Consider the following 72,089-nt stretch of genomic DNA (forward strand, 5'->3'; position numbering starts at 1 on the left):
CAAAATTGCAGAAATCTTTTTTGAGTAGTCATACCTTACTATCCTGAATTATGGACATATGTTGATAATTGAGCCGCGTCACGACAAAACCAACAATGGGTTTGCAACCAGCATGGATCCAGACCAGACCTATCAGTTTCTCTACTTGTTATACGGTTTGTCAGCGAACAGCATGGATCCTGATCAGACTGCGCGGATGCGCAGACTGGTCTGGATCCATGCTGGTCGCAAACCCATTATGTTGGTTTTGTCGTGACGCAGCTCAATTGGTTAAGAAAATACATGTAATCTTGTTTTCGGGCAATATCGTTTAGGTATCAGCCCGTTTCAGATAACAAGTTTTCAAATTTCTTAGAATTGTGATCATTCTCAGTCACACGAAACACTTAGTTGCTCACAAAACATTCAAAGCTCGCGTGCGTGCTCTTAAAATAATCTTTTTTATTATAATCTTTGAAACATTGTATCATACTTATAGCGCAAAGGGCCTGTATTTACTTGACATATGAACAAAAATGTCTTTTTTTTTTACCAAGAACTGTTTTAGTGTGACGTAAAGTTCAAGAGTACTTTATTCTAATTAATGATGACTATGGTATGTTTGATAATGCTCTGACAACAACGACTGACAAAATGTAGTTGTGCATCTGATCCAATAAAAATATATTTTTATCCTATTTTCATGTTTACTGTTTAAATAGATTATTGTCTTGAATATAATATAAAACGTTTTACATTACTAAGACGTATATCGTTTATTTGTCACGTGACATCAGCTCTACATAGAGGGGAAATATTGCCAATACATAAAATAGGACAATATTTCAACCCATAGTATAATTAGCTTGACTAAATGTCATCTAGCAAATGAGTACCGCCATGCAAATGTCGCCTGAGTCGCAGCGTAGTAATTAGTATTTTATAAAAAACGGGAAATGAAAAGAGAGAAAAATATAACAATATTGTGCCAAATATTTAAAGAATCTATTAATTACTTTTAACTCATGTCTTTTGTTTTTAATTTCTCGAATAGAAGTTAACTATTAGGATAAATATATCAGAACTTTTTATGACCGATATATGACAAACAAATTAACAAACGCCCCGTAACTTTTATTCAAAGGGGTGGGGGAATTAATTGACCCCTTATAGTTTTGGTCATTTAGACTAAGTATACGTTTTAAAGGACGTTTAAAGAAAAAAATCAAATATTTATTTCAGGAATTTTTCAATAAGCCGCTTTAAAGCCGAAAAATGAAGCTAAACTGAACGTCAAATTTACACAAAAGTTTTCGGCGTAAACGATAAATTATATATCAGCTTAAAGGAAAAAAAAATAATTTCCGTCGAATGCTGTAGAATTTAAGATATTTTGTACGCCTTTGGCGTTGTGATACCCGTAACAGTTGCCAAGGATATGCAACGACGTCATGTTCAAAAACGTTCTTTGATATCAACTTTGACGTAGTGTGTACAAAAATTGACTGAAATTATTGGAATAAAGTCAACGGAATCTTATCAGATATATGGTCACCTTTCTGCATGCCAATTTTCAAGACGCTTCTCTAAAGTTCGCAAAGTGTCCCGTTCTACCTTAAAGATACTTGAAATGTCGGTAATAAGTGATGAACCCGTTTTAAAAATCACGGTGCATTTTTTTGTTTGCCTGCTCACCGCCACAGAAAGACTTAGAGAACGTAAATAACACTAGGGAGGCAGAGCCTAGCCCCCAAATAGATAGACCATGTATTCCGCTGATTGAGAGAGCTATTCAGAAAAATTCAAATAATCAGTTCAGATGTTAAGAACAATTGTCAATTTATTTTAGTGTCAGAAAAATGCACTTTGTAGACACGATGCGTTAAAACGCAAGTAATAAATAGTAAATCAAACAAAACTGTGTTTTTCACACAATTCTCGGATATTCTTTACTATAATATTAGATAGATTTTGTGGAGATATTTTCAGCATTTTTCAACTTAATACATCTGGAAATAAATAAATAGATAAATAAATAAATAGGGAAACGTTGTCTTTGCGTAAAATTGTCTGCTTCTCAAATGTTTTAGCCAAACTGTGGTCAGTACCATGTATCCTGATATAATAGCTCAAGAAACCGGACTCAAGGGTGATTCAGATAAGGTGAAAGCAGGCTGAAATAAATGAACTTAAAAAAACTTAAAACATACCCTGCATTTGAAGCTCTATGCTTGTCCGTTAAAATTGAGCGCTTTTTCGGGATATTCGCGTCGATGTATATACTCTGATCTCTGTTTTCTAAATAAAGCAACAGTTTACTGTATCCTACTCACGATTGTCGTTATCACAAAATAACGCAAACTATGCCACCAACAAAATTTGTGAGGCTTTTATACACTATGAATTAATGTATATTAGCGCTGATATTTTATAATTGCAAGATAAAAAAAGCAATTATAACTGACAGAATAAATCATAATTGATATGTCAAGGGGATACTATCACGTTTATTTTCATGGGAATTAGAAATATCATCGTCGTGCAGTCTAATCTGTTTTTCGTTACGAAGGCAACCTGCTGGTAACCTTAGCTCAATTTTTCGGCATACTCATTAGCAAATAGTTCTAGCAGGCCCACATTCGCAAAACTAGCATGCATTTACTCTACGCGCTTTGCTAATGTCAAAATGGTATGGCGGGGATTATTTCTATCCCTCTAATTATAATTGCATGGGAGTGACATTTGAAATATTCTAAGTCTCGGTCTATTCACGACATCTACTTTAAACATGAATTGTTGGACTAGATTGATAATGTTTTATCCATATGTTAATGTGTTTTTACTTATTAGTTTCACATCAGGAATCTGTACACGTCTTATTATAATATCATAGAAATAAACTGATGATAATCAAGAAAAAAAATAACGAATTTATGCCAAGTAACAAATTTACAGAAAGCCAGCCAATCTGTACTCTTTGATTGTTTAAGCTGTCTAGAGCATTTAACTAAAATATAAATATATACCAATTTTAGTTTGAATTAGAGTATATTAAATGACTGTGTCTTCAATACTGGCTTTATTTAAATTATAGAGGCTGGCGAGCATAATTTTACTGTATTATTTGAGTTTAATAAATCTAATACTGAAGCAGCATGAATGCCATATCTTATTTATCACATACCCAAAATTTTTTAATCAAGCTAGAGCTGTCAGAAGGAAATTGCGCTCGATTTTCCTCATTGCCTACCAGTTAAACATTAGTTTTTACCAAAAAATATTTCATTATAAAATGCCAGCCTCCAATTATTATTTCCAATGTTCTTTTAAAATGTCTTTTCTGTTAATATATCGTTTAAATGAAAAGAAATGTCTTTATAATTTGATTTTTCAATCTCTAATCTCAATGAAATATATTGATGAGGAACAAAAAAACTAGGACTAGAACGTAATTTATTTAGCTTAATATATGATAAGACGGGGGTGAACCTTACATGGATCTTAAAATTGAGCATCGGTAAAAACATTTGTGAAGTTCCGCTGATCCAGATGTGAACTTTAACCCCATATGTGAAAGGGAAAATAGGTCAATGACAAGGTAAGTTTTATACTTTTAAACTTTTATGTAAAATTCAAAGCTCTTTTGAAGTAAATCGAAATGTAATACTACGCCCCTAACTTTCCTTGATATTTACCCATTTAAGCTGCAGCTTTCGTCGAGATAAGCTTTCGTCGTGAGTTATCTTGTATCCGAAACAAAATGCAATACGTGCGATGAATGTCAATAAACGGACTCAAAATAGATTTTTTACGAATAAGTACCACCGAGCAATTGAAATAAATCATTATGGAAAACATTCTTGATATTTGGCACAAATAAAGGAATCGCTCGCCAAATTCCAGTCAGGCTTCATATGTATTGAAGAGATCCATAGTTGATATATCAAACCGTCTACAAAAATTCGGATCACTTCCATATAAACATTAAAATAACCAATCTAAAGGGACAAATAAAATAAGGCTTTATATCTTAGGCTGAAAGTTCACTTGTAAAATTAATATGTTTGATTTTTAAATATCACTACATCAAAAGGTTATATATATGAGCCGCGTCACGACATAACCAACATAATCGGTTTGCGACCAGCATGGATCCAGACCAGCCTGCGCATCCGCGCAGTCTGATCAGGATCCATGCTGTTCGCTATCAGGTTCTCTACTTGTTATAGGGTCTGTAAGCGAACAGCATGGATCCTGATCAGACTGCGCGGATGCGCAAGCTGGTCTGGATCCATGCTGGTCGCAAAACCATTATGTTGGTTTTTTCGTGACGCGGCTCATATGATGTTAGAACTAGAAATACAAAATGTAATAAAAAAAAAAACATTTAAAAATGTTGACGCAAAGCGAATATTTCTCTTACGTTAAGTAATTTCGCAAATATTTTCCCTCTGAGGAAATGTAACTTTGACAACCGTGACTGTGATTTATTGAACAGTCGACAAATGAAAGTGACAATTTTTTGTAAAGCTATCGTATAACACATTTTCCTATAGAATTATTCAAATTCATAAACATATCAATCTCTTAAAGATCCCATAAGCGATAAGATATGCTATTCTTCGAAGCGATTTATATTGACATGGTTAACGTGTTCCATTCGTCGATATTACGAGGTATGTTTAAAAGGTTCGTGGACTTTTGCTATCATTTTTATGCTCCCCGAAAAAATCTCACGGAAGGACTGAAGGATGGACGGACAAGGGTAAAATCTAAATGCCCCCCTTAAAGTGGGGAAACAAAAACAAAAAACAAACAAACAACAATTACTACTATTACTACGTTGTATTCAGAAGTAAATTATATGAAGTAAATAGCTATAAATAAGAATTTCTCATAAAGTCACGCAATGCACATAGCTACCGTTTCAATACTTTCATGTTAAAGATACCAGTGGACTGTGGACATGTCTTACAACTACAAACATACCTATTTCACTTTTTAATTAAAGGATAGGTTGTTGCAAATTGATAAACAGTATCTGCATGACTTATACTATTAACATAAATGTATAAGAAACATGTCCAAAAATAAAGTTCAGCAATAAAAACATCGTCGATGGTACACCTGAAATGAAATACCATAAGGAGCATTGATAAACTGTGAAAATTTTCAAGAACCAACTCAATTCTAATCTTAAATTATTACAGTAGTCTAAAATGAACAAATTTGATTGTCACTAAACTCAAATTTTCGGCTCTGAGAAAAATGGAAACACAGTTTGACATTTTTTATTTAAACAGGAGAGGCAGCAGGATACAACAATAGCTGTCACAGGAGACAGTAAAGCTCGACTAATAAAATACTGGAAGCATTAAGGAAGACAAAACTATGAAAGAAAAATCAATTATGTATAATTATGTATTAAGTTATAGTAAAAAAATAACATTGTTAACAGAAATTTCAAGATCAAGGGGAATAATTCTAGAAATAGTCACGCTAGAGTTATGAACCTTGTCACACAAATGAAGTACATACCTTAAAAAGTACAGAAGTTATACTATATCTTAAAGAAAATCCTAAGTTCAAAGAGAGATAAATATGTAAATATTGCTTCAATTGTTATGAACATTGTCACATAAAATGTAATTGATGATAAGGAATAAGTATTTGGTGGTTGAGGTAGATACCTTTAAAACTAAAAAAGTTATAGTTAAAAATAACGTTTTTCTAGTAAAAAATCTAAGTTTATGGGGAGATAATTCTTGAAATATTGGTGCTAGAATAATGAACCTTGTCACATAACATGTGGTTAATGATAAGGTACATATATTTGAAGTATGAAGTTGATCCCTTAAGAAATAAATAAGTAACAGTAAAAATATTTTTTTTTGAGAAAAATTCTAAGTTCAAGGGGAGATATGCTTAAAATATTGGTGCTCGAGTTATGAACCTTGTCAAGTAAGATGTGGATGATGATAAGGTACATATATTTGAAATATGAAATTGATCCCTTAAGAAATAAAGAAGTAACAGTACAAAAACTATTTTTTAAGGAAAATTCTAAGTTTAAGGGGAGATATGTCTGAGAATATTGGTGCTAGAGTTATGAACCTTGTCACATAAGATGGGGATGATGATAAGGTACATATATTTGAAGTATGAAGTTGATCCCTTAAGAAATAAAGAAGTAACAGTAAAAAAAGTATTTTTTTAAGGAAAATTCTAAGTTCAAGGGGAGATAAATCTGAAAATATTGGCGCTAGAGTTATGAACTCTGTCACATAAGATATGGTTAATGATAAGAAACATATATTTGAAGTATGAAGTTGATCCCTTCAGTTATAAAGAAGTTATAGTAAAAAATAGTATTTTTAGGAAAATTCTAAGTTCAGGGGGAGATAAATCTGAAAATATTGGTTCTAGAGTTATGAACCTTGTCACATAAGATGTGGTTGATGATAAGGTACATATATTTGAAATATGAAATTGATCCCTTAAGAAATAAAGAAGTAACAGTACAAAAATTATTTTTTAAGGAAAATTCTAAGTTTAAGGGGAGATATGTCTGAGAATATTGGTGCTAGAGTTATGAACCTTGTCACATAAGATGGGGATGATGATAAGGTACATATATTTGAAGTATGAAGTTGATCCCTTAAGAAATAAAGAAGTAACAGTAAAAAAGTATTTTTTAAGGAAAATTCTAAGTTCAAGGGGAGATAAATCTGAAAATATTGGCGCTAGAGTTATGAACCCTGTCACATAAGATATGGTTAATGATAAGAAACATATATTTGAAGTATGAAGTTGATCCCTTCAGTTATAAAGAAGTTATAGTAAAAAATAGTATTTTTAAGGAAAATTCTAAGTTCAGGGGGAGATAAATCTGAAAATATTGGTTCTAGAGTTATGAACCTTGTCACATAAGATGTGGTTGATGATAAGGAACATATGTTTGAAGAATGAAGTTTATCCCTTCAGAAATAATGAAGTAACAGTAAATAATAGTCTTTTTTAAGGAAAATTCTAAGCTCAAGGGGAGGTAAATCTGAAAATATTGGTTCAAGAGTTATGAACCTTGTCACATAAGTTGTGGTTGATGATAAGTAACATATATTAGAAGTTGATACCTTAAGAAATGACAAAGTTATAGTGAAAAATATTTTACTGCACCAAAACTTTAATTTGAAATCTGGACACGGACGCCGACGCCGAGCATGCTCTTTGACTTATACTTGAAACATGTAAGAACAACTTCCGTTGTAAACTGACAAGTCTTTCGTTTTCGTACCTAGTTTTTTTTGTATCATTAGACATTGTTTTTGTCAACTGTTTATGCTTAATAATTGTTAATATGAATTATGTTTTTGTCTTCATTTCGTCGATTAGACAACTGAAGGATTATTTTTGATTCTGACTGATTTTTACATATATATATACTGAAACAAAAAAGAAACTTTCGCCAAGTTTGAATGTAGATATGTTAGTACAGTTTTTCAATCCTTTTGAAACTCGATTTTTATGTTGAATAAACATATCAGGCTTTTATACGGGGATTAGCTGACCGATTTTGCAAACAAAACGAGTTTTACAAGCTACTAAATGTTTATATGTGTGTACATCTAAGTGGTACCCTTGAACAACTGGCACATACTTTGCGAAAGTTTCTTTTTTGGTTCAGTATATGTCTATTTAATGTCTGTAAATTATTATAAATTTGTTACATATATTATGCTCTTTAATCATGGCGGAATAAAGGATTTTACATCTAGTATGTGGACATTGCTGGCTGTATCCCGGCTACTCTAACAAGCTGTTTATCTCTTAAACCAATAGTAAAATCAAAATGTAGGACATATACCTATACTTGATCCTTCTGCTGAAACTATTCCGTCAGACACAGTCAGACGGTTCATTACAGTTGCAGTGAAACTGTCGTCTGCTCGCCTTCGTACAGCATGCCTAATACTTCGCTTCCGTTTGTTACAAGTCGTCTGCATGAAAAGAAAAAAAAGAAGGATTTTTTCATTATAACTCAATTCAAACGCAATTCTTACTTTATGTTTATTGACGTTCTAAACTTACTGCAAAGTACTTCTAGCCGATAATATAAATAAAAGTTGTCGGAGCAAACATAACGTCTTTCAATTTAATCAAAAGTATCAAACGGATTTAATACAAAAGTAACCACCAATTCTGCTGAAAGAAAAAGACAAATATAGATTTTCAACAATGGAGCTTACTCTTAAGATTGCATTATTATAATCCCCCAATGAATGTAGAAGTTCAGCTCCGAACAAGCATCTTTCAATATCATCTATGTGTCATCTTAACCTTTAACTTAGAGACCTGGCTCATGCACGTGACACTGCTTCTCATAGTGGTGAACGTTTCTATGAAGTTTCATTAGTCTGCCTCAATGCGTGGAGGAGATATGCTCTGGACAAAATTTCTATATTTTATCATCTTTAGTGAGCTTGACCTTGCATATATTAACCAAAATTACACGTTTCACACCATTAATTATGATAATGACCATTTTTGTTTCAATCGCTAAATTAATGATTACTAAATGGTCCGAATATACATTTTCATATTTTTATCTGAACTTTGACCCCTTGTGTAAACCTGACCTTGGCGGCAGTGACCTAAATTTTGCACGTGACATTTGTGCCAAGTTTTATTGAAATCCTTCCATGCATGTAGAAGTTTTGCTTCGGAAAAGCGTTAACTTTTTAAATGGCCTCTTAGTGTTACATAGACCTTTGACCTGGAGACCCAGATCATGCGCAAGACACTCTTTGTTATAGTGGTGAACATTTATATACAGTTTCATTAGAATCCCTTTATATGTGTAGGAGATATGCTCTTGACCACATCTCTATACTTTATCATCTTCAACTGAAAATATTTTTTTCAGATAAATGTACCAGTTGATGTAAGTTTAGACCACTAATCTTTGTGCAAAATTTCAGATCATTCATGCACTTCGTTTTTCCAGAATAATTATTCAATATTGTAAAAATATGACCAAAAATGAAAAGCGTTTAAACGCTTTTCACACAAATTGAGCTAAGAAAAGCATAAAAAATACGATTTTCAATTGATTTCGAAGTATATTTCTTGACTATCTTTGCATATATTTCAGTTTAAAGTGACCTTGACTATCATTTTAGTGACCTTGACCTTGCATATATTAACCTGAATTAGATGTTTCACACCAGTAGTCATTGTTATGACCATTTGTGTTTCAATCCCTCAATAACTAATGACTGAATGGTCCGAATACACATTTCATGTTAATCTGAACTTTGACTCTTGTGTGTGACCTAGACATTGGCCGCAGGGACCTAAAATTTGCACGCCACACTCTGCCTCACAATTGTGAACATTTGTGCCAAGTTATATTGATATCCCTCTGTGCATGTCGGGCAAACGTTTAAATGACCGCTAAGTGTGACAAAGACCTTTGACATAGAGACCTGGTTCATGCGCGATACGGCTTTTCACAGTGGTGAACATTTCTATGAAGTTTCATTAAAATTCTTTCATGCGTATAGGAGATATGCTCTGGGCAAAAATTGAACGCCACCCGTCCGCTGCCCGCCCAGCCGCCCGTTTGCCAGGGGGCGGGGGGGGGTGTTATAATACGACCCGTTATTTTAAACAGCCTTTTTTCAGACAGCCGTATAAGAAATTAAATTTATTTGCAGCATCACTTAAGAGCTTTGTCAGACTGCACGCACGTGCAGGTTGTAATGGCTGATCAGTTATGGCTCCAGCATGTTAAAGATTAAACTTATACTTACAGTACATGCGGCAGTCCCTGAACTAGGACAAACCTTGACGTCACATCTCAAAATGATGCTATCATATCCATAGAACTTAAATGCACTTAATAGAGCGACAACCTTTCCCGGTGAACCGTCTTCAAAGCTGCTGATGAGCTCCGTATTTATAGTACACCTTTGTATTAATAGAATACATTTACATTAGATGTATGTAAACATAACTTTGATAATAATAAAGCCAGATATTTTATATAATTATCTAATATTCATTTTTTTCTCACAGAATAGCATTTTACTCATACATACATGTATTAATGCATCGGTAATACGCTTGGAATTGATACTAAACAAGATTTAAATGATCCCAAAACTGAGCTCAATAAAGGAACTATACCTGTTGACTTTACAGAAGACACGAGAAATTACGGTGGCCATGAATCGGACGCTTCTTTATTTAATACATTGCAATGATATAGCAAAAAAAGTTCCCACGACATATTTATCTTGTTTCAACCATAAATAGAAATTATTTTAGTTCGATTGTTTTGGAAGCTTAAGCTTATTGAAACACTTTTGAATCCGTTCCTGGAACCAACCAGTACTCAGAAATTAGAGTAGAGTCTCTTGCTCACAGAAACAACGGGGTTTGAACTCACGCGGCCAACAATCCATCCGACGCGTTAACCACTCAGCCATTCTACATGTACAATCTCTATTGCAATTATCAATCAAAATCCTTTAAAACATTTCTAAACTTATGTTTTACTACTTTAATCTATTTTTAATTTATAGCATACAAGTACATAATCAAAGTTGATTAAAATGATATTGCACATCAACAACCACAAAAGAAAATAACACTCAGAGGCGTCAGTCTAAAATACATTGTATTTGAATTACCAAAAAAAATGTGAAAAAATGACAATCATCATATAAATATAACATTACAGAAATTCTAATGTTTATAGACAATTTTTAATGAAGTAAAGGCACACTAAATATTAAACTCACCCATCATTTGAGATAAGATTTACAGAACTAACACCACTATCCGATGTATCTGGTTTTCCCGTACACGCAGTTACTTTAAGAGTGTATTCAGCTGATCGTAAAAAAGTAAATGAAACAATATGTTGTAGCTAGATAGGAAATAAAAATGTCAACAACGCTATCATTAATTAAATATATATACATTATAACTAAAATATCTAGTTATAAAACTTTACTCCTTTCAAAGAGAGCAATTTCTATGGTTAAAGAATTTAAGATGACAATGTCGACTTTTAAATCGATCAGCTTAGAACTTGTAAAACCAACTAACACAAGAGTCGGTTGAACCGGGGGATGCTCCCGAATAGGTTTTGGACACAGAAAAGTATAACTCCTGACTCCTGTAGTTTCAGAATTATGTCCCGGACAAACTTTCACCTTTCAGAATATTGACACAAGAGATTGTACTATAATAACCAATGTTGGGTGGCTTACGATCATAAACACTAGAAACAACAAGTTACTTATGATTATTTAAAGCAGCATGCCACCAGATTCATGTTAATTTTCATGAAATATTGTAATAAATACTGCAAATCGCACATAAAAATACTTAATGTCATGAATCTTTTTCTTTTTTAAATAACACAACAAAAAATGAAGAACATACCGGGAAAAAGTATGTTCCAAGCTACAGGGTCACCAACCTCGGAATATGTTGAATTCAATGAAGAGGTCAAGGTATAGGAACTCTCCACGCTCTCATCACTATCAATCTGTAGGCTTAATTAAAGAAAAAACATACTGTGATTTCTTTTCATAACCGACACAATCAAACAAATGATGAAACTGATTGTTATTATTTGGGTCGATAGAAACAATAAGGGAAATTACAAGACTTAAATGAACAAAGTTCCTCAGATCTTTTATTACGTATTGTTCAAACAAGATGGATCATTGAAACCTTATAACACCATTTTTCCATTTTAACCATTTCAATAAGAGAATTTCCCCGATAAATTATAATACATACATTCATAACATTAATAAAACATACAAATTTAACACTGAGACCAGAGCGGTATGTAGACTAGGCAATGTATTCCAAAATGTAAATGTAGCTTACGAAAATAGCAAAATGAATCAAATTTGAGAAGACTATTAAAAGATATCTATCTATCCTGTCTAAAAAAACTGACATTAGTGACCAAGTATTAATAGCAAAATTATCTCTCTGGCTTTCCAAAGAACACAGTTGCTCACTTAAACCGTTTACTGTGACATATCTTTAAGTAGAGAACCAATGAGTACTTAGTACATCATTTCAATGCAGTTTGAAAAATTAAATTATTCACGAGCAGACAGACAGAGGAACGTCCTAGTAAATAGGCTGGGCTCGGTTCCTTTTGTTACTGTTCTATGATGAATTTGAAAAAAAACTAGAACTGCCACTGTCATGGCGTGAATACCCCCGCATATCACTTCGTCAGAATCAACAGTGGCCATTTAGAGCTCAAGGACAACCTCCCTGCCAAATCTGAGGTTACTAAGCCAGTGCATTGCTAAGTTATGCGGACAGGCATTCTTAAGCATTTGAGCAGACAAACTTATTACAGTAAAAATTCCTGTGACCTTGACCTTTGACACAGTCAACTAAAAATCAATAGGGGCCATCTACTAGTCATTTACAACCTCAATATCAAATATGAAGACTGTTGACCAAAGAGGGGAAAAGCTTTCTTAGTCAAGTCCCTGTGACCTTGACCTTTGTCCCAGTGACCTCAAAATCAATAGGGATCACCTAATGGTCATGTTCAATCACCATGTCAGATATGAAGACTGTGGGTCAAAGGTTTCTTAATTTATTGGGCGGACAAACTTTTTAAAGTCAAAACCCCTGTGACCTTGAACTTTGCCCAAGTGACCTCAAAATCAATAGGGATAACCAACTAATCATGACTAACCTCCATGCAAGATATGAAGACTGCGGGTCAAAGGAAACTTAAGTTATTGGGCGGACAACCTTTTTTTAGTCAAGGCGCATGTGACCTTGACCTTTGACCCAGTGACCTCAAAATCAATAGGGGTCACTTCTAATCATGACTAACCTTCATGCCAAATATGAAGACTGTGGGTCAAAGGAATCTTAAGTTATTGGGCGGACAAGCTTTTTTAGTCAAGGCCCATGTGACCTTGACCTTTGACCCAGTGATCACACAATCAATAGGGGGTCATCTACTAATCATGACTAACCTCCATGCCAAATATAAAGACTGTGGATCAAAGGTTTCTTAAGTTATTTGGCGGACAAACTTTCTTAAGTCAACGTCCCTGTGACCTTGACCTTTGACCAAGTGACCTCAAAATCAAAAGGGGTCATCTACTTATAATGACTAACCTCTATGCCTAATATGAAGACTTTGGGTAAAAGGAATCTTAAGTTATAAGGCGGACAAACTTATTGAAGTCAAAGTCCCTGTGACCTTTACCTTTGACCCAGTGACCTCAAAGTCAATAGGGGCCATATAATAATCATGACTAACGTCCATCCCAAATATGAAGACTGTTGGTCAAAAGTTTCTTAAGTTTTTGGCGGCAAACTTTTTGAAGTCAAAACCCCTGTGAACTGGACCTTCGACCCCAAAATCATAAGGGGTCACCTACTTATCATGACAAATCTCCATGCCAAATATAAAATTGTTGGTCAAATAAACTTAAGTTATTTGGCGGACAAGCTTTTTAAAGTCAATGCCCCTGTGACCTTGACCTTTGACAAAGTGACCTCAAAATCTATAGGGGTCATCTACTAATCATGACTAACCTTCATGCCAAATATGAAGACTGTGGATCAAAGGTTTATTATGTTATTGGGTGGACAAGCTTTTTTTAGTCAAAGCCCCTGTAACCTTGACCTTTGACCCAGTGACCACAAAATCAATAGGGGTCATCTACTAGTCAAGACTAACCTCCATGCCAAATATGAAGCTGTGGGTCAAAGGAATCTTAAGTTATTGGGCGGACAAGGAAAAACTGACGGATGGCCGGACGTCCGGACGGATACGCTGATTCCAGTATACCCCCCTTACAACTTCGTTGTGCGGGGTTATAAATACAAACAAGAGCTATCAGTAGGACATCACGATCAATTTGTGCCAGAAGAAGATTTCATGCACAAAAATACAATTAATGTACGGGACATAGTCTTGAAAAGTGACCTTGAATTGTAATTAAAAAAAGCATGAATAAAGTTTAGAATAAATACAATCACTAGTTTTCGCAAGATGTACGAGTATGTTACAAGCAAAATTTTAGCCGAACATTTTTTACATTCACAAAGGACAACAATTAAGTCAAAAGACACGTACGTATTTCATTTGCAAATAAAAAATGTGGATTCAATAATCACAACATCATGCGCTTGTTTTTAAGCTTGCTCTACAGCTCTTTGAATCAACAAGAATATACATCAAGAATATTCTTTTAAATTAGACAAATGACAAAGAAAACGTGTTTGCATGAAAAAAAAAACCCTGATATTTTACCCATAAGTCTAGTAAAGTGATTTCTTGTACTGAGGTTACGTGATTGCGTTCGTCAAATGATTACCATCTAGGAAAAAGAGTTTGTAAAACTTACACAGCAATTAAAGAGCTATTTATAGAATGAACAACACCCTCTTCGGGAATCTCGACGCATGTGATCTTTAAGGATGTTCCCGTGTGAAGTTTGTAAGATTCTATCCCTGGGTATGTGCCATGTGTTAATATAATAGGATCATCCTGAAAATAACATCACAAAACAATTTATTCTTGTATATCAAAAAGGTTATTCAATATTAAATTTCTGTCGAAAGTAACAAAGTCCATGAGACGATGGAAACACCGCTCCAAGTGTAGTTATTACGGTTATCAAACTTCAGTGAGAGCGAACACAGTTTATTTTCTCACTGAGTGACCCTGGCACCAGACCTTCAAGTTGTCAGTTAGTGTTTTTCATGATACAAATACATATGCTTTTGTTTGTCGATACAAATTGATATTATCACCAAAAACTATGTATTCGCTCTTAGATCCTTTCTATAAATTAAACAGAGATAGACCAGCATAAAAAACGTAAATGCATGGTTTTAATGAAAATATAAGAAAGTAAAATGACTTTATGATTTTAATAATTGTAGGAAAAAGACATTTAAGTTGAAGCTCTGTTGTCAGTGATGAGCCCTATAATTCCATGTATACTGTGTATTGAAACAACTACATTTCATATGTACGAAAGACCGGTAGGATCATTTCAACTTCATGAATTCCCGATTTCATCTTCATGAATTCACAATTTTAACTTCATGATTTCACGTTTTGAACATACGGAATTCACGAATTCCCGATTTCAGTAATAGATAATACAAAAATATTAACTCGTTGAAATTTCAATGAACTGTGCTGAAAAGATATTCACTACATAATAGCCACACATTTAATAAACTTCTGTGAAATGAGTATTTCATGCTATTTTTAGAAGTACGCACACAATTATCTAAAGTGTTTATAGTGCTGATAACAACAGTTCATATCTTATATTGCATTTGTCAAAACCTGCCGATAGGACACAACAAGAGCTGTTCGTTTAGCGACAAGTTCGATTTTTCTCAGTACTATAGATAGAATAATAAAAACAGGGTACAAAATGGGTTAAGGTAAGGCAGAAATACCTGCCCTGGATAGTAGTTTGAACTGATGAGTATTTGTAAAAGCTTTAGGGAATATTATATTTTTGCGTGCGTACAAAAAGCAAACTTTAGAGGCATTCAAAGTCTTAAAATGTACATTCGTGATTTTGGAAATACATGTAGATAGTAGTGGTGCACAAGGTCAGAGGCAAAACATGAAAGGAAAATCGGTCGAATATTAGATAAAGGTCTCATCGGAGTGCACATTTTTTTCTCAATTTCTTTTGAAATTGTACATATGCATAAATTGACGTTATTTACTATTGTCTTTACTTTCAATGAATTTCTGTTGTGTTTATTACAATAATTATCATCTAGCTTTAATTGACACAAACATATTCCCGAAATGGATTGAAATTGCTTTCATTGCTTATCAACCAAAACGACTTCATAAAGGGATGTAAAAGGTATTACTTCGAGTAGATGAGTCTGTATCAAGGTAATAGCTATATTAGTAAGGCAGACGAAAACTTAACCAAATACGTGTAAATTAACAATCGCTGCTGAGACATTTCTTTCTTACTTCACATGTTTTCCGCGCTTTGTCAAAAGTTGTAAAAATACTTGGAAATTGGCAAAATATTTCAAATTTTTCCACATATATTATATCACACATTTATCTAAGACAACAAATAGAGTTACCTTATTACATCCTGTGATTTTAACTGAGGTTGCATCTAAATTCGAGACAGTACACGTTGTGTAGGTACCCGTTGTGTTTTGTATAGCAAGGTAGTATGAATCCTTCGGTAAATTGTACACTTCTATCGTGTTGTTGGGAAAACAAACTGGTAGTAATAAAGAAATATGTTAATGAATGAATTTTAACCTTCACTTTGATACTAAATCACGGCAATTTTAAGTGCTACAAAATATATACGTTCAACAATTTCTTTTTCTCTATTAGTTTTGAGTGCTAATATATGCATTTAACCGGTGAATATATATTATACGTATATAACCATTCATGAAATTATACGGCAAACCAATGCTATAAAACGGAGGTATTAAATTAGAAATGATATTAAATTATATTGTACACCAGTCTATTATTATATAAAAATATTTCATAAGGAGAATGTAATAAAAAAGTACTAGTAATGCATACACACGCTATAAAATGGAGGTATAATATAACGCGAAACAAGATCACCGCAAAGGCAATATACGCCCCAATGAAAATTTGTTAATAGTAATGAAAAATAATATTTCAATAAATGTAGAGACCGAATCAAGAAGCTTTTCTTAAAATGTTTTCTCACTTATCTCCATGACACTATATGACCTTAAAGGTTGAGGCATTTTTTACCTACTTTGTGTATTTGCGTTTATTTATACTCGCCACCGGTTGCCCATATGGGCGAGTCCTCCAGAAGAGTATTAGTCATTTTATTTTTTGGAGGATAGTGCAATTACAGATACAGAAAGATGCCCCAATTCCAGAAGCTTCCCCTGGTTCTTTATCGTGCCAAGTGTTTAAGCACCCATACACGGGACCTCGATTTAAAGTCTCATCCGAAAGACTGATTATAATAAAATGGAAATATAATGTATACCAATATTAGAAGAAAGTATAATATAATAAAGGGGAATGGACTTGAAAACAAAGGTATACCAATTTTGCATTGTGACAGAGTAATTTAATAAAGGGAATGAAATGAAAATATACAGCATACCAATTCTATACGACGAATCCCCGCCTGATGGAGAAGCCATTATTTTTTGGTCAGGCTTTTTGATCTCGGTGACTGTCTGGTGAGTTGCTGTTAATAAACAGACTGGAGTATTATTGTTGAAATTATCAATTGCCTCGACAAGACCGGTGCAAAGAGTTAAAAGTATTAATTCAATGAAAGAGTTCCTCACTCATTTAAGTTCTTCGCAAATCATTCACTTTATGTTAATATATTCACGAAAGAATTGTTGTGTAATGGCACGTATCTATAATACAAAACTATTGTATATAAGATAACACATTATATTTAAACTTATAAAGGCAAAGTACTATTTGATTTTTTTTTCTTCTAAAAAAATATATTTTACACAATCAATGTTTTCAACCGGTATAATGAACTGTTATATGAGAACACTTTTGAATTTATAATGACAGTCATACATGGCAACCACAGTTATTTGACCTTGGTTTCGTTAAATACGAAAGTGATCAAATTAGACACAGTGTCAATGTCAGATACAGGATATTTATGCAATTTTAATAACATTTTGTGCAAAACACTATGTTTTACAACATTGCACTTTTATATCTAATTATAAAAAAGGTCAATATGTAGAGTATAACTATGGGCAAGTATTGCCCTTTGACCACTGAACTTTGACCCAAAGACTTGGTTATTACGTCTAATGATTGGCATCACTTGTCAAAGTGGTGATAACTAAAATATAGATATTCATAATCAAATATTTAATGCATGTAGAAGATAATAGTTCAGACAAATTCTTGACATATCATTGACCTTGTCAAGTTGACCTTGCATATATATTACCTTGATAATGCTGGAACCACTAAGTGTCATAATTGTAGACGTTTTACACATAATATGTTCATTTAAAACTACAAAGTTGTGCATTATCGCAATCATAATCTAACTTATGACATCAGAATGTGACCTTGACCTACGCCACACGGACCTAAAATTTACAAGAGACAAAGGCAGGAAAACAGCAAAATTATAATGCAAAACGAAAAACTTACAACTGTCATCTCCAACTGTAGTGGGCATTGTAAATTCAATATCTATTGTAGGTATAAAAACTGTGCCTGTAGTAATTCCATCTATAGTAGGCACTGGGCCTCCAATGGTAGGCGGTCCACCTATGACATGTACAACGTTATATATTAGATCTTCTAAAAAACATTATGATTGACACTAAAAATAATCAATGAAAGTTTGTTTTTAAATGTTCTTGCCCTACATATATGTATATGATGTTAGAGGGAAAGATAAAGTTACATATATATAAGCATACTTTCAAAAATGTAGTGCATACAAGAAAGATTTGTCAATGTACTCTGTAACAAGAAAATTACAAATAAACTGCAAAAATCCGCAGTGAAGTGAAACATTATATATAGATAAGTGTTAAACTTGATCAATCTTAATAGTTTTAACAATTCATAGTGAATTGTAACAATGTCTTATATTACATTTGGTATATTATTTAATATGTATTTTGTAGTGTTTTTTTTTTTTTAATTTTTTTTTTTAGTTATATAAATGTTTTAGGTCATGTAAATATTTTGTTAAAAAATTAATTTGTGACGACATTTATATGTTACACAATACAATACAAGCGAGTTTTTATGCACGTGTAAAATGACTGCTAAGGAATGGTCAGTTGTGCAGTGCATACCGAATAAAATGCTACCTAGACGAATGCGCAGTTGTTGAAATTCAAAGTGAAGTGTTACGGCACGAAAATTCAATTACGTCCGTACTAGTAGTACTCGTTTTGTACTGTAACAGGACGGGTACGCTTCAGTCTATGTCGTAATATGCCATGTGTCTAATTTATATATAGGCATGCAGTGTTGCTCGTAATAGTTTATTATTATGCCTTGAAAATAGATTAATTATATCCCGATTATACGATACATAAACTTTTAATAAGCAAGTGACCACTGATAAAACATAACATTTGGGCATCAATGTAATATTAACACATTAATTAAAGGCACCAGACACATTACCAAATTTAACCAAAATAAAACAGCACACGTGTGACCTCGCTTTACAATATAAAAGGCGGCTATTTAAGTTTTTTTAAACTAGAACTGTGTCAGCACGGCACTATCCAAGTCATCCCAAAAGAAAAATACAAAACTTAATAATACACTTCTATAAAACGAATCTGTTTTCTACTGTCTAATAGTCAACGAATTAATCGCCATACTATAATGCGGGTTTGCATCTGTGGAACCCGGCCAAAAATGTAAATAAAAATGTTTTGCAGCGAAGCAAGAAATTTAAAATTGGCCATGAAGTATAAAGCTGATGAATGTGAATATTTCTATGAACTAAGTCTTGTTCATGTCATACCGCAGTAAATCATGCGTCTTATTCAAAATCATCTAAAAATGAAAAAACTTTATACATGTATCATGCATGGGTGTCATGATAATGCTCTACAATATTGACATGCAATTAACACTAGATCTGCCACTGTCATGGCGTCCCCGCATACCACTTTGTCATATTCAACAGTGGCCATTTAGAACGCAAGGACAACCTCCCTGCCAAATCTGAGGTTACTAAGCCAGTGCTAAGTTATATATTCTACATGCTTCAAATGTGAAAATGTCAAAATCAATACACTGCGGACAGCAATTCTTAAGCAACTGAGGGAAAAGGGTTTTTTTTAAAGTCAAGGTCCCTGTGACCTTGACATTTGACTCAGTGACCTCAAAATCAATAGGGGTCACCTTATGGTCATGATCAATCTCCATGCCAAATATGAAGACTGTGGGTCAAAGGAATCTAAAGTTATCGGGCCGAAAAGCTTTTTTAGTCAAAGCCCCTGTGACCTTGACATTTGACCCAGGGACCTTAAAATCAATGAGGGTCACATACTAATCATGACTTACCTCCATGCCAAATATGAAGACTGTGGGTTAGAGGAAACTAAAGTTATCGGGCCGAAAAGCTTTTTTAGTCAAAGCCCCTGTGACCTTGACCTTTGACCCAGTGTCCTCAAAATCAATAGGGGTCATCTACTAATCATGACTAACCACCATGCCAAATATGAAGACTGTGGGTCAAAGCATTCTTAAGTTATTGGGCGGACAAACTTTTTTGAATTCAAAGTCCCTGTGACCTTGACTTTTGACCCAGTGACCTCAAAATCATAAGGGGTCATCTACTAGTCATGTCTTACCTCTATGCCAAATATGAAGACTGTGGGTCAAAGGAATCTGATGTTATTGGGCGGACAAGGAAAAACCGACGGACGGCCGGACAGACGACGGACAAGCTGATTCCAGTATACCCCCTTACAACTTTGTTGTCGGGGGGTATAATAAAGATATGTTTTACTACAAACATGCAAAAATGGAGAAAATAAATCTGCAGCCCATATACTCTATTGTTACAAGTACTGAGAGGTTACTTTATTATTGAAACAAAGTTTAAATGGTGACATTTTTCTGCCAAATAATTGAAGACTTTTTATTGTACAGTAACACCCCACATGCTTGCAATTCTCGAGAGTAGAGATTATTTTCACAAGTATTCTTTCGTCTATGTATATATCAGTGCTTTAAACTTAATTAAAGTCTCATCGATACATAATAACATATAAAATAGTAAAATTACATAATTTGAGAAGAGAAAAGTAGTTTGTGTACGGCCATTCTATTTTGAATTACACAAGACAATGAATAGCAATATTATAATGTAAGGGAGACAACTCTCCAGGTTCACACTTCACTGATTTCCAATAAACACTGCAGGGTTACCGCTCGTACATATTGCAACGAAAATGATCTTGTTTTTGTTTGTTTGCTTGTTTAATTTTACGCCTTTTCCCAACAGTATTTCAGTCATATAGACGGGTAGTTTCCTAACCATCGTTCCTGGAGAGTTACACCAGTACTAGACTACATTCCTCCGCGCTAAACTACCAAAGCATCTTCCGGGGATCAAACCCACGCCAGAGAGGTAACTGGATTAGAAGTCATCGACTCTAACCCCTCGACCACGGAAGCGGTCCAAAATGATCTTGTAAATCACCAAACTCACCACAGTGATTACCTCCCTTGGCAGACTGATAAGGGGAGATCACTGCGTAGAATATTGGTAAATCACATTAACCTGACTTATTACCTCCAGGTGACTCTGTCTCAGGTGTGTAACTATCAGTTGTTGTTGTTGTTGTTGTTGTGGTTTCATCACAGAAGTTAGAACCTTTAAAAACTGTAAGTTAAAACACATATTTTTCATCAACGAGCAAAACAGAAAGAAAATGTCAACCAAGATCTTTATTGTACATCAAATTGAAAGAAATGAATTATGGCATACGGTTGCTGAGACATTAAACTTAAAACTTCATCCAACATATTTCCATGACAATGTTTATTTTTCAATGTTTTTATCTGATTTCAATTTTATTTGATTCCTAGACCTTTTTAGAACTTATATGTACTTGAGACGTACTTGTTTTTAATCTGAATTGCTGTTTAGATGATAATTAGAGGAAACTAATTTTCGCTAACTGGGAAACCCCTGTATGTAGTACAACTACATTTCAAACACATTTATAACATCTTAAAGTTGTCAAATCTACATGGCATAGCATTCTCCGAACTTCGATATATTTGGTGTAAAGTTTTCAAAATATATAAAAAATGACAACCGTTTACCTTTGTTGACACCTACTTTTAGCCGGAAGTAGCAATAGAGTGATAGCTCTATCGTTTACCAGGCGTAAAAATGGCATGTGATTATGCGATAAAAATACATACGGTGTCACATAGACTAGAGAAGTGCCAAACTTGTTAATCAGCTCGCCCCTAGATTTATTTTTTTAACTGAAGTCTATGACATTACCCCCCAAAAAATACCTTCGTCATAATTTACAGTAAAGCTTGGAGGCTTTGTTATTTGTTGTATTTTTGGAAACATTTCATCTTCAATGAGAGCATTTTGTAAATCGCTGTCCTTGATCGTTTCTTCAATAAGTGATAAATGTGTTTTTGGTACTGAAAAAAAAATAAAAATTATTGATATAATATATAATACTAGAAATAGTTACATCAACAATGATAATTATTTCGTAGAATTGAAATCTACCCCGCTGTATTAGACAACTCACTTGATAACATTACAGTTACTTGGCATTATCAGAGATGCAGATAAAATCTCTGTAAGTCACGTGCTTCAAGTAATGGTTGAAAGTTAAAAACAAAGCCGATTCAGACAGAAGAGCACGTTTAACGAACCAAAAGAGATTACCAGAGATGGTTCTGATTTTATCGACAACGGACAATTAATCATTCTGTTTTATGTTTCGAAGAACGAAGCAAATTACTGGGACAGAAATTATCCTGTTAAAATGTTGTGTTTTAAATCGGTAAATTTAAATCTTAAGGTATAAACGGTTCCTTTAAGTTCATAAGCTGTTTGTTCGTGACAGTATCACCAGTTTATATCTTAATGTAGATGTACTCAATATAAAAATGTGTCCTGTATCTTTAGTATCGGAATTTCAAGAATTGGACCATTAATGTCAACATACATTGTCATCAGAGCATAACTACCCGACAGTGTATATAGTCCATAGGTCAGCCGGCGTATGAATGTATAACTAAATGTAACTCACATACCTTTCTGACATATGAATGGCCCCTTTGTCTCCGTACAACCAGTATGTGAATTCCACATATAATGATATTTATGGAGATAATCAACGCATCCCTTAATGGTTCCCGGTAAACCAGGCGCCCATTTTGTGAAATTAAGCGGGGAACCATCAACCCAACGATACTCGCCATGTTTGTGATCGTATTTGGCCCCGATCCAAACGTAAACGTAATTGGCAGCTGTAACAAAATAAAAAAATAGCTCCATGTAAGCACAGGTGGCTTATCACGTGACATTTTTTATGTTAAAGCTGCGGTCTCACTTACATCCCGGTAGGGTAGATTCCTGGTACATGTCCGGGGTGATCCGGGAACTGCCGGGGTACGACCGGGAACAACCGATGTACATCCGTGACTCTACCTGCAACGTCCGGGATGATCCAAGAACATCCGGCATTCGACCCCGGATGGAATAAATGTTTAGTATCACCGGGGTGATCTCGAAAGGTATAGCTTTGCCAGCTTCATCCTTAGCTCTGCCGGGAACGACCAGGGTTACACCGGGGTAGATCCGTTGTTCTGCCGACACAAACCGGGTATGATCCTGGGGGTGAGCCGATAGAGCTACGGTAGAGCCCTAGGTGAATGCCGGCAGAGCCTCGTTGAATGCCAAAACAGCGCCGATGAATGCCGACATAACCCTAGAGGATGACAATGAAGCTACGGTTAATCCAGTAACAGCCCCGGCAAAGTCCGGTTCATTTCAAAAGAATCACATTGCACTTGTTTGCATTTAAACCCTTCCCCATTTCCCTTCGGAAAATTATTCAGAAAATCGTCATGAATTACTTACCAAATAGGATAAAATATCATTTAAAAATATGTATCAACATCATCATTTTTGTGCGTTTTCAATCCACCGAGGTTCTACCGGGGCTCTGGCGGGATCGTCCTGTGCCCTGCCGCTGCTCTGCCTGGATCGACTGGGGCTGTGCCTGGGTCAAACGGAGCTCTGCCGGCGTCATCCGGAAAGACCGGGGAAGCCACGGCATGAACCGTAGCTTCTTCAGGGCTCGCCTGGATTGTCCGGGGCGCATGCTGGCTGTTAGTGTGCTGCCGGGCTTAGTGTGAGCGCAAATATTATTTCACCTCGGATCGTTCCGGATCACTCCAGTAACTTACCGGGTTGGTCCTGGGCTCTGCCGAGAGTAAGTGAAACCGCAGCTTGATATTGGATCACTGCTACTATTTTGTCCTTATCTTTCAATATTTAATAATAAACATATATCCCATATTCCAAGTATTTATTTTAGCTTAGCTTTTTTCAGGTTATGCTTGCAGAAATTTTCCATTCGGTAAAACATGTATATTGATAAAAAACTATGAAACTAATTGACAAAATTACAAGAGCTACGGTGGAAAAATGTGTGCCCTCAAAATTGAAAACTATTTACCAGGAACTTGGTATATCTTTTTATTATTCAAATATTGAAAGATGTAACGAAACAAGAAAAACAAAGATAGAAAAACAAGAACCGGTTGAACCGTGCGATGCTCCCCGAGTAGATTTTGGACACAGAAAAGTATACCTCTTGAAGTGTCAAAGATATGTCCCTGACAAAGTTCAAAGTGTAACTAGAACTGTGCGAGACTGATGTGTCGCCTTGTGAGCAAAAAAGTTTAGGAGAAATGGACTGGACAAATATGAAATATAAAAATTAACAAAGGGCAATAACTCAAAAAATAAAAAGTGCAAAGTAGCAATTCTAGTGCACTGTACTTCTTATCAATAAGATTTATCATCCTATGAAGTTTCAAGTCCATAGCTTTTATAATTTATGAGAAATGTTCTGGACAAAAATAAAGTATGAAAATTAATAAAGGGTAATAACTCAAAAATAAGAGGTGCAGGGTACCGGTTCTTGTACACTGCACTTCTTCTTAATGAGATCTATCATCCTATGAAGTTTAAAGACCATAGCTTTTATACTTTAGGAGAAATGGCCTAGATAAAAAAGTATAAAAATAAACAAAGGGCAATAACTCAAAAAATAAGAAATGCAGAGTACTGATTCTTGTGCACTGCACATTTTCCTAATAAGATCTATCATTCTATGAAGTTTCAAGTCAAAGGCCTTTATACTTTAGGAGAAATGGTCTAGACAAAAATAAAGTATGAAAATTAACAAAGGGCAATAACACAAAAAGTAAGAAATGCAGAATACCGGTTCTTGTGCACTGCACTTTTTCTTAATGAGATCTATCATCCTATGAAGTTTAAAGACCATAGCTTTTATACTTTAGGAGAAATGGCCCGGACAAAAATAAAGTATGAAAATTACCAAAGAGCAATAACTCAACAAGAACGTGTTTGTTAATGCCCCCGGCTCAGATTCTTGTCAGTAGCTATATTTCAAAAAATTTATTTTTTATTTTATTTTACCCATTCACTCAGTTATGGACAGAAAAAACGCCAAAAAATTGTAAACACAAGTTAAATAGCTTGACAAAGTCCTGGCATTTTGTAATTGTGAAAAATATAAGTTGCCAAGTCATTGCTCTGACTTGTGAAGTTGAAAAATATTCAACTTCATGCAAGTTATCTTCCTACCAAATATGAAATACATCTGTCATTAAATATAGGCTGTATGGGCAAAAGTGTAAAAATCTATTTTGAGCACTGGTGACCTTGACCAAACTGACCCCTAACTCTATCCAAAAGAAGAATACCATGTAAGTTATCTTCCTACCAAATATGAAATACAGCTGTCAATAAATAAAGGCTGTATGGGCAAATGTGTAAAAATATATTTTTAGCACTGGTGACCTTGACCCAACTGACCCCTTACTCCATCCAAAGGAAGAATACCATGTAAGTTATCTTCCTACCAAATATGAAATACAACTGTCAATAAATAAAGGCTGTATGGGCAAATGTGTAAAAATCTATTTTTAGCACAAGTGACCTTGACCAACTGATCCCTACCCCAATCAAAAGGAAGAATACCATGCAAGTTATCTTCCTACCAAATATGAAATACATCTGTCAATGAATAAAAGCTGTATGGGCAAAAGTGTAAAAATCTATTTTTAGCACAAGTGACCTTGACCCAACTGACCCCTTACTCCATCCAAAGGAAGAATACCATGCAAGTTATCTTCCTACCAAATATGAAATACATCTGTCATTAAATAAAGGTTGTATGGGCAAAAGTGTAAAAATCTATTTTGAGCACTGGTGACCTTGACCAAACTGACCCCTAACTCTATCCAAAAGAAGAATGCCATGTAAGTTATCTTTCTACCAAATATAAAATATATATGTCACTTAATAAAGGCTGTATGAGCAAATGTGTAAAAATCTATTTTTAGCACTGGTGACCTTGACCCAACTGACCACTAACTCCATCAAAGTTTATGTTTCTATCAATTATAAATAACATCTGTCTATAGAATAAGGTCAATACACCTGTAAAAATGTAAAAATCTATTTTTAACATTGGTGACCTTGACATTGGTAACATTGACCTTGACCCAAATGACCCCTTACTACACCCAAAAGAAGGAGGACCTACCTTGGCATGTTTGTATTAAACTAAGAAATCAACTAAAAAATAAAGGCTGTATTAGCAAAAATGTTTATATTTATTTTTTAAACCAGTGACCTTGACCTTGACCCTAGAGACCGCTTACTCCACAAAAAATTAGAGGACCATCAAAGGTACCCACCTACTAAATATGAAAGATATCATTAAAGAAATTAAGCAATTAGGAGAAATTTAAGATAAATCCAACTTGCCGAAATAGGTTAACCAGACAAGGCCCTATTTTCAAAGTGAAAAAAGGGAAATATTGATGACACAGTTATATAACTTGGCAATATCATGTACTTTGTATTGATAAGTAAGTGTGGAAATTATAAAGCCATTAGTATAGATAGAACTTAAGATATTTCCAACTTGCCGTTTTAGGTTAACCATTGTTCATTTTCTAAGTGCTGGAAAGGGCAATAACTTGGTAAATATGAAAGCCAGAGTTATGTTACTTGCCAAGATCATGTACTTTGTATTGATTAGTAAGTGTGTAAACTTAGAAGCCATTGGTACAGGTAGAACTTAAGAAAAATCCAACTTGCCGTTCTAGGTTAACCTCGTACGGACAGACGGACGGACGGACGGATCAATTACTATATGCCCGGGGGCATAAAAATAAGAAATGCAGAGTATCGGTTCTTGTGCACAGCACGTCTTCCTAATGAGATCTATCATCCTATAAAGATTCAAGTCAATAGCTTTTATACTTTAGAAGACATGGCCAAGACAAAAATAAAGTATGAAAATTAACAAAGGGCAATAACTCAAAAAATAAGAAATGCAGAGTACCGGTTATTGTGCACTGCACTTTTTCTTAATGAGATATATCATCCTATGAATTTTCAAGTCCATGTCTTTTATTCTTTAGGAGAAATGATCTGGACAAAATAAAGTATATAAATGAAGAAAGGGCAATAACTCAAAAATAAGAAATGCAGAGTACCAGCTCTTGTGCACTGCTCTTCTTCTTAATGAGATCTATCATCCTATGACGTTTCAAGTCAATAGCTTTTATACTTTAGGAGAAATGACCTGGACAAAAATAAAGTTTGAAAATTAACAAAGGGCAATAACTCAAAAAATAAGAAATGCAGAGTACCGGTTCTTGTGCACTGTACTTTTTCTTAATGAGATATATCATCCTATGAAGTTATAAGTCCGTGTCTTTTATACTTTAGGAGAAATGGCCTGGACAAAAAAGTATGAAAATTAACAATGGGCAATAACTCAAAAATAAGAAATGCAGAGTATCGGTTCTTGCACTGCACTTCGTATCATTATAAGAAGCATGCATACCAAGTTTGAAGTTTATCCCGACATATAATGACTGACATATGCTCCGGACAAGCTTAAAGGGACGCCGACAACGACGCCGCCGACAAAAGTTACCCCTATATGTCGCCTTTTTCAAGGCGACACAAGAATGAACATTGGGCAATAACTCCAAAATTAGGCGCCTCTATTTAATGAGATCAATCTACATACAAACCTCTTATGGCTTCAGAGCTATGTCTTGGACAAAGTTCAAAGTGAAATAAATACCAAGGGCAATAACTCCAAAATTAGGCAAGACAGAGTTATAGCTCTTTTGCACTGCACTTCTATTTAATTGGAGCTATCTACCAATAAAAGTTCATGTTGATATCTCTTATAGTTTTAGAGTTATGTCCCGGACAAAGTTCAAAGTATAAAAGTAAACAAAAAGCAAAAACTCAAAAATTATAAGGCAAGATAGAGTAATGGTTCTTTGGCGATGCACTATCACCCTCTGAAATCTATCTACCTACAAAGTTTAATGTTGATATCTCTTATAGTTCTATAGTTATGTCCAGGACAAAGTTCAAAGTGTGAAAAATAAACAAAAGGCAATAATTCCAAAATTAGGCAAGGCAGTGTAACGGTTCTTGTGCACTGCACATCTACTTAATGAGATCTATCTCCCTACAAAGTTTCATGTTGATACCTCTTGTTGATATAAAGTTTTGTTCCGGACAATAATAGCGAACGGACGGACGCACAAAGCGGCGGCCATATGCTCTCCTTTCGGGGAGCATAACAATTAACGGTGACCTAATGTTACCGTTAATAAATGTCATGTTGCCGCATGCCCTGGAGCTATACTTAGACAATTCAGACAAAAGGTATCTTTTTTCACAAAATGCCTGCATAAATGCAACCATCGATAAAGATAAATGCAACCTTCGATATGTGGCATAAATATTTATATCTTTGTACAAGATGAAAGATTGTAAACTTATCTTTCAATAGGATGTGCCGTGTTTTTATGACGTATTTTGTAGTGTGTAATTTTTATAATTTATTACCGTATGTTTGTTTACTAATGTACCAAATCTTAAAAATATTATTATGTACTAGTTCCAATTTATTTTCCCCAAGTAACTAGCAAATATTCAAACTTAATCATCTGAGGCAAAGACGTGGATAAATAAAGTTTATCTTTGTTATTACCGTCAACCAAGCCGTCATGGAAAACATTCTACACCAAGATGTCACAAATTTAATACATATAATAACGCTATTTAGTTCACAGCTGCAAAATTTATATCTGATTCGGTTAGCTCCTCGTCAAATGAGCCGTATCATGACAAAAACCAACATAATGGGTTTGCGACAAGCATGGATCCAGACCAGCCTGCGCATCCGCGCAGTCTGATCAGGATCCATGCTGTTCGCTATCAGTTTCTCTTCTTGTTATATGGTCGCAAACCCATTATGTTGGTTTTGTCATGCCATGGCTCAATTATATCGTTGTGACAGCAACGTAATCGTTCAACTAAATTCAGAATTGTACTCAACAAAGTACAATTACCCAATTAAACAAAACCGTGCTAATGACGGCTTACGTTCAGTACAGAATAATTAAAAATGATTTTTTTAAAATCAGTGTTGTCAAAGAAAATCAAAATCTAAACATAATTTTTTTATTAAGACTGCTTACATTTCTTTAAGAAAATCAATTAAGTATGTTCTTATTTGTGAAAACCTGGAACAAGTATAAGCTTGTTTTCTTGATTGATAATCTTCATAAAGGCAAATTTCATATTTATTTATGCCAGTAAACTACTAGTTACAGTCTAGATTCAGGAATATACTCACCTGCAATTTTCCGTTGTATGTATTCATGTTCCTGTTCATTTTCGACAATGACCAAACTTCCGTGTAGATCTCGGCAATAACTCTGTTTATATCACACAAAAAATAAATCCGTATTAAAATTCAAACAACTCTTGTTAATTACTTAACTTACAAACTATAAGCAATAAATTTCCAGCGTTTACGCCACGTGATGTTCCAATAGAAATAATTATTACATCCAATTTATTCAATTTAGCCTCATTTTCATTTTACTATTAAACACGATTTCATCTCTAATTTATATTGTATTCCAACTAGCCTCGTTTATATACAGACTAAAAAAGCGCCGAGCCTCGTTTTCAATTTTCGAGTAAAAAAATCTATATCAAATCTATATGGTACTCGAAGTTACAAAGTTCTGTGGGAAATTTAAAAATTGATGACGTGAAATTATCTAGTGTTGGATTATTACACGGCATCACAACCTATATTGGCGATACATGTTCAGTATCATAGAATGTACACTATTTTATCTGTTGAAGTTTTATTTACAATGGAAGGTTTTAGAAACCATATGGTGACATTTTCTATCAAGTATTTGTAAGAAAAAAATACACATTGATAGTAACGCGAATATAGTCGTAAAAAAATGGCGTATAAACGCGAATCAAAAGGCGTTAAAATACGTTATAAGTAAAAAGACACAATACGTAGACCTTCTTAACGTTTTTCATAAAATCAGAACTGAACATGCGTACAAAAACATTAATGTATACTTAACCTTACCTCAGCGTCCTCCCAGTCACGAGATTGATCAGCAAATTTGTAACATTTGTTCTCAAATTTCTCCCATCCAATATCACACTCTGTTTAAGTACATAACAAGAGATGTTTTTAAGACTGCGCGCTAGACTATTCTCAATGCTTGACTGTAAGAAAATGGGCATATCTCTGTAAAATGATGGCCCAGAGTTATGAGACAAGTGCCTAACATGTGCGATAATCACAGGACACGGATGTTTGAAATTTTGGGCCATTTCATTCACTAGTTCTAGATACCAACTTGTACACAATTACTTAACCAAAGTGTGATGGCAACGCTGTCGCCGGGGTAAGTACAATAGCACTTTCTACTCTTGAAATAGTCAAGCTCAAAATTTACGTTTTATAATTAAATCTTGAATAATCAAAATAAGATCAACTGATTTTATGTTACAGAAAACATCTTGACTAATACGAGGCATTTTGGTCATGACCAAAGTACGGCAAAAACCGGTCCCTGAGTTGAGAGGCAGGACACAATAACCACATTGAAACGACTCCCCTCTAATACACATTTACTTAAAAGCAGAATATGGATAGAATATTTTTAAAATTTTTAAAATAAAGACTAAATATCAGTGAAAAGATGCTTAGTTTTAAAATTTGCGATATTATACAGAATTCAAGCAAAGTTAAATACCTTTTTCACAGATGTATGCCACTTCCTCTGAAAAATAAACGAAATTACATACATGCACATACATACACATTACAAAATATTAACAAGATTGCTTTTTTATTTATGTAAAAAGGCCATGTAACATAAATCAACAAAGACTATTGAGAATAAATATTATAAGCGTTCAAGTGAGGAATATTATCATTAGGCTCTTATCGGTTTTAGATAACCTGACCCAATACAATGTATTTCAGCGCATATATATTAGAACTCTTAACAATATATTACTCTTTGTCGCTAATGTAGAGCCAGGCTGGCCTGAACAGCCTCGCAGTATTACCAGTTTTTATGTTAATGGTAAGTCATTTATTGCATTTTAATATTGAAATCCCTGAACGTTTTAATGAACTGTTTCAAACTTTAAAAGACTGGGCAATATACATTATTGCAGGTTATGGGTTAATCACCAAGATGCGGAAACTCCTTCCAATTTCTTTTGCCTTCAAATTAAGCTACACGATTAGAAGTCATATAACGCATTGTTAAAATGTTCATAATAGCTTTGTATCTTCTTACATGCATTTTTGGGTGTTGAATACAAATAAAGATTTATTGTTTAAGTTTGAAAATTTAGACCACAGTATTTTTTTGTAACGAAATATCATGTACATAGTCAAACGTATTCTGAAAGTATTGATTTCAGTGTTGGCCAAATACCCAATAGTAAGATTAATATCAATATTGCGCGAATAATTTCATTTAGTAATAGAATCATAAATATTATACTATCAGTTCTTATTTTTCACCTTAAAGATGTATAAAATATAACAAATGAACTTTCAGCGGTTTGCCGACGTTATGTTCCGAAAGAAATCATTATCGGATACAACCTTTCCAATGAAACCTAGTTTTCATTTCTATGGTTCAACATCCCTATCATATGCATATCACACCCTTGTATCATAGTTTGGAGACTTTTCTGTTGAAAAAGTGTCAGAGTTAAATCGTATACATATACATGCACAGTGCGGTAACTGGAATGCAGGTATCAGTTACCCGCACTCCAGATAATGCCCGTTGATTGGTTCATTTTTGCCGGGGTTTACTTATTGTGACGGCAGAGAAAGGGAAAGGGGCAGAAATATCATATTCAAAGGCTCGTTCATTGGTTCATTTTTTCTGGGGTTTCATATTATGACAACAGGGAACGTGCTGTCATGTTTGACTATGATACAAAAGAGAAAGAACACCAAAACACTCGGCAATCTGATTTATACTCGGGGGCTACGCCCCCTCGTACAAATCAGATAGCCTCGTGTTTCGGTGCTCTTTCTATTACATATAGCCTTCTTTCCACAATATATAAAAGGCTCTATATCATCCGCGACCCCATTAAAGACAAAATTGTATAAAAGATTCACTCAGATACCTTTCTCATTTTCTGTTCTGGTCAGGACAGCTCCATGGTCCTCACAATCTGCCTATATCTCACATGAAATATAAATATATTCAAACGTACATCTTGTCATTTTATAAAAATGGTCTTTGTTAGAATATGATCACATGCCAATAAAATACATCGTCATAATTTCAGCAATCTCTTGCGCATATTAGCTTTTTGTATTCAATTTATTTTATAATGTGTGAGGGACGAACGACAACCCTGCTCGGAGATTCTATTTTCAAGAATTCAAGCAAAACTTGACACTTATTACTGGTCTAGTCTAATACATGTATTTATGTCATTTGGCAGTTTATCATGTACATTTAATAAATAGTTATAGAGAATAAAGTTCTATAATTAAATCAAATCGTTACTTATAGATTAAAATTTTAAGTCCACAAACCTTTAACTCGACTAAACTACTGCTGGGTTCTGGTGTATGCACGCATTTGTGGTCTTTCAATTGCCAACCTTCACCGCAGCCTAGTATATATATGTAAAGTTGCATATAAATAATTATTTTGTTTTATTAATGCAACGAAACAAGTTTTGTTCAAAGAAAGCATAGTATTCAACAAATACAAAAAAAAACCCAAATGCTCAAAAGGCATAAAAAGGCTACTTCAATTGATACGAAGGTTATGAATGTTGTAGTTTATTATGTAATTGAGACAAAGTAATAGATGTGAATGTTTCAAATAACAAACAAGAATAACATTACATGTTTCGAAAGTGGTTCGACATTTGCAGTGAGAACAACAACCTATCTCAGATGGTAAACATTGTCTAGTTTATCAAGTAGCTAAAATGTGAAGAAAAAAGTTCTAAAGTGTCCAATTTGAGAGAAAAAAAGCTAATATCGAATACATGTAAATATATATATCAAAACATATTTCGCAGTTACCCTTTTCACAAATAAAACGCCCCCTTGTGTTTATACAGTCACAGTGGGAGTTCCACTGGTAGTTGTATTTATGTAGGTAGTCAACACACCCTCGGCTGCCGTCGGGTTCGCCAGGAGCCCATCCATTAAAGTTCATTTCCGAACCATCTATCCATAAGTGCTTTTGGCGGAGTCTACTATATTTTGCGCCAATCCATACGTAATGCAAATGCATTTCTAAAAGTAAATGTACACTATTACTTAGTCAATAACAATAACACTGACAAAACAGGTTAATTACACAAGCGAAACCCCAGGTGCACACATTCACATGCTGAGCAACATTCCTGTAACATTTCATGACTCTTGGTCAAATACCTTTTTAACTATGTGCGACACAAAATTGAAAATTACAAACTTTTACTACGTCAAGAGCAAGAACTCTGACAAAACAAAATAAATCCACAAGCGAAAGCCCAGGTGCATAACTTCACATGCTGAGACTCTTGTTCAAATACGTTTTTTTAGCTTTGTGCGATTGAAGTTGAAAATTGCAATTTTTAACTAAGTCAAGGGCAATAATTCAACAAAACTAAAAGAAATCAGACGCAAATACTCAAGTGCATAACTACGCATGCTGACCAACATTCCTGTAAATTTTCACTACTTTAGGTCAAAAAACTTTTCAAGCTACGAGTGACACAACATGAGAACTGACGGAAGAACGGACGGACAAACAAGGGTTAATCTACATCTAATCTAAAATATAGGGGGGCACAAAAATACAGAATTTCTATTGTTTTTTCAAATATTTAAAGAATGTGTCCATTGTTGACCAATATACTTTAACTTCACTGGAACATATATTAAAATATTATGCTTTTTTGGTACTTACATGGAATGCATTTTTTAAAGTAAACTATAACATATACATAATATAATTCCTTTTTTCTTTCAACTGGAAAATATATAGAATAAAATTCCTTTGACGGACAATGTCATTTAGAGGTCAATGTAACAACTAAATTATTTAACATGTTCTTTTGGCTCTTTTGTCCACATATAAATCCAATCCGTACATAAATAACATAATTACGACAACCTAACCAAAATTAAATCATTCGACCTTGACGGAAAATACAAGGTCAGGGTTTAGTCAACCGTTAAGAAGGTCTTGTCCAAAAGGTTATTTTGTCCAAGTATGAAGATAATCCATTGATAAATTACAAAGTTTAAGCCAATTTAAGCAATAATAACTGAACATTCAATAATTAGAAAATCAAGGTCAATATCATACACGAGTCAAGGTCCGTTAATTTGAGTTTGATATTAATACATTTTTAAACCATCTGACCTAAAAGATAATGTGACTAAATATGAAGTCAATCCATAAATAAAATAACAAAGTTATTGCCAGTTACAGAATAAAACAAGAGAATTTCATATATTTGACATTGATGGTCAGGTTTGATTAAAGATCAAGGTCATATCTAAATTATACAATGTGTTTGTTTGGAAGCAAATTTTCTTTTGTCCAAGTATAAATCAAATCCGTAGATGAATAATTCAATTATGACAATTTAACCAAATTCAATCATATGAACATGACGGTTAAGGTCATTTATAACTATAACTCAGTCAAAGTCAGTTTAACATTTAAGGTCTTGTCCAACAGTTTTTTAGTCAATTATAACAAAAATTAGTGAAATTTCAATAATTTAACCTTCAAGGTCAAGGTCATAAATCAGCAAAGATCAATGTGGTTTTGGTGTCCCGAAAAAATGTTGCATCGGAATACCAAGCCAAACCATTTATCTATAACAAAACTGTAGTTAGTTTCAGCATAAATTTTAGAATTTCAATAACTTGACCTTTAAGGTCAAGGTCATTTATGAGTGATGGTCAAGGTGTGTCTAATTATCTTAAAGGTATATCCTAGAAGATTATTATTTTAAAGTTTGAAGTAAGTACATTTAGAAACAAAAACCAGCAAACAATCAAGCACAATTTAAACATTTAACCCTAAATGGTCAAGGACATTTATGAAAGAAGGACAAGGTTAGTGTGGTCTACTAGAATGTCCTTTCCCAAATGTTGTTGTGGCCAAGTATAAAGGCAATACGCTAAGAGCTTAAATAGCTATGATTAAGTTTGAAGTTTGCGGACGGCAATGGCAACATCAACGGGAACGCCGCCATGACTTTAGTCAAGCTAAAAATGATAAAAAAGATTGCTTTACCTGAAATTCTTGTCCTGATGTATTCATGTTCTTGTTCGTTATCAACTTTTAACAACTGTGCCCCATTATTGTCACAATATTTCTTCATTTTGTAAATAAAAAAGAGAAAAGTTATGTACATATATATCCAGCCATACCGAGTAATTGGACTGAAGTGCAGAAAAATATGTACATGTAGGTACGTCTTGTTTTCATTTTACAGTTTAAGTAACCCATATACTGTCTAGGTCGTATACTGTCTTTCCAACTAAACTTACTGATGCCAATTCGTATATTATTTAAAGTGATAATACTGGTCAACTATATGAAAAGGCACATGTTAAAAATTTATACTATTATACAGTCACTTGTTTCAATTATACGACATATACAGACAAATATCTTCAAAACATTATTTAAGGTCAAAAGCCCATGGAACTGGATGAATTAATTTTGTGTACTTTTACAATTGGCAACATTATACGTTATCAGTCTGTGCACATGTAAACCGCACTTTTTGAAAAACTTACTTCAAATCCGAAGCAGTGCTAGTAAAGCGACTTGGGAGTTAGAAACCATAACTAGGAACCATAACCGCCCAATAATAGAAAACCAACCTAACATATTTAAGATGATTTTGTCTTTATCATATCTCAGTACTTAACTATTGTATTATATGTGTAACAGGTTTGACTCGCTTTGAATTTTGAACACTCCATTATTTCATATATTTCAATATCAAAATATAAATTTAAAATGAGCTACGTATCTATAGGATGTCGACCGAGTACAATGTCTACCTACGCGTTTTCGGTGTCACATTAAATTCGTAACAAAGATTTTGTCCTGAACAGAATGACCGATGTACGAGAATGTGCCGTTCTACTATTGGCTCGATAACATATGACATTCTATCCCAAGCACAAAAATGACTTTTATTTAACACAGAGCACATACAGGTGAACGCTTTTATCAACATTCTTCTTTTATGAGGAAAAAAATTTGATTTTTGGATCTGATTTCAAACCACCTGCCCCTCGCCGCTGTGGGTCCGAATACTACCCAGCGACTTTGGATTATTTCATCTGACATAGTCTGAGGAACGTCGGTGGTTCTACTTAAGTGACCAGTCATGCTTAAAGTAAAAACAGGAGAGGGGCACATGTGGTCTTCCTTCACAAGTTAAGCTGGAAAGTCAACATTTGACCTATGCAGTATTGGTTCGAAGAAAATCTTAGCAAAAAACTTTGATTTCATCTTTAAAAAAGATATAATTGCAAGTTTAGAATATGAACTTATAAAGTACTTAATATCATTTTTCACTATGGACATATATAAAATATACTTTACTTTGTTGTATACGTTATAATAACCAAACCCTTGCTTCGACAGTGTAGGGGGGTAATCAGCAATATTTTCACTGTTTTGACACACCGGTTGAAGTTTGTTTGTGTTTTAAAAAACACAGGATAAAGCCTAATCCGGAGCGAGGGGCGTTTACCAGAGCTTTACTTTACCAATGTGATTGATCCCGCGGGTGGGAATTTAACTACATGTATTAATTGTGGGTACATTCGGTGGCTGCGGTTTTAACTGTCGGTGCATATAGCCTAGATCAAATAGACGTCATTTGAACCATAACGATGCTTTCCACATATTGATTCGATACTAAGTTTAGGTACATTTTTTCACATAGCGTAAACTTATTAGAGTATTAGTATTAGAGCCTTTAACATATCATAGATTATGTCATTTAAATTGTCGGAACAATTATGCTATAATAACTATCACATTTTTATAGACATTAACTTCAATTGTCTATTTTGTCATATCAATATATATTGTGAACGTATTTAATGCCGGACAACAAAATTACCACAAAAAGATGTTTAAACAGTTATATTACTTGACTGTCAAGAACTTTTATTATTGTAAAATAAGTTGGCATGTCATTGATTCTTGATGAAGTTAAACGTACCAGGTGATAAAAAGAAATTAACAAATAACTGAGGAAAATGGATGGCACGATTATTCATAACTTGGTAATATCATTCGGACATTATAAAGCCATTAGTATAGATTAGTAATTGTGTAAAGACATTGACCAGTACAGGTAGAACTTATGATAAATCCAACTTGCCGGTTTAGGTTAGCCTTGTTCAAATAGACAGACGAACAGACGGACGGTTCAATTACTACATGAAGGGGGGGGGGTATAAAAAATAATGCAATTTAATATCTAGTAATCTTCGTCGATAGGCTGCCCAAAACCTTGGAATAATTGCTAAACGCACTCATTTAACATGGTTTCATTTTCATTTTTTATTTACATGACTTTTTAACTTTTATTGTTCTGCATGTTTATCTTTTTACCTGTTTCATATGACTGGGTCTATCTGACAAGACCATCAATAATCAAAATAAGCACGCGCATAAAAAAGACCTCCTAACGGATATTTTTAACAAGTCTATCCGAAAATGGACATGTCACGGACAATAGGGGAGTGTATTAAAAATAGCATCGAAACTGGAGGTTATCTTATTTGTACAAGGGGGCTTCCCAGATTGCCGAGTGTTTTGATGTTCTTTCTCTTTTGTATCATAGTCAAACATATAATCAGGCTCTAATCTGTTGTTGTATCATAGTTTGGGGACCTTTCTGTTGAAAATATGTCAGAGTTAAATCGTTTACATATACATGCACAGTGCGTTAATTTGAATGCAGGTATTAGTTACCTGCACACCAGAGCATGCCCATTGATTGGCTCATTTTTGCTTCGGTTTATTTATTATGACGGCAGAGAAACGGAAAGCGACAGAAATATCAGATTCAGATCCTCGTTCATTAAATACTTTTTTTCTGGGGTTTTATATTGTGACAACAGGGAACGTACTTTTATGTTTGACTATGATACAAAAGAGAAAGAACATCAAAACACTCGGCAATCTGATTAATACTCGGAGGCTACGCCCCCTCGTACAAATAAGATAACCTCGTCTTTCGATGTTCTTTCTATTACTTAGAGCCTGATCATATTAAACGGCCGTACGGCTCATCTGGCTCTATGTTGTATATACTAGAGGTATATTGTTAATCACTTTTGGTCCGAGGTATGAGCTTATGTGGGATATAGCAGGTAGAAATGATATACAGCAGAAGGGAGGAATGAGTATATGATGATGAATCAAGATTTTATTTCATATAAAGAAGGATCGCACGAAACATAGTTACTTACCCTAGCATCTTCCCAAACGAGAAATTTCTCTGAGATCAAATAGCATTTGTCATTCCACCATTCCCAGCCATCTTCGCATTCTGTAATACAAAATGTAAAACATGTTCATACATAACAACATTTTTATCATAGAGCCACATATCATGTAATCACGTGGCATCTTTATGACAAACAAAATGGTGTCTGATCAGAAAAAAACAATAGTCTATATTGGAATCTTAACCGATGCATAAATATAATGTTATATAATTATTTAAGTTTAAATTTATTCGCAATTTGTGTTGATAAACATATAAAAATTAGTTGTTTTACAATGAGAACCAAATGATAGAATATTCGCTCATGAAAAATACACTGTTGTGAGAAGTGATTGGTCACATTTGCACCACGAACCCTCACTAGCTTACATATAACAAATATATTTGTATGTATTTTTTCAGTTCATATAATGTTACTTGCAGTACTTACGTTCCGTCTGTGTGAAAACAATCGCCAAATAAAAACACAATCCTAGTAAACCGAGGGTAGTCATCGGTAATAAGCAACTGATTGTTTACTGGCAGAATGTTAATAAGCTTTTATTTATCTAAAACAAACAAAACATAATTAGTCACATATTAATGAATGAATGAACGAACGAACGAACGAACGAACCAACCAACCAACCAACTCATTCATTCATTCATTCATTCATTTATTCATTCATTCATTCATTCATTCATTTCCAATTCAATCATTTCCAAATCATGTGTTCATCAATTCATACATCTAGCGTATGCAACATTAATAAACTAATAAATATATGACCGTTTACAATAGAACAAGAGCCATGTCAACATGACCATCCCCCGCCGAATGTGTTTGCTCATTGGAAGAATGTATATGTAGTAGAGCAGAATAATTCCATTTTAAGAGGTCTTTTGGTAATGAAAACTGATCGCTATAGTGATTACAGATTTGAAACCTATGTGAATACTGATGGCTGAAAATAACAAAAAAAATAATGCAGGGTAGGTTATCATTCTTGTGTGCTGCATCCCTCCTCAGTAAAATCTATCCACCTATGAAGTTTCAAGTTGATACCTCAAATACTTTTTGAGAAAGAATTGAATTGAAAGATTAAGTATGAAAAATAACAAAGGGCAATAACTCAAAAATTATAAAAGGTAGAGTTATCATTCTTGTGCACTGCACACCTCCTGAGTTAGATCTATGCACCTATGAAGTTTCATAATGATATCTCAAAGGCCTTTTGAGTTATGCTCTGGACAAAAATTAATTTTGAAAAATAACAAAAGGGCAATAACTAAACAATTATGCAGGGTAGAGTTATAATTCTTGTGCACTGCACTCTTCCTCAATGAGATCCATCCACCTATGAAGTTTCAAGTTGATACCTCAAATACTTTTTGAGAAAGAATTGAATTGAAAGATTAAGTATGAAAAATAACAAAGGGCAATAACTCAAAAATTATAAAAGGTAGAGTTATCATTCTTGTGCACTGCACACCTCCTGAGTTAGATCTATGCACCTATGAAGTTTCATAATGATATCTCAAAGGCCTTTTGAGTTATGCTCTGGACAAAAATTAATTTTGAAAAATAACAAAAGGGCAATAACTAAACAATTATGCAGGGTAGAGTTATAATTCTTGTGCACTGCACTCTTCCTCAATGAGATCCATCCACCTATGAAGTTTCAAGTTGATACCTCAAATACTTTTTGAGATAAGCTCCGGACAAAATAGTATGAAAAAGAACAAAGGGCAATAACTCAAAAAATGCACAGGGAAGAGTTATCATTCTTGTGTACAGCATTCCTCCTCAATAAAATCTATCCACCTATGGCATTTCATGTTGACATCTCAAACACTTTTGAGTTATGCTCCACTCGGGTGAAAAATTAAGTATGAAAAATAACAAAAGGCAATAACTCAAAAATTATGAAAGGTAGAGTTATCATTCTTGTGCACTGCACACCTCCTGAGTGAGATCTATACACCTATGAGTTTCATTTTGATATCTCAAAGGCCTTTTGAGTTATGCTCTGGACAAAAATTAATTTTGAAAAATAACAAAGGGCAATAACTCAAAAATTATGCAGGGTAGAGTTATCATTCTTGTACACTGCACTCTTCCTCAATGAGATCCATCCACCTATGAAGTTTCAAGTTGATACCTCAAATACTTTTGAGATAAGCTCTGGACAAAATAGCATGAAAAAGAACAAAGGGCAATAACTCAAAAATTGGTTAGGGAAGAGTTATCATTCTTGCGCACAACATTCCTCCTCAATAAGATCCATCCACCTATGACATTTCATGTTGATATCTCAAACACTTTTTTGAGTTATGCTCCACTCAGGTGAAAAATTAAGTATGAAAAATAACAAAGGGCAATAACTCAAAAATTATGAAAGGTAGAGTTATCATTCTTGTGCACTGCATACCTCCTGAGTGAGATCTATGCACCTATGAAGTTTCATGTTGATATCTCATAGGCTTTTGGAGTTATGCTCTGGACAAAAATCAATTTTGAAAAATAACAAAGGGCAATAACTCAAAAATTATGCAGGGTAGAGTTATCATTCTTGTGCATTGCACTCCTCCTCAATGAGGTCTATCCACCTATGAAGTTTCAAGTTGATAACTCAAATACTTTTAGAGATATGCTCCGGACAAAAATGTCGGACGGAAGGACGGACGGACGTTCTCACAGGACAGTAATTATGTGGCTACTCTATTGTTCTCTCTATTGTTCTTTTTAGCCACGCAAAAGAAAATAGCCACATAAAAGCATTACGGAATGAATGACATCAAAGAGAAAGAACAGTTACCTATTGTCCCTCTAGTCACATAATTACTCTCCTGTGAGTGCGGAAAGTCGGACGGACGGACGGACGGAGGCTATTTCTATATCCCCCGCCGATAATTAAAGGATGCAGTTGAAACCAAAGGGAAATAATCAGTTGTATCGGTATAATTTATATTGGTTGAAATTTGTAGAGGTGATTTCCCTTGCTTATTGTATGTGTGTTTTATGCGCCGTTTTTCGTAAAAGGCAGACATTTTTTTATTTGTTGATATATTTGTTAATTCTATAAAGAATTGTGGATTTAGAATTTAGATATTGTTTAAGTGAGTTACAAATGAGCTGTGTGTCTGGAGTTTATTTAAAGAAGATATAAATGTATATTGTACATGATTACAATTGTTTACAATGCATTTAATAATGGAAGCAAATCTAAAGTTAATATATATTTGCGATAATTAATTTAACTGTAGTTCTCTATTGTGCACATGGTTTTGCACATGGTTTTGCAGTATGTTGCAGTAACAGCACACATGACTGAAAGAATATGTTGTGAAAGTGTTGTCATTCGAACCCAATCTACGATTAGTATGTTTAAATGTACATGTCATAATATTGTTTTTTCCTTTGTATAAGTTTTACTCTAGTCATTTAATCAGTTAATAGGTTACTGGATTAAATAATCAAATATAAATGGAAAAAAAATACTCGGATCATTCATTTATTAATTTAGAATTAATTATATTATGTAATGATTAATAGAACAGAACATACACTTTATTTCTTGGTTTAAGCATGAAGAGCTCATCACCATATTAAAGTGACATTAGGCCCATCCAAGGGTATATAGTATGTGAACGAGTAAAGATCAAAATAAGTTTTCATTTTGCCATCATAATTTCTTTTAATTTAATAATTAAGTTCGCATAAACAATAAATAACGCACAGATCCAAACGACATTTCTGTACATATCCATTAGAATTATCTCTAACGCTTAGTTTAAAAAAAGAGTGGAGCAGTCTTTTTAAATTTTAGGCAGATTTATAATTTTAACCTTAACATTTTCCAGTATCAACTGTTGGTCAAACACCATTTTAACAGTCAATCTTTTAAAATATATCGTCAATTCAATTCAACTTGACTATGAAAATATGACCATAATGTCACTTTAAATATACAAATACAACATATATCACATAAATTAGGCATGACTTGCAAAATAATGGTTTATGAAACTTGAGAATGTTTAATGAGATCAGAAATTACTTAAAAGGCATATGAATACATGCATATATCTTTACCCATTATCAAATTGAGCTACAATACAATTTCTTTTATGTTTGTAAAATTTTGGAAATGCATATCAATAGAATCCACAAAAAAACTAGCAGTTTTAATAAAAAAAAAGTGATTGTGACAAATCAAGGGGAATAACTTATGTAAACATTACATAACAGGTATTTTAGCATTTACCTCCCTTTGATAATTCATGATGATAAATGAATATATTTACTGATTTCATAAAGAAAAAAAACACAAAACCTAAAAAAGCGAACCAAACAAAACTGAATTAGAACAAAACTAGACTTAATTATAAAGATTATTTTTGTCAAAATATTTCATCATGGTATTTTGTTGAGTGTTGGAAAACAGACAGACGCGCAACTATATATTTTATTTGAGAAGATACAATTATAAATAAATAAAAAAATATATATGTACATTATCATATTCACATATAACTTAACAAATCTAGGTGATGAATATACAATGCGTATCTAACAGTGACAATGATCTTATTTTTAGTGTTTTTTTTTAAATATTTTTTCAAAAAAAAAAAAAAAAAAAAAAACAGAGAAAGAGAGCAAAGCTTAAACGTCAGTATATTATAACAAACTATCCTCAATTTAAAAGCTTAAAAGCTTTATCACAGTATATATCTAAATTTTGCAGGGTTTTTTTGCGTACAATTTGCATTTAATGAAATGAATTTAAACATACTTGTGTTGCAATAGTATCTTGGAATGTATTGTTTTCTTAACTCAGAATATATCGGACATTTAATGGTAAAGTGAAATTCGTCTTCTATATCATTCATATAACATAAAGTCACTTTCGTTCATTCCTTGGTACATCATTAGGTCTTTCTAACTCGATATTAAGTTTGTGTGAGGACAGTCTAATTTTGGCTAAAACATTTCTATATTTAACATTTTCAATATATTTTATATATAACGATTCTTCAAATATGATCTTATATTCCCTATATACATCTAACAAGGATGAAGATTGAATACTATCATTCCAACAACTTATATAAATATCCCGTAATCTATTCCTAAAAATAGGTACAAATAGCTTTAACTGACTGTTGCACTTTTTATTTTAATGTGAAATATATGTTATAATACGCTATGACTTAAATTGTATATATTGTGATGTGTTGATGATCTCAGTATGTACATGTATTTAGTATTGCTGAATTTGTTTGCTTTAGGGTTTGATATAGATATACATGTATATGTGTGTAAATATATAAATTGAGCCGCGCCATGACAAAACCACTTTTTCACTTAAAAAATAGGTCTTTATGATTAAAATAAATGCTTTTATAAAAAGGTGTACACGCAGTTAAATTTTTCTGAGTTTCATCTATGGCGGCGCGCACCTGTTGGTTAGTAACCAATCAAAACAAAGTATTCAATAAATTGTATAAATGGGACAAAATAATTGGTCACGGTATATTAAAATGACTTTTACGAGTTGAGTTAATGATATTTAGAACTTTTTTCGATTCTCTAAAATAATTCAAGTTTAAATAATTAACAAATTTTTTATTTTATATAAATATTGATGGACCCTTTAATAGTGTACACACATCGGGCATTCAGGTGTTCGATACGGCCCTGTAGGGCTGGCACTATTGGAGATGTCTATTAATGTAATAAGAACATTATAAAAGAAATTAATAAATAGCCTCTCATGTCGTTTTTGGTGCGTTGGTCCGATTCTGATTTCGGCTTGCCATCTAATTAAACAAAAGATCCAGGTCGTTTATCCGGGGATGACAGGAGGGATGTAACTCATTTATTTTATTAATTAACTAATAATTTGTACAGGTTGTATTGGATGCACGTGTTTGTTTCCAAACTTATCTAAATATTCATATAAGTTGTATTTCGAATTATCATTTCGTGGACGTACGCGGACGGTGTTGCAAATCTATACTTAACTTTTTTAGTTTTAAATGTTGTCTAGGCATGTAGACTTATTCTTTTAACTGTAAATATGCAGATTATATAGTCTTAATATTTATAAATTTTTACTTGTGGCCCTAGGAAGTGGCCGTGAAACGGAAGTATAATGTGATATTATAATCTTAAAAAATTGTCTTAATTGGGTATACATGCCAGACATTGTTTTATCAATACAAATCAATCGGTCAAACAAATTGGGATGGAAGGCTAATGTTACCCTTAATGTTAAAAAGATTTCATATTGTAAATATTCTAACTCCCCCGCCCTGTGTTTGTTTTTACTTCTTCTTTTTTGTCCTGTATATAAAGATTAAAAGTGTATGTGTCCCCCCATATGGAGCATAAGCTACACACATACACTCACGTATGAAATGGCCTTATATTTGTTAAAAAGGGTCATTTCATCACATTAAGGGTAACAAAGATATTTCTTATAGCCATATTTTGGGAAATTTTCTATTTATATTGGACCATTGATTAAACATTTGATTGTTATTTTACAAGTTAGTTTTTGTTTTATTTTTATTTTTAATAGTTGTACAGATACTATACAATGGAGTGTTAAGGGCACCTGCTAAATCTCTATCCCGTTCGCGCGACAAACTTGTCGATATAGGTCAATCCAAAAATTAAGAAAATTTGCAAAATATTTCAAAATCTGATTGACCTCCTTATTTTGTAAATAGAGAATTTTCGGCCAATCAGAACAAAGGAGGCAATCACTTTAGACCAATAAGAACATCTTTAACTAAGCATTTTTCGGCCAATCAAAATTTACCTATTAAACGTGGTTCGGCGCTATCTGTCAAAATCGTTTCTGCATTGTTCTCCCTACGAAAAGTAATTGTATTAAATGATGGCCAAATTGTAAAAAACTATGTTCTCAGGCGTGTTGCTAAGGTTTATACTTATAAACCTTCTCATGTGTTAAATAAAGTTTAAAAAAACTAAGATCTACAATTCTAACTGTGTTGGTCTGTTATAGAAGGCGTACGCGTATAAGCGTCTTCCCCCCTTTTAATATTTGTTTTAACATTATAAATATGATTTGCAATAAATGAAGCTATCATTAAACATAATTATTAGGGTTTTTTTTTTGTTCCCTATATAGAAGACGTCCGCGTATAAGCGTCTTCCCCCCTTTTAATTTAAGTTTAAATTTTAAATACAGCTTTTTAATCTTAGTGTGGGATATAATCCCACCGTTTTCCGGCCCCATCCAGTGCAATTATTTTGCATTGTTGGGGCAGGAAATATTGTACTCACTAGTCACATATGCAGATATTAACTAAATAAAGTGTTTTCCCTATAATAAATGAAACATATGCTCGCCCATATGGTTTTAAACCGGTGGTGAGGGTAAATAAACTCAACACACACACACAAAAATAACTAAGCAGGTGTTCGGGTGAAATAAACTAAAAATTAAATAAAATTTATCATTTCCATACTAAAACAAACTTGTTTTAACAATTTTGACACTCCTTTGTGTATGTATCTGATCAAATTAGACTTATAATAACTAGCCACATTGAATTGGGGAAATACGTTCCTGACATTGCTTTAAAAAGACTTTCTTTCTCTTTTTTAAACATAGTATATTATAATAGTTGACCTGTTATAAGAGACGGTGCTTTTTATAAACGTCTCGGCCCTTTTAACCTTAAGTAATTTAAACATGCTGTTCATTTTTTAAATACACGTCATTTTAACTTAGTATGGGAGCAATCCCATCTTATTCCTATCATGGGTTACGTACTTTTATACGAACTTGTGATAGGAATTATGGCACACACGTAAACACATGTACCGATAAAACTATAGCTTAATTAAATTAGTTCCCATATAAATAAAGTAAGTTTTAAATGAAGTATGTGCTCGCCCATATGGTTCATTCCGGTGGCGAGGGTAAACAAACCAAACACACACACACGACAAAACCAACACCAGTGCGTTTGCGACCAGCATGGATCCAGACCAGCCTGCGCATCCGCGCAGTCTGATCAGGGCTTACCAACTCTATTACAAGTAGAGAAACTGATAGCGAACATCATGGATCCTGATCAGACTGCGCGGAAGCGCAGGCTGGTCTACATCCATGCTGGTCGCAAACCCATTATGTTGGTTTTGTCATGAAGCGGCTCATATATTTCATTAGTGATTGGAATTTTTATAACTAATTTTATGTTAATTACAGACAGTATTTGACTTTAACCTCATTAGAACTTTAAATTTATACGGTGATCATAAACCACAGGAGCTTGACATTATATTAATAATTGAAAAATATAAAGAAATAATTAATAAAAAAGGCAAATATACAATATTATAGTGTTTTTGGTGTTTCAATTTATTCATATTAATTGTATACAGGTGTATATTTATAATAGAGCTTAGATGTTTCAATTTTTTTCTAATTTATACCAATCATTGATACAATGTCGAGCTCATGTGTATAAACTAATGAACATTTCAATTAAAACATTAATAATCAAATTCAGCCTGGTTTATAGTTTATATCTTCACATCATAACGGGCATAATTTAAGCAAGGTAACACTATAATATTCACATCTAAACGTGATCTTGATCACATATTTTGTTTTGTATCATAATCAGATCACTGCAGACATTTACCATCTTTATAATTACATTTAATGATCAGATACGCGTGGAACATACGCGGACAGACAGATGGACATACAGATAAAGAAAGCTGTTGTAGAATATAAGGAATCTTAACATGATTTTATAACAACCAAATATAAATAAGTGAACATGCATTTTTTTCTTCTGTGAGAGGCCTTTTGTAAACTTGTAAATGACATAAACAGATAAAATACAAACTTTATACATATGATAAATGACCAAATAAAAATGAATTAAAAACCCTTATATTATTACTAAAACATATCAAGCTATCAAAAATCGCAAAATAAATTCACATTACCTTTTGTCTTGTACTAAACGATGGAAAAAGATGTGTGCAATGGTGGACACATTCCTAAACGCTAAAGTTATCCATTTTCTGTGCACGATTTTCTCGTGAAATGTGTGCGTTTTTGTCAGCAGGTTTCGGGTGCTAAGTATAGTCGACGTCTTCGAAATCACGGTCACTTATTTTTTTAAATAAACCATTGGACTTGTAAGTATTTATGTTTTTTTGAGATATGTTTTAATTTTTTTAGCGATTGGTATATTTACTATTTTTACAGAACTTTACTTAAATGTCGATTTCTCTTTTACGCCGAACTGATTAATTACACTCGAATATGTTTCTTGATTTGAAACTTGTGGTTTTAAGCTCACAACGTTAACCCACTGTGGTTATATTAATATGAAAATGTTTCATTAAGAAATGATATTGTGCGTCTTTTTTGCTGTTTAAATACATGTTTATAATACTGCACGTTTTTCATGTCGCCTTTTATTGGATAATCGTCACGTTTATATAGCTATATATTATACACGGCTGCTGTCAATTTTCGAATAAATCTCACTTTTTCTCAAAAGGAAGTTTGCTGTATTATAAATTCGTTATAAATATCGTGACAGGTTAAAGAGCCGTATATAAATGGTTGTTTGCAATATATCCCTCGTCGGCTCGGACTATATTTACATACAAACATCCGTTTATATAGGACCATATAACATGTCAAAAATCTTTATAACTAATTATATATATGCGGAATTCGATGTAGTTAGATGCGGAATATTTTGCTGTTTTTTTTCTTAGGAAATTTCAAATTATAATAAACATGTATATAATATATTTTGAATCCATCTAAAATATATAGTATAATATTATCATATAACATTTATTTATTCCAAATCAAACTATTCTGAACACACTAAGAATACGAACTATTACTAATTTAAATATATGGATCAATATATAACACACTTTATTTCATTATATTGTTTTGGCATTTCTGATAATGTTTTTGCTGATGTTTATCGTGGCAGATTTGTGCCGTTTCTGTTTTCGCCCCGCGGCCACGCTTGGAGTGGTCACGAGGCGAAAAAACGAATGGCACAAATCAGCCACCATAAAAGTATGACGTTTCACAAAATTAATGCATATCAACCCGTGTACAAAAAAATTCTACCTCATGCATTTGCAACTATTTAAATCAAAACCGGTCAAATAAGAACAAGATATCTAAAACACTCAAAAGGAATAGTACTACTCTCCTGTGCATCGTTGGAATATTACACTATCGTCTACTGTCTTTTCTGTAGTAACGCGAGTGTATTCAGTGAGCTACGAAGGGAGCGTATAATGGTACCTAACCTTGATTCGAACATGTTAATGCATTACGTTGTGTTTATTTGAATAAGGCTTCAAACTACCAAACTCTTCACAGTGATTTGATTTTCCATGTAGCGAAGCAAAGGGGGGACCACTGCATAGGAGTGTGTCAGTCTAATAAAAAACTCCTCACAGTGATTTGACTGTCTATGTAGCGAAGCAAAGGGGGTCCACTGCATAGGAGTGTGTCAGTCCGCCAAACTTGATTGGCAACGTTATAACCACGGCTTTCACAAACATCACGTGACCATAGACTGCAAAATGGAGGCTACTATAACTACACAAAATAAACTGATTTTGTTGAAAAAAAATGTCTTTTTATGACAAAAAAAAAAACAACAAAAAACAAAACATTATTTCATCTACTTTGGAAAGAAAGTGAATAAAACCAAACTTATCCGTAGCTGAAAAAGGAAATGTGAAATTCCGTAGTCCGCTACGGTTCCAGGACGGACACACAACGGTATGAGTACGGAGTTCGACGGATTTACCACCAAAACCCCCGGGAGAGACACGGATTGTTACGGACCGACACGGTTTGATACGGAGCGACACGAATTAGGACGGACGCACCACGGATACACTACGGTATGCTACGGTATAAGCACGGGTTAGTACGAATAAGTACGGTCTGATACGGAGAAGAACGAATTGATACGGAGAAGAACGAATTGCCACAGATCTATACGGACCTATTATATCCGTCCATAATCTCTTGCATGCTCAATGTCTCACAATAAAAGAACACTTAGAAAACGAATTGCAGAGTTCAATGATTTCGGCGGAAGGATTCGGCCTCATCGCGTCCGACCCCCGAGACATATCAGGTCCGATTATAGTGAATTTCTTGAAGGACGCCGGATCCTCAACAAGTTCGGCCATGTGAGCCGCATACTAAACATGAAGGGGTCTTCGTAAAAGCCCATCTCTAGTCAACCATCCCCTCTGTCTTCTCTTACCTGATTAGATATGGACTCGTAATCATTAATGAAAAATGTTGATCAATACTGATTCTCTTTTAATTTTAAAATGTGCTGTTCATTTACAATTACATTAATTATCGTGAATATTTATGTTTTAAGAATATGTAAAATGCTTGTTAATTAATCTTAGTATCACTCAAGGGCCAGCGTCCGAGGCTTATGAGACACTTCGTTTTATGTACATATTTACTCCAATTTCACAATTCAATGTTTTGTAAAATATATAACATTAAAATGTCATAATATTACTTATGCATTGTTGTACGATATTAACATATTTTTTTACCTCTATGTATGTCATCAAGCAGCTCGACCACTGCCTCCGTATTCTGAGCCATATCATTTATTGAATGTTCACACAAATATCTGTTTTTAACAAGAAGGAAAAATGCATGATACTTAATTTATCCGTACTAAACAGTGGTGGACCGTACCATTCCGTACCGTTTCGTGATGCAACGCAATAAACCTTAAAAGACCGTGCTAATCCTTGCCTCTCCGTAGTACAGCGTATTACGATCGTGGCTTTCCTTGATAATGCCGTTTTAATCCGTATTAAAACCGTAGCTTATACGTAGGGTAACCGTACAAATACGTAGTTCTCCGTACCAAACCGTGGACAAGTTGGGGCCTACGAATCAGTACGGACTAGAACGGTTTTCGTACGGACCAGAACGTATCAGTACGGTTTAATACGGACTAATAGGGATACGCTACGGTTGATTTTTCCGTAGCAAATTTTTGTGCATGTTCAAAAATTGTCAAGGATCGCTACGGATATACAAGGACTACTACGATTGATCACGGTTACACTACGGAGAGCTACTGACCAGTACGGGTAACTACGGACGATGCCGGAATTAATCCGTGGCTCTTCTGTAGGCGTTTTCCGTGAATATGTGACCGGGGTATAAAGGAGTGTGGAAACAAAGTTCTGTTTAACCATGCCTTCTCCTACACATTATGATCGCCGTTCCTGGACGGCGATATGTACAATCAGAAAAGGAAATATCATATTCAGATGCTCGTTCATTGGTTACTTTTGGTTACTTTTTTCTCGGGTTTCATATTGTGACAACAGGGAACGTGTATTTATTATCGCCGTTCCTGGACGGCGATACATACAACTGACAAGATTTGAACAGTTCTGCCTGCCTTAGGCCAATCAAAGCGAATAAGTCAATATCACATGATAACACAATGGACGTCGAAAACGCCAATGAGGGATGCTTATATAACTCGCCCAACCGATATGTTTTGTCGGGTTACTTATTCGTACAACTAAAAAATACCATTTTCAATGTTCGAATACAGTACAAGATTTTAGTCTCTTGCAGGATAAACGCAGCAAAATACATTAACTTTTGCTACATGCCATATCTGATTAGAGAATGTTTTCTAAAAAGAGTATATTTTGTTTTCTTTTTTAAGGAAAAACTTTATAAATGCTTTTTTCCGGGCGAATTTAATACTATAAGTGTTGTTGTTGCATCATTCGTATAATATAGCAGGTCAGTTATAGTCCGTTTCAGCAAAGCAGTCGACATAGTATATAAAGTAAATTCCATTTATAGCATGTTCAAAGATATCAATGTTAATGTGTAGCAAGTAATGTTGTTAATAACGCAAGATTCATGAAGATACATATTCATGAAGTATTTTTATAACCGCTAACGATTGAATGGTTTGTTTATAATAAATTTTTGTCGAAGTATTTAGATCAGAGGGCTTTCCTTCGGTTCTTTTTCGGATTTTAGGTTTCTTTCGTTATTTCCAAATGTGTTGCAAATATGTTGATTCGGGTATTTCGTATCGACAAAACGTTTGCCAATTATAAACTGTTATTCAACTTCACATATCTATTACCAACAAGTTATCTTTAAATTGCTTAGACAAGAAAATATTCACAATCAAAATAACTTATCTGAATTAAATTTTATTAAAATTTTGATTAAAGAACACTTGCAATGGCAGTGATCTATGTAGGGAAGCAAAGGGAGACCACTGCGTAGACGTTTGTCAGTGCTGCTTTACTGTTACTAATCTTTGTTTTGCTCAAGTTATCATCCTGCGACGGTATTTGTACAATATGTTTATGATCGCTGTTTCAATTTTCCCACCAAATCTTTACTATAAACAGCAAGGAATCTAAGGTCGATTATAAAAGAATAATTGAAAAACAATGCAATGATATTTATCATAGACTCAACTTTCATTTTTCTGTTTAAGATTTCTACCATAATTTTGAAGATCATAAGGTTAGTATTTTTATAGAGATTAAATGGCCTATATATTATTAAAAGTATTTGGAGCAAATACTGTATAACTGAAACTTCTGTTTTCTTAATGCGCATTTTTTACTTAATGTCAAATTCTGCGTTTATTATACAATAATCTTAATATGCAACTCATTAATTATATACAGTACTACTTGGTTGGGTTCTACGTCGCACCAGTATAGGTTAAATTACGAATTTCCAGTTTTACTGGTGGAGGAAGTCCTCAGGTACCCTTCCGTGTATTATTTCAGACACGAATGAGCAACTGAGTAGAACCAATGACGTCCCGTAAGCTAGCTGGATGGCTCACACACAAAGCAGAATCCGAAGTCCCTGTAAGGAATCGAACGCTCAGCGGTGAAGGGCACAATCTTTTGAGTCAACGACCTTTACCAATCGGCCACAGACGCGCCATTTATATAAGAAGGCAGTGAATTTATACATTATCATCATTATTTCATACAAATAAGTTATTAAAGAATTTAAAGGGAAACAGAAAAATGCACATGTATGAAAATGCATGTACAGTACGTTAAAATGCGAACGCTTTTATAATTTCACAAATAATTAGAACAAAGAAGACATGAACAAAAGAATTTAATATTAACAGAAAACATTTACTTATTCTAGCAGTTATAAAATAAACATATGCATGCAGAAATGTTTTTACCAAGGATATGTAAATACTATATAAATTTATTATGCTATTCATAATCACCAAAGTCGCATGGACAGAGCAAAAAAAATGAAGCATGTATTGTTTGTAGTTCAATGCAAAACAAATGTGATAATATCCGGAAATTGTGTTATAAAATGTATTATATTTGTATTTTGCCTTAACCGGAGTGCAGTGGGTATGGATCATTGTTCATATAATTTATATGTCAAATATTTTCAGATGCTAAGGCATAACAGGCAACGTCTTTAGATATTGAATTACGGCAGAAAAAGTGAATTTCAGCAGAAAAAAAAGGGTAAGTACTAAAAACGCGGAATGTTTAAAATTAACCTATCGCGAAGAAACAAAATGTTGAATCATGACAAAGTCTCGACACGCAAAATAGTGCATAAATTATTTGTGTGACAAAAAAACTAATATTGTATTAGATGACTTTAATATTTACAGTTCATAACAGAACATGATAAACTGTTATACAGCTTCAAGTATCTAAACTCGTCGAATCTTCATCTCTGTCTTTTTCATTGGAGAATTATATCCTTTCCATGGTTGCCAAACAGGGCCCATTGCTGTTTTCATGTTTCCATAGTCTCCATTAAGATTTGAAGTATGACATGCTGAATACCACCACGCTCCATGGTAATTCTGAGCACAGTTACTCTTACTGTGTATATCGTTGTCCTTGTCGAATGTGGAGAATTTCTCCCTTCCCCTTTTGCTTAAAGCTGCCCCCCCGGCATTTCCCAAAATTTATTCACTAAATGAGTAAAATTTTGATTTTTTTTCAAACAAAAAAAAACCCCCCTTTTTCATCGCAGTTCCCGTTAAAAATTTTAAAGACGAGGAAGTTTTTTTCCTTTGGAAAATGAGCTATGTATATTGTCTTTGCCGAGCCAGAAATTTGTTTCTAGATTTCCAAACCCTGCTGCATATTGATCCCATGTGCGATAAAAGTCACTTTTGAATATACGCCTCTGTATAATAGTCCATCCTCCGCCAGATGTTTCCATATCGCAACGCACTCGTATTCCAGTAAAAATAGAAGTTGGATAGATCAAATATGTCCCAGTTTTGTTATTTCCTAGATTGTGCACATCACTGCAATCTCGCGCTATTGGTTTGTCTTGAAGTTCATTCTCGTTGTTTTTAAACAGTTCAGATATATTCGCAACTATGTCCTTAGCGATACGTTCCATATCTTTCACTGTTACATATTTGCTTACTGTTTGATCTTTTCTCCGTTCATGGTCATTCAAAGTGGTGGTTATGTTGAGAAATGCATGTCTCAAGCTGGTTTCCAGGTGTAAATAATCCTTAATGAACGGGTCATTATCAGTTGGTATGTACCATTTTTCTTTGTCGGAGGAAGCGCTTGATAAAACTTTGTTCAAAACTAAAAAAAATAAAAAAGCTTTCAAATGCATCATGTTTCACTAGAATATATAAATGTCTCGATTTTACAATCAACTTATTTGGTATAAGGTTTGTTTAGCTAATGAATTATCCTAAAAAAAAAAAAAAAAAGCTTTACTATTTAAAACAAAAAGTAAACCAAAACCTTTTACGGGTTGTTAACTTTGAAAACAAGAACATATTTTCCATTTTGCGGTAAAGATAAAAATCCCCCCCCTTTATAAAAACATAAAGTATTAAATCTATAGAGGAAATTCAAGGTTTCTATTAAATACACATTTATGAATTTGGTAGAAAATAAATATTTTACAGAGCATAGCCCACGAGTGAAATATGAAATTTTCATACCACAAATGAAAATAAATCTTATTAACAGAAAAATTGATTTTTTTTCAGTTTTATAATATACTTTGTTCTTTTTAATCTTAAAAAGGAAAATTTCCTTTTATTTTGTAATGACTTTAAGAAAATAGTTCGATATAACAGGCCTTAAAAAACGGAAAAAATAATTTAATGCAGAAAAAGTAAATTTTTTTACAGTGAAAATACGAAAAAAAAGAAACGCATGTTATTTCATAAAATTCATGTATAATCATTATATAATAAACTGTTTAATGATGCGCACGTTTTTCGAAACATGCAATATTTACATTAGTTTAAATTCAACTTAAAACTCCTGAAAACGCAGCTTACTGGCACACTAACGCACAAAAGGTTTTGTGGAAAAATTGTGTAATAATTTGATTATATGCTACATCAGGATATTACACATTTACATCGTAAAGCAACAACAGTGACTGACATTGCGTTTACAGAGCTTCATTCAGTAACTGTAATTACTCTTCCCCGGATGTCGCTACACTTGACCCCGCGGTTTAGTTGCACTGGACCTGGAAATTCCGTGGAATCAAATATCTAAGTCGCACATATCTAATAGCAGGAGGTGAAATGGTATGGTTGATTCAAGCAAGCGAAATGGTCGCAGACCAAATAAAATAGCAAGCAGTATATGTTGCTGTTGTTTTTTTCTAATTGTTTTTTTTAATTCGGTCTTGAGTATGTCACTATGTCAATATCTTTTCGCAAGTATAGAACACCGGTTTTTGGTTTTTTGCTTTCTAGTTTCCCGATTTGACGATTTGGCCATATATAAAATATAGTTTTTTTTTTTGGCGATTTTTTCTACACCTTTTTCAATTTGAAATTTTTAATTTATCCTCCATTAATCTATGCAAAATGCTAACATTGTAAAACTTAAAAACATAAAATTACATTAGATATTTGCTCTGCAGACGTTGAACTTTTAAAAATTTTAGTTACAAAAATTTCGCCCCCAACATAACAAAATCTTACGTACACAGAACCATCTTTTCCTAAAATTATTATTCATAAGGTAATATACACGTTAGCGAAAATGCATACATGCAGTAAGATATAAAAAAAACATGTAGAATATGTAGAATTTGTTGATTCTGGTTTAAATACGATGTAAATTTCCGGGTGCAGTTTTATATTTAGAAATAGCAATCGTTTGTTGTTGTTGTTGTTGTTTTGATTGAGGTTTGAAAGTTTCATGGGATGCTAGAAAAGAAGAGTGGATTGGGTATATAAATGATTTTGTTTAAACTAGTTTCAGATATCAAATGATCATGAACACCATATGCACTATTTTTGATAGTAGCACTGACTTGCCGATGACTTGCCGATGAGTTGTGCCTGTTTTTCTAGCATGCATGTCGCAAATGGTTTTTGTTAATAAACAAATATGTTAAAATATTTACCACTGAACAACGTATTAAATGAAGTGAACAACAGGATTGTTTCTGTTAATATATTGATAATTGTACTTTTTGGACAATCCTCGTTTATGAAAACATTAAATTTTATTATTGACTGGTCTCTGTTCATAAGGGGCGTGTCAAATACAAATCGACGCGCCTTATTATTTTTTTTTTCAATATTTCTTTCTGACTGGTTTAATCTGTAAGATCGGGGAGGGGGCCCAGTTTAGCAACAAAGAAGTAACTTTTATGATATTAGTTTCACATGTCAGAATGGTATTTCAATGTTATAGCTAGAAGATAAACGATAACGACAATTTGAAAGAAAAAACCAAAAGCAATTATAACAAAAACAAAACTAGTAAACATCGTGTGTTTTTTTTTAATATCATGAAATGCTTTACTTTTTTAAGGATGATAATGTAAAAATTTACAGAAATTCAGAATAGGTTTAATAAGAATTAAATGTACTTCTACAACCCATCCCTATGTTATTCAGACCTAGTGATGATCCATTTAGAGCACATAATACATAAAATGGTTGTTATAAAAAAGCTCGTTCCTTTGGCAAAAATGCAACAATATAATGGCCAATACAACCTGTCTGCAGCAAATTAGAGACAACTATATGTAGTTGTGAATTGATCCCGTGAATCTTAAGTACCTCATTTCAAGTCATTCTTTGTCGAGTTTATTATAATATATGCATTGCATTTATTGTAATATTGGTCACTTAACGTCACTTCTGGCGAGTGTAAAAGTTGTTTGATATTTGTTTTGCGGGACATCATGTAAAATGTTTTACTTATTTTGTTATATATGATAATTACGATAATGCTATTTTTTTGACCGATTAAACCCTTAAAGTTTTGTTGAGATGAAAACGGTGAGCCATTAGCGTTTTTTTATCTATTTCTTTTTTTTTTTTGCAAAAGTTTAGAAGTCATTTGAATGTGTTTTTTTAATAACAATCTTAGATTAGAATGAATGATAAATATTTTTGTTCGATGTTTTTAAAAGACCATAACATCAAACTTTCAAAGATAACTCGCTGAGATAGTCAAGTATAGGAGGTAAAAGGAAAAAAAAACAACATATGCACGCACTCGATCACGAAAACAAAACAAAAGAAATTGATAAAGAGTAGTTTATAAAGGTTTTAATACCTACTCATTATCTTTCGAAAGATGTAGCAGAACAAAAGATAAATAGTGGAAACTTCCTTATACAAACATGTCTGCACGAGCTCAAAAGTACAGTTTAAAATATATCTAACGTGCAAATGTGGTATATCGTTATAGGGGGCGTATGGTGGGATTCATTTTTGTTGTTGTTGTTGTTGTCAAATAATCATTATATCAGATTGCACTCGCAGTTTTTAAAGACATCAATATGCGGTGTTTTATTTATTTGAAATGTTACATATGTTGTGATTGAGATCCGCCATAAATTAAATCAAAGGTTGGCCATTTCGAAAATGTATGTCATTTAAATCGCGATAAATGGTGTAGTTGTGTAGTTTTTTTTTCATGTTTCAGTGAAAATAACTAAATTTAAAACTTAACTAAAAACTATATTAACTATATTTACTTTGTATCTCAAACTTAATATTTAAAAAAAACAAAAAACAAAAAACAAGAACTTAAAAAAAACGATGATTGTTTCAGACGTATGCACACATTTAAATAGACTAGTATGGCTTTTGCAGAAATGAGAAAAATGTCCTGTTTAACGTAAAATCTACAGATTAAAAGAAATATTTTGCACAAAAACTTTGTAACTTAGGTGTATTACAAAATTATGTCAATTTTCACTAATTGTAACATGAGTCCCTTGGTAATATGTCATTGTCGTGAAATATGTGATGTCGCGAAAATGAGATGTAGAGTATACATAATTAAGTGTTAAAACTACTTCTTTCACAAACTGATCAGAGCTGTTTTCACTGTCACAGAAAGATCGCCTTCACTTCTTTTCACGGCAAGTATACATGTATAGATGATTAGGATTTGATATTTTCAGACACACTTTGTCAACTTGTAAAGCTTTTTAACATTTTCATAGATTATAGTATAATTTTAATTGTATTCTGTTTTCAGAGCTTTGTCATCATCATCATCATCATCATCATCATCATCATTATCATCATCATCATCATCATCATCATCAACAACAACAACTACAACAACAACATGAACAACATTAAAATCATGATTATTATCCCTACATCATCATAATCATCGAAATTATAATGATCATTAAAATCATAATAATCAATCACATTTTCTGATTTCAGAAGATTTATTATACAAGGGCTTTAAAAGGACTCCACTGAGGTTTTATGACATGATGGGACTTCCCAACATAATTAAAATATTCGAGATAAATGTTCAATAAAATAACTTGCATAAATGGTTCTATGACAGACAGGTAAAGTAGGGACATCATTGCCCTATGGCACATTTCTAGTTACCTAAGAAAATCCATAATAGTGTAATCTGATTGGTTAATTATATTATGTGCACGGCTTAATCATTTCGTTCGCAGCACATAGTAACTCGTGTCCACGACTTTTATCTTTCGTGCGCACGACTGAGTAACCAATGCGCACGACTTAATAATAACTCGTGGCCACAACCTAGTATCTCGTGCGCACCACTGAATTATCTTGTGTGCACGACTTAGAAATTTTTGGATGCGGATTATTAACTCGTGCGCACGACATAGATTATCGTGTGCACCACTCATTTATCTCGTGCGCACGACTAAGTAACTCGTGGCCACGACATAGTATCTCATGCGCACGAGATTAATAAAAACGAACAAATGTCACCTCTGTGTCACCGTACACAGCTCTTTCTTCTCGCGCTTTACAAAATTGCCATGTAGGTATGTCTTGCATATCAGACTTGTGTTACCAATCGCTTATCCATGTCGGAATTTTCGTCTTGCATTGTTCGGCGAGGGGCGGGGGCACGTCATTTGAAAATGAAACTGCTCGTCTAGGACGACAAAATTTCGCCGTTATGCAATAAGTTGTACTTTCATACTCTATTATAAGAAAATAAAAAAGCGATGAAATGACACTCTTTTATCTTTACTTCCCCTCGGTACGTGTAAGTTGTTGAAGCACAGGGCACCGGCAGAAGATTTACAGAATTTGGGCCGGCGAAAAAGTTAACCGAAAGTTGTATCCTGCGGACAAGCTGCAGATGTCCTAACTAAAGCCGATGAGAGTGGCCGTTAAAGTAGACATGGACGACTCGGAAAGGTTACTAGGGTGCGTGAGCACTTATAGGTTCTCATTCACAGCCGTACAGTGATCTACTTTTAGCTCAAAATTCATATCTTTGGCTAATACTCCGTTGAAATTGCTCGAAGGTAAATTATCACCAAATGTGTTTCAAAATTAACCCTTCATGGGCATGACTTGTGATATGTCATCGGTCCATACTCGCCGGCGAAAGCTGCATTTAACGGGCAGAATGACCCTCATTTAACATAGAATACACTGAAATGACAATACTTTCCGTAAAAAACTAGAACTATCACTAAATGTGATTAATACCCCCACAAGACTGCTTCGGAAATGAGGACGTTACTAGTAACAGAATACCTTGTAAAAGAATTGAAATATAGAGTTATGGTTGGTTTGGGCAATTAAAGATAGTTGTGGTTCTTGTATGTTGCATTTTCCTTTCAAGTTTTGGTTGGCCATTGATGGAAGTTTTTTTATTGAATTACTTCTGTAATAAGTTCCAGAAAGGCAAAGAAAATGAACAAAGGGAAATAACTCCATAAAATACTGAAGATGGAGTTTAAAAGGGGTTCTTTTGTGCAATGCAGCTTCCTCTTATTTTGCTTGACCATTGTATGAAGCTTGTTATGAATTCCAAACCAGTACGTTTTTAAGTTATGCTCCGGCAAGGAAAAGTATCAAAGGATAGTTAACTCTTGTATTTTTGGTCAAAATGGAGTTATGGGTCTTGGGCACTTTGGCACTTCCTTTAATGTCCTTGACAACTGGTATGAAGTTTGGTATTGAAATTTTCAAACAGTAGTTTTCAAGTTAATCCCTGGACAAGGAAAAAATTAACAAAGGGCAATAACTCTGTAAAAATAGTTCCAGGATGGAGTTATGGGTTCTTGTGCACTGCAGCTTTCCTCTCAATGGTTGCTTGACCATTGGGTATTGAAGTTATAGTTGAAATTCCAACCCATAAGTGTTCAAAGTTATGCTCCTGACAAAAAGAGGCAATGAAAAAAGTAACAAAGGGCAATAAGTCTTGTAATTAGTCAAAATGGGAGTATTATGGTTCTTATTGCACTGCAGTTCCCTTTATTGTGCCCTTGAACTATTTGTGTGTCAGTAACTCTGTATTTTTGTCAAAATGGAAGTTATGGGTCTTGTGCACTGCACTTCCTTTAAATGTCCTTTTGACAACTGTGTGCAAGTTGTTTTTGAATTTCAACCGTAGTTTTCAAAGTCATGCTCTGGACCAAGAAAAAGTAACAAAGGGCAATAAACTCTTGTAATAAGTCTCAATTTATGGAGTTATGGTTCTTGTGCACTGCACTTCCTCTCGATGTGCTTGACCATTGTATGAAGTTATAATGAATTCCAACAATCAGTCTTCAAGTTATGCTCCGGACAAGGAAAATGCAACGGACGTCTGGACCGACCGACCGAACAACCGACCACCGGGTGACTCCTATATACACCCCCCTAACTTCGTTTTTGGGGGTATAATAAGTTCATTGAGATAAACCATTTAAGATATTATACAATATGGTAGAATATGCAAGAAAACATATCTGACAGATGTTCGTGGTTTAGATTGGAATAACCTTTCCTTGCGTACCAGCCCAGTGGACTTGCCCCCTGAACGAACCGCAATGTATGGCAGATGATAAGAACATTAAGGAATTAGGCGCAAAGAATAAGACAGCAACTGATAAAATCGTATCATGGCTACTTGTTATTTTTTCAAACAAAGGACAGTGCAAATGGCGAATAGAGAAAACTTCCTTATTTACAATTACCGACACGAAGCCCCTTTCTAACGTCTTAAATGTACGTTTTAAAAAGTACGGTTTCATTATAATGCAACAGACGATTCCCGGTTATATGCAGTATCTTAGTTTATTGTTATATGAAAAAGTCAGTCATTGAAATTTAAAAAAAAGCATAAAAAGACAATATCCCTGTTTCAAAAGATCTTTTTCTATCAAAATTTTAAACACTTTCACAAATTATTACAATAAGGATTTTGGTGTTACTTACCCCTGGCTCTATGGTATTCACAGCATGAAGTTATATAATGGCAGTATTACGATTTTGTGTATTTAAACTTGAAAAAGGCCTATAGTTATATAATAATTATTTCAGGTTTGACGAATAGCGAACGATTACAAAACTTGTTATAATGATAGAAATCATAGTTTTTTTTCCTCTGGAATTTTGATATCTGAAATGAATGTTAATTTAATTACTCATAGAAAATATTATCAATATCAACATCATGTTTATCTGAAAAAGGCTTGTCTTCTAACTTAGACTATAATAGAGAATTTCAGTCAAACTTTTAATTGAAACTCATACTGTTTATTATAAAAGCGTCAGTGATATTTAAATGTTTATCACATAATTGAGAGGCTAAAGAGGGTCGATATATAAATATTTATAGAAGTTAAGGACTATTTAGATTAAACAATTTCATAAAGTTTAACGAGATGTTCTGTTCTTTTTTCTATTATGTAAGCTGTTTTTCCCACTTAAGCTGTTTCCTCACTTATAATCAATTTTGAAAAATGTTATCCTCAATTTTATATTAGCCAATAACCTTAAAGCTTTCAGTCTTCCTGGTCACACTTAGATGCTATCTTTAATATATTTTAAGTCTCGATTATGATTCAATTTTTACCTAAACTTAAACGACAAAAAAATGAAATTGAAAACTGTCACTGAGATTTTCAGTATTTATTCAGGTGCACGAAGAAACCAGGTTTAATGTAGAGAAGATCTTCAAATGTATAATTATAGTAGAACATAAATTTTTATTATATCTTTTGATATTTCTATAAAGAAATAGCCAAATATCAGAAAGCGATGTTATCACTTCGAGTGGTCAGTTATACCAAGAAACGTTACAGATATCCCAAAGCCAAATCAGCTAAAAGTTACTTTCATACAAAATCAATCACCCATCACTGAACTTGCAAAACAAGTTTAAAAGTAGAAAAATATACAAACATGAACTCATAACACCACAATAGATTAAGAGAATTAACCGTAAACATTCTAAAAAGAGAACATGGATTTTTTTTAAACCTTATCTACATCGGGTTGAACATTAATTCATATTAAATCATAAAATAGGTACTTAATGTTTATCTAGCAGCATACAAGTACAGTAGTACTGTTGAACTCTGTTAAATCATAAATAATTTTCCTCAAGTTAAATAAGTATATACTAGTATGCCGTCATCTATTTACTATTACAAATACTGAATATCGTTATTTCATTACAAAACTACGGTGGCACAAAGGTGACATGTGTGTGTTTTTATTTATCTCGTGCGCACGAGATAAATAAAAACACACACATGTCACCTTTTTGCCACCGAACAAAAGGAAATAAGTAATGAAATTAAACATTGATACTTATCAGAAAGATAAGTAACATCAACCAAAAGATGACCGAAGTTTGTATATTATGGGCGATTATTTCCTGATGTCATTTAGAAATGCATATCGTTCATTTAGAAGTAGCTGCAATATTAACATAAAAATTATTATATATTAAGTAAAACTGATTCAACATGGTGGTTTGGATATTACATTTCGTCCATCTTAGGGATTAATTTAAAGTCTAATGTCAAGTGTCTGGGGACAAAATCCCCATTTTACAACTATTACATTATAGTTTGTTACATTTTCTATGAAAAGGGATGATAATATATATACTGTGACTTCATGCACATCAAAGGGTATATAGTGAGTGAACGGGTGAAGATCAAAATAAGTTTTCTTTTTGCCATTATTCCTTTAAATTCTATAATTAAGTTCACATAAACAATAAATAACGCACAGATCCAAGCGAAATTTCTGTAAATATCCATTAGAATGTACCTATAACGCTTAGTTTATAAAATGAGTGGGGCAGCCTTTTTAAATTTTAGGCAGATTTATAATTTTACCTTAAAACATTTTCAAATAACAGCTTTTGATCAAACACAATTTTGACAGTCATCTTTTGAAATATAAAGTCAATTCAGCTTAACTTGATTATGAAAATCCTTGGCCGAGTGGTTAAGGTCGTTGACTTCAAAATACTTGCCCCTCACCGCTGTTGGTTCGAATCCTGACAGCAACTTTTGATTCTTTCAAGTGAGGAAGCTATCCAGCTAGCTCACGGAGTATCCGTGGTGCTACAAAGGTGTCTGATCGTGCCTGAAATTATGCACGGAGGGGCACCTGAGCTCTTCCTCCACCAGTAAAGCTTGAACGTCGCCTTATGACCTTTACTGTGTCGGTGTGACGTAAAACCCAATAAAACAAACTATAAACACATGAGTGTAATGTCACTTTAAAGCCAGTCTAGCAAATTTAATACAAATATTGACATATGAGCCATTGAATATGATGTGATATTCACCGGCAGATGACATATTGACCGACGAGATAGCCGAGGTCAGTATGAGTTCCTGCCGGTGAATATCAAATAATATTCAATGGCTTACTAGTCAATAATTGTTTTATTATACGAAAAGGCTAAGAATTAAAAAAATCACAAAAGTACAACCTTATATACATGAACAAATTTCGACTAGTTGAAGCGTTGATCGAGAAATATGCAATAAAGAACAAAACGCAACAATTATTTTTTAATTTACACGCGTTATTAACAGTCTATTAGTATTGTCATTGAATATGACTATCAATCTATTTTTAGACTGGAAGAATCCAATTCAGCCAGTGAATATGATTTTTTAAAAAGTTCTGTTGACCCTATCTTTAGATCATATAATCAATTTCTTTGTCATAGAGAAAAATATAATATGCGTCTTTGAAACGTGTAAGTGACAACAAAAAACTTCCAAAACTAATATTGGTATAAAGCTTTATATAAATTTCGGAACGGAGTCTACAAAAAAAGAGAAAATTTAATATTTTCAACGATGATTTCTTGAACAGGAAACTTTTCAGGTAAATTACAGTTCCGACAAGCTCAATAAAAAGGTGATTCCAAAGTTCAAAATATCATAAACGATGTAAAAACATAATAAAAACTGATGTTTCTCGTACAGTAAATTCAACGGTAAGAAATTGTTTAGGTTAAGTAGTAGCTCACTAGCAAAAAGGTTAATTATGGTAACTTATTAAGTGGATCGACCGCCTAGATACATTATATGATCAAAAGTTTGTGAAAATAAAGGCAGCAGAAACAAAAATCCCCAAACAATACATTATACTCAGTGAAGTGTATATTTAAAAGACATCGGCTTATCAAATACATGGTAAGGGACCGTAAACCAGATGTAATCGTATTTTGAGTCAAAACAAAATCAAAGAAAATTATCAAAGAATTTTCGGTTCTATTACACAAGTTTGACCCCGGTTTGATATTAAAGTTCTCTTTATAAATGCCAGATATAACAAAATAATCAAGCACATGATCTCATGTATTTCTTTTTGTAAAAAAAAATTTTATTTACAGTAGTTTGTTTACAAAACAGTAGCTAAATGAGATGAGTACACATCCGCCTCCTTTTGACTCTAGCAGGGAAGTCTTTAAATGATTTTGTCCTTTAGATAAACAAATACGGTACTGTAACAACAAAAAGAGAAAAAACTCCTAAAATGCAAATGTATTAGTCATGTGGCTTCCAACGTCTGATTTTCATTTCTGTTTTCTTCATAGGCCCATCATTGCCTTTGAATGTTTCCCAAACAGGCCCTTTACCGCCTAAAGCCCCATACATTCCATTAAGATTTGAATCATGACACAAGCCATGCCACCAAGGTCCGGTATACAAAACTGCACAATGTCCTTTGTAGTCATCATTGTCCCGATCAACCGCAGAGAACTTTCGTCCATTATGATGATGTAAGCTGTCACCTGCATTACCACTGTACCCATCCACAGTCAGTTTGTATCCAGAATCAACATCACCCACGGCAAACACATTGTATTCGGCATATGCAACAATATTCCCCATACTTGAAAGATCAACACGTAACTCGTACCACCCCTGTGATGTTATCATATGCAGTTGCTGATTACCCAGCCAAAAGTTTTCGCTTAGATTTCCAAACCCAGTTTGATATTCGGTCCAATTTTTATAAAAGTCACTCTTCGATACTCTTCTCTGAAAAACAGTCCATCCTCCAGTTGTTGTATCCATGTCACATCTCACCGGAAATCCAAGGGTACCTTTAGGGTATATTTATAAGTGCCTGACTTTCTGTTTCCCAAAGACAGTATATCCTGACAGTCACGAATGATTGAATTTTCAGTCACAATTCGCATCATATTTTCCATTTTCTCGTTATGTTCAGATAATGTAACTGAAAAGTTGGTAGTCAATGTTTCATAGTCCAACCTACCCTGTCCGGCACAGCAGTTATTGATGTTAATGACCGGTGTGTTGCGGAGAGTGTCGTCGGCTTTTATATGACTGCTAACAGCAGCATACATATACAGGAAAATCCATTTAATTACCATTCTGAATGAATACGCTATACTTCTCAATTCCAAAACGTATGTAAATGTATGTAAATTGAAAAACGAGCAAGAACGCACAGTTTCGGTTAATTAAATATTTACAAATAGATTTAGATATAAATAAGTTCAACCAATACTTCCTCATTTGGTTATCTTTTACAAATCTCGTCAACAACATGTTTTCTTTACGCGTAGTCGATAACATAATAAAAGATCAACAATTAATGTTTATCAAATATTTCTTTATCAGTAAAACTAAATATATTGTAGTATAAGAGTTGAATTATTGTGATAAAGTACAAGTGTGTGCGGAATATTTTGTAAGTATTCTAATAAGATAAATAAATAAATTACGCAAAAAAATGCATAAAACATCATGTTATCACATGAACAAAATTGGCCCAACATTTTATCAATTTTTTATTATAACTAAACAGTTCTTCTTAAGGTGACTGTTTCACATGTTGGTGATCTGTTTAAATGAGAGCCATCAAGACTTCTGTTGTAGTGTCATTGATCAAAATATATTTTTAGCATAGCAAGTGTCAAAAAAATGTAAGATAATATTCCAAGGAAAAGCTTGAAACTTTCTTATTATTTTAGTGATTTCTTTTAAAATAACTATGTAATAAAAATCTGGAAGCAAAGTGATTCCTCGGAAGCATTAATCACAACAGAATTACAAGAGAATTGCAGACTCGGTTTGATTGAGTCAATGACTGTTCAAAAGTAGACAATGGAGACCAAGATGGTTTGCACTGGTAGATCAATGGTGGATTCAATCACTGTCCGTAGGCTATAAATATACGATGGCTAGAATCATAACTTTACAAAGAAGGACACCATTATGATGTTTTCTAGTAATTACTGAAGCAGTTTTATAAATTTGTGGTTGCGTCCTGTGATCCTTGCCTTGTTCTTTTTTATTCTCGTTTTAATGTGTAACTAGTGTAGCCAGGAATTTCATGGGGGGGGGGGCTTTTGTCCACCTTGTCTTTAAATGGGAGGGGGGGTCTTTTGTCCGGGGAGGCTTTTCGCCTACACTCTACAATTTTATATGGAATACAGAAAATGAGAATCCCTAAAAAAAAGTCCAACACAGAAATTGCAAAAAGTCTAGTTAAGCTGGTGGCTCAGTGACCAAACGAAGCAGATCAAAAACTGAAGAACAGATCACTTGACCTGTAGACACCTAACTTATGAAATTACGGTATAAGAACCAGCGTCATAAACTGTAACATTTATGTATATTCTGCTGTATGACACAAGAAAACAAAAACATTTTCAATAAAAATCAGATTTTTTTTTGTTAAAACGTAGATCTAAGGTTGGCCATTTTGAAAATGCATGTCATTAATATTGCGATTAATGGTGTAATTTTTTCATGTTAACTTATGAAGCTATATTTAAAAATATAAAAACTCAAATTGAATTCAGCTGGAAAAAAGCTTAATCAAACTGGTAAGGAAAATATCCGGATTAAAATGGATTAAACCATATTTTTACATAACCAATTTAAAAGGACAAACGACATGACAGAGACAACCTAGGATTTACCTGACTGTAAATATAGACGAGTTCTAATTTGTCTGTTAAGGATAGCTGAAGACCATCCATCTTCAACAATGTCCCTGACCGAAGTGATAAGTTTTTACAAATCCCGCAAAACGTGAAAAAAATGAGATGATATTTATTTGTTAGCCAATGAAACTTGTTGGAGAGGTCATCAGAGCTCTCCACAGTGCTGAGAATGAATCCATTTTTGCGTATCAAATTGAAGCTAATGCATCGTATTTTAAGCCTTAAAACATTAGAATCAGTCTAAAAATGTTGTGCGCATGCTCCGTCTCAAAATAAGACTTGACTTAAACGAAAAATAAACATCGAAGTGAACAAATCGGTACAAGGGAAAATCGGAAAATATCATTTACGTTACTTAACACTACGAGCAATTGTTCATTCCATTTTAATCCTTTAAACTGTATAAATCGATACATGGATAGCGTTTTACTATTTCGTGTTACGAAAATTAGGAACAGTTTTTTTTTTCATCATTTATTGGCAATCAGCAATACATTTGCCTTTGGCCATTTACAAACAAACAAAAAACTTATGGCAAAGACTATTATAAACATAACTAACATAGACAAATAATGAAGTACAATATACGATCAGAAGACAGGTAAACTTTCAAGGGTATTTTGACGTAAACACAATGCTTCTTTTATATACCTTGCTAGATTAAACATATATTTTTTACTTTTATTTGACATCAATGAATTGAACTTTTGTAAAGTTGGCCATGAACACTGGCCCAAATATTTCGATCTAATACTACTGTAACGTGAGCAACACATAACAAAATGATATTCTGACTCTACTGCACTTTGGTTACTTAGTTTGCACAATCTATTACTTCTTTCAATATTATTATATCTTCCTAATTCTACATCTAAACTATGTGAGCACAATCTTAAGCATGTCAAATGCTGCCTTAGCTTATCATTCAATATAACATTCAAGTACTTTTCAAAACAAAATTCAGTTTTATATTTGCAATAACAATCTAATTTTGACATAGAATTAATATTTAAACTCCATTCTTGAATAAATTGATCTCGTATTCTAGATTTTATCAAAAGGTAATAATTAACCCTAGGATCAAATGTCAACCTTATATCTGAAAAACCTAAATGATCTATAATAGAATTCATTCTACTAGCCCAACTAGAGGTACTTACATTATTACATAAATCATTAAACATTTGATAAATAGGTAAATCATTACTTTTCATAATTTTCAACCAAAATTTAACGCTTCTTTCTTTACATATAACTGACAGAGGCACTCGGCCGAGTTCACCATATACCGCATATGTAGGAGTTTGTTTCTTTACGCCTAATATATATTTACAAAATCGAATATGTAATTTATCTACCTCTTTATATATTATAAGCACCCCAAACTTCACATCCATACGTTAATATAGGGACAATCATAGTATCAAAAAGAGATAACTTGGTACGAATATCTAGACTAACATTATCAAAAACGTTTAAAAGATTATTATACGCCCTAAGAGCTTGCTCATGCAGTGCTTTTACAGCATTTACAAGAGTACCAGTGTAAGTAAAATTGATTCCAAGATAAACAAAAAATGTCCAACAATTTCAATTTTTTCGTTATCTATATAGAAGTCAGGATATACAGTTTGTTTTCTCTTTTCAAAAACACAAATTTTTGTTTTACTAACGTTTATTTTCAAACCCCATTTTTTAGAATAATGTTGCACAGCATTAATTTGAGCCTGTAGGCTATTTGGATCTGTCGTAAATAATACAATATCATCAGCAAATAAAATCATATACCTAGACAAAAGTTCAAAGTCCCTTTCAGTCAAAGCATTAAAATCCAAATTTTCAGAAATATCATTGATGAAAAGTAGAAAAAGTAGAGGAGACAAAGGTTCTCCCTGCTTTAAACCTATCGTTACATTAAAGAAGTCTGACATATTCATGTTATTTGACAATTTCACACAAGCTTGAACCTTTAAATATATACATTTGATCATATTTGTCATTTTACAGCTAATTCCTGATTGTAACAGTTTATTCCATAATTTATCTCTACAAACAGTATCAAATGCTCTTTGGTAATCAATAAAAATACACCAGAGTTTTGATTTTTTTGATAGAACCTTCTGTATAATAGCATGAAGTAGGAAAATAGCATCTGCTGTAGAGCGACCCTCTCGAAAACCATACTGAGAATCATTAAAAACATGTTCTTGTTCGCACCAGCTATTAATACGATTTCTTAATATCAAAGAAAATATCTTCCCTATAACATTTATTAATGTAATACCTCTATAATTCACAGGTATATTTTTATCACCTTTTTTATATATCGGAACAATAACTCCCTTAGACCATGCTTCAGGATATAAACAGTTATTATAAATATAGTTAAATATTGTACATAAATAGGGAGATATAACATTGTTTGCATCAATAAAAAAATCGGCTACATTATTGTCATAGTCACAACTTTTGTATCTTTTCAAAGAAGATATTGTTTTTTGGACCTCTTCCACAGAAATTTCTCATTCAAGAAAATCAATATTTACAGTTTCGTGACTCTCTTGTGAAAATTCATCACGTTCCGACTGGCTTTAACTATCATTAGACATATTTTTAAAATAATTTTTAAACTCCTCAAGACTAGCATTAGATTAAAATCCACCTGTATTTCTAATTTTTTTAATATATTTCCAAAATTTACGAGGAGTCGTTTTACTAATATCAGACATTTTTATTTTTTTCTCTATGAAAATACTTGCTTTTAGCCGCCTTTTTAACTTAAATGTATTTTTTCCTACAAATAAACAAAACTAATTTATTTTCTTCGGATTTAAAGCTAGCATAACGTCTCTTCGCATCACAAAATAACTTTTTGCATGTCTACAATCATCATTGAACCATAGCGATTTCCGCTTCTTTTGTTTTGGACGATTATTATACGTCTTACCGTAACATGAATATGAAATATCATAAACTATGTCAGAAAAACATGTCACACATTGATTGATATCATATACACCATTTAACAGTTTCTGGTTGATATCGTTAAACACAGAACACTTACTTTGTAATATGTTTAAAAAATCCCCATTTTCGGACTAATTCCATAAAATTTTATCAAATTCTAAGTATTCGTCTGGTAAATCTGATATAATATAAGAAAGACAAAATGTTACTGGACAATGATCAGAATATTCATTAATATCTAAAACACACATATTTGATACACTATCATAACATTCTATATTTGAAATTATATAATCTACCAGGCTAGACACTGGTTTATTTCTATATACTGAATTATATGTGCATTTACCATCATCTTTACGACCATTTAATATACACGAACAGTGAACATTATATTACTATCATATGACCGAGTGAACGGTGTACCGAAAATTTGCTGCTACTTTCACTGACTAAAATACGCAACGGAGATTTTTTGGCGTAAATGGCGAAAATAGTTTTTTCTCAAGGTCGATTTTCTTGCCAAATTCTTGCTGGAGGCATGCAGCAGTATATATTGTTTATTCCAATCAAATGATATATACATTATCAATGTAAATCTGGGACCTAAAATTGTTTGCCTAACATACTTTATGCCCGTTTTGGAAAATCTCTTGTGCCTTTTATATCTCCAAATATTTTCGAAATTAACAAATCTTCAACAGCTGCAAAAAGACCTCTCGCATGCTTCTTTTTAAAGAAGCAAACTTGTTATTTTTTACCTCTCACACAAAGGTTAGTGTTTATTAGGTTTAATTGTCATGCAATTTTAATGAATTAAAGGGATGAGGCCACTAAATTCGGGTCAGACTCATCTATAAAGATTACACACTGTAACACAGTGAAAATAACTAATTTTAAACTGAACCAAAAACTATCTTTACTTTGTTACTCAGAAATAAAAAAAAAACAGAAAAAAAAAACAAAAAAAAACCAACAAAAAACAAGAACTTAAAAAAACGATGTCTCAGACTTATGCATACATTTAAAAAGAGACTAGTATGGCTTTTGCAGAAATGAGAAAAATGTCCTGTTAAACGTAAATTCTATAGATTAAAAGAAATATTTTGCACAAAATCTTTGTAGCTAAAAAGTGTATTACAAAATTTTGTCAATTTTCACTAATTTTAATATGAGTCACTTGGAACTATGTCATTGTCGTGAAATAAGTGATGTTGTGGAATTGAGATGTTGAGTATACATAACACTAACAGTGTTAAAACTACTTCTTTTACAAACTGATCACTGCCGAATAACCGAGCTGTTTTACTGTCACAGAAAGAGCGCATTCATTTCTTTTCATGGCAAGTATATATAGATGATAAAGATTTGATCATTTCAGACAAACTTCGTCAACTTGTAAAGCTTTTTAATATTTTCATAGACAATAGTATAATTTTGATTGTATTCTGTTTTCAGAGCTTTGTCATCATCGTCATCATCATCATCATCAACAACAACAACAACAACAACAACAACAACAACAACAACAACAACAACAACATTAAAATCATGATTATTATCCCTACATCATCATAATCATC

General features: G+C 33.3%; 2 protein-coding genes and 1 pseudogene across 4 annotated transcripts; all 3 read right to left on the reverse strand.

The window, feature by feature from the left end:
- Nucleotides 1-4,805: 4,805 nt before the first annotated feature.
- On the reverse strand, nucleotides 4,806-47,881 carry LOC132750638 (macrophage mannose receptor 1-like). Of its 3 annotated transcripts, XM_060740648.1 has the most exons (22): nucleotides 47,734-47,881; nucleotides 39,184-39,301; nucleotides 38,716-38,795; nucleotides 35,501-35,582; nucleotides 33,283-33,498; nucleotides 32,782-32,861; nucleotides 32,364-32,415; nucleotides 30,956-30,982; nucleotides 30,280-30,359; nucleotides 29,515-29,596; nucleotides 22,829-23,044; nucleotides 22,067-22,204; nucleotides 21,330-21,419; nucleotides 18,203-18,322; nucleotides 17,166-17,252; nucleotides 16,132-16,277; nucleotides 14,400-14,542; nucleotides 11,434-11,546; nucleotides 10,785-10,875; nucleotides 9,792-9,948; nucleotides 7,844-7,976; nucleotides 4,806-5,106 (listed from the first exon to the last, which is right to left on the reverse strand). In XM_060740648.1, exons 2-22 carry the CDS (start codon nucleotides 39,245-39,247, stop codon nucleotides 5,030-5,032), a joined length of 2,274 nt encoding a protein of 757 aa, XP_060596631.1. In that variant the 5' UTR covers nucleotides 39,248-39,301; nucleotides 47,734-47,881; the 3' UTR covers nucleotides 4,806-5,029. The 3 variants fall into 3 exon arrangements, with proteins under 3 accessions (XP_060596631.1, XP_060596633.1, XP_060596632.1); XM_060740650.1 differs by lacking the exon at nucleotides 21,330-21,419; XM_060740649.1 differs by lacking the exon at nucleotides 17,166-17,252.
- Nucleotides 47,882-52,961: 5,080 nt separating this feature from the next.
- On the reverse strand, nucleotides 52,962-54,539 carry LOC132750642 (techylectin-5B-like). The gene is made up of 2 exons (XM_060740652.1): nucleotides 53,878-54,539; nucleotides 52,962-53,761 (listed from the first exon to the last, which is right to left on the reverse strand). The coding sequence occupies exons 1-2, from the start codon at nucleotides 54,461-54,463 to the stop codon at nucleotides 53,526-53,528; spliced, it is 822 nt and encodes a 273-aa protein (XP_060596635.1). The 5' UTR covers nucleotides 54,464-54,539; the 3' UTR covers nucleotides 52,962-53,525.
- A 10,358-nt stretch (nucleotides 54,540-64,897) lies between these two features.
- On the reverse strand, nucleotides 64,898-66,126 carry LOC132750639 (microfibril-associated glycoprotein 4-like; annotated as a pseudogene).
- Nucleotides 66,127-72,089: the final 5,963 nt, after the last annotated feature.

The sequence above is a fragment of the Ruditapes philippinarum genome, unplaced genomic scaffold, assembly GCF_026571515.1.
Source record: "Ruditapes philippinarum isolate M1 unplaced genomic scaffold, ASM2657151v2 ctg3811_1_1_1_1, whole genome shotgun sequence".
Lineage (NCBI taxonomy): Eukaryota > Metazoa > Mollusca > Bivalvia > Venerida > Veneridae > Ruditapes > Ruditapes philippinarum.

What these genes read in the sequence shown, in the direction of transcription:
- LOC132750638 (XM_060740648.1), bottom strand. Translation starts at nt 39,247, where the DNA reads ATGACTACCCTCGGTTTACTAGGATTGTGTTTTTATTTGGCGATTGTT. An exon ending in CATCAGGACAAGAATTTCAG is followed by an intron (nt 33,499 to 35,500) that starts GTAAAGCAATCT and finishes ATTTACTTTTAG; the next exon opens with AAATGCATTTGCATTACGTA. An exon ending in CAGGGACTGCCGCATGTACT is followed by an intron (nt 7,977 to 9,791) that starts GTAAGTATAAGT and finishes CTTTTCATGCAG; the next exon opens with ACGACTTGTAACAAACGGAA.
- LOC132750642 (XM_060740652.1), bottom strand. Translation starts at nt 54,463, where the DNA reads ATGATGCATTTGAAAGCTTTTTTATTTTTTTTAGTTTTGAACAAAGTT. An exon ending in CAAAGGAAAAAAACTTCCTC is followed by an intron (nt 53,762 to 53,877) that starts GTCTTTAAAATT and finishes CCGGGGGGGCAG; the next exon opens with CTTTAAGCAAAAGGGGAAGG.